We start from the raw sequence: 72089 nt of genomic DNA on the forward strand, positions 1-72089 counted from the left end.
GCAACATCAAGCAGCACAAGGATGACTTCACAAACTGTGATGTGTACTTTTTAACAACCCTACAAGGACTATTAACTGGTCATTATGTAACTTGAGAACAACAAACAGATAAAATCAGATATGTGAAGATAAAGTTTGTACTATATTAGGGGCAAATCACTGGTGTGATATGCTGTATCTCACAATCAAAAGTTTTTGTTCTTACAGGGCCGTAACTAGGGTTCGAATTCAGGGGAGGCAGGGGTTAGGGGGCCGCCAATGGGGCCCCCAAGAGAGAGGAGTTGGGGGGCGCAGCCCCCCTCCGATTTTTTTCTCTCTCAGTCAATGGCTAAAAATGACCCGTTTTCGTTCAATTTATTTACTTAAAGAAACATCAGTATAACTTGAACCTGGAAGCAATTTTTATGCAAAAACAAGCTGAGATTGCTATTCGGGGTGAGCCAAGGCTCCGTCTTGAAGGCTGTACTTTGACCTATAATTATTAACATCAAATACATTGAGACTGCGGATTTTTTCTTAATAAAATCAGTGGCTGAATATGACCCTTACTTAAAGTAACATCAGAATTGTTGGATCCTGGAAGCAATTTTAATGCAAACAATTATTATCTGTATTTAAAGATATTTTTGTTAAAAATCAAACTGGTAAGTTAAAAAAACTTAAAAAGCAAGATCATAGAATGCAAGATATTTTTTTTTATTGAGAACCTTGAATTTCAATATTGTTGAATGCTGAATGTAACTATAACCACTACAACGAATGGGAGTGTTTAAGGCTACTAAGGCATTGACCATAATGTTCTCATACGATCGGAAGACGTTAAAAAAAATGATATAGCAGCTGATTTAGCCGGTAACGAATTTCCGATATCATAAAAGAAAAGATTCACAAAACAAAGGGAACTTCCTCTGCTTAATTGAGCCCTAAATAAATGTGAACAGTTAAGTTTTATTCAAATTTGTTTGAAGCAAAGTTTCATATGTGTTCTACGTATATATTTGGTGTAGAAAATTCAGGAGAGGCAGTTGCCTCCCCTGCCTCATAGGTAGTAACGGCCCTGTCTTCATATGTTATAACTGTTAACTATCTCAATAAAAGAAATACAATCAGACACACACATATATATATATATATATATATATATAACAAGTCAGAAAGGGTACAATAACATCACCATTAAATAACTATAAAATGAACAAATATTAGATATATAACAAATATAATGGACCGGTAAGGGCATTTTTGATTTTTTTTTGTTTGAGGACTGCCCTCCATGCAGTTATAACATCTAAACTGTCACAACCTTTGGAAATTTAGATTTGTGCCAGTTCACTTCGAAAATGACTATTTTTATTTGGCATATCTTTGTAATCTTTGCGCCGTGTTTGGAAATTTTAAAATTGTACCAGTGTCTGTGGTGTCTGCTCAAATTGTATAAATTTCAAGATGTTGATAGTCTCTCAGTTTGAATATATTGACATAATTCATTTGACATAGTGCTATTATTGAAGAAGGATATCTGTTATCCGAAATATCTAATATTTTTATCATTTTATAGTTATTTAATGGTGATGTTGTACCCTTTCTGACTTGTTATATATTATATTTTGTAGTGTACAGAATCATATTACATGATCCATCGCCCTGTAAGATTAATCGTTGACTATTTATTCAGTCATTTTATATATATATTTCTTTTATTGAGATAGTTAACAGTTATAACATATGAAGAGTCTAAATTGAAAACTACGTTCAAACCTATGATTCTGTTGGATAAAAACCGCAATTTTTATACGTGTGCATGTAAAACAAATTTCGTTGTAGATTTATATACAACTCGTCTCAACATCATATTATATATATATATATATATATATATATATATGTTATATATACTGCAGATTGATTGATAACTAAATGCCCAATCTGTAATGTAGAAAATAAAATAGCATTTCACTGAAGAAGATAACACAAAGAATATTCAGCAAGTTTTATTTAAAACATATATAAGCAAAAACATTTAGAAAACAAAATTTTAATAATACTAGCTATAAAAATTACAATATTAACAGACTTAAAAATTTCTATGGTTATCGAAGCAAATATAACAAAAAAATAATTCTTTGACAGGCAAGTCTAAGGTCTAAATGAAACAAGAAACCAGTTCTGACTGTCCCTGCTTCAAACAACAATAAAATGAAGTATTAACAAGAAACCAGTTCTGACTGCCCCTGCTTCAAACAACAATTACATGAAGGACTAACAACAAGAAACCAGTTCTGACTGCCCCTGCTTCAAACAACAATTACATGAAGGACCCAGTTCTGACTGTCCCTGCTTTAAATAACAATTACATGAAGGACTAACAACAAGAAACCAGTTCTGACTGTCCCTGCTTCAAACAAGAACTACATGAAGGACTAACAACAAGAAACCAGTTCTGACTGTCCCTGCTTCAAACAACAATTACATAAAGTACTAACAACATCTATGTTCAGGTAACACCATACAATAAAATATTTTACTGGAGTTATTACTTATTAGTGATTAAACACCTATAACAGCCTTGTTTGCTGCTAAATAGTATGTGCAATAAAATAAAGTTGACAAATACTTATTGCTTCATTTACATAATCACGAGTGCTCAATGGAATCTGCATGGTTAGATATTACAATATAAATGTTTTCACAATACAATTGTAAACTACGTTTTAGATATACTAATATACATCAGTCATTTTCATCGGATATAAATATTTGTTAATGGAAAATTTCAAGTATTTAATCCTACGAATGTTATGACCTGTACTTTTCCCATTGAACAGGTAGTATCCAGTTTACTCTGTAATGATTTAATTCTTATTGAATGGTCGACTGAACCTTTGGATCAGTCAACATTCTATTTTATTTAACTGTGATTGTTATGTTTCTGTTTCTTTGTTACTATTTAGTTCGATTAAAATGATATATTTATACTTTCTAGCAGTTATCTATCAGATTTTGAATCACTTGATTTTGACTTATCAGGTTTAAAAATACATCCTACAAACAGAAATTTTATCTCAACTTATTGGAATTTTAGGAAACACTTGAGTTTGACACAACAAGGTTCCACTGTATATGTTTTACGGGTAGACATTTGAAGAGTTAGAAAAATATTCCACAATTAATGAAAATAAAGGAGAGGGCATGACCCCTAGAAAAAATCTATGGCGTATTATAAAGCTATTGTCATGACAATTCAGAATATATACGGTTAAGTGTAAGAGATATGAACAGTTTTCAAGATGTTAAAATAAATGATATGCAGGGGCAGCACATGTCCCACATGAACAAAACCTGTGCTAGAAGTCTTATCAATGCAATTAAAACTATATATGGTTAACAGGAGGCAATCTGAACCGTTTTCTTATGATATTTAAGGATTTAACTAGAGGCAGATTTAGAGGGTTTTTCAGGGACCCTGACACCCCTTTTGAAGGAAAAAATTGGTTGATTATATAGATAATCACTGAAGCATAACTGAAGCAGGCCCCTCTTAGGCAGTCAGTGCCCCCCCCTTATAATTTTTTTTTTTAGATCCGTCACTGTTAAGTATGTATGATTTATCATATCATTTCTGTTCAGTTAAGCTTTAAGAAAGCCCAATATCAGACAAGAAATTCTTTGATATTTAAAAAAAATTGAAATGTTTATCAATGGTTTATATCATGGTCAGTTCAACATATAGGTGGACTAAACCATGCATAATTCATAATTCCTTATTTGTTTAAAATTATGGATTGTCGATGAAATCTTAAATCTCAAGTTATAATTTAGAATGTGTCACTATTAGGTGTTAGTATCTTATTAGTATTACTTATATAATACAGACAAATAAACAGTAACATGTTCTAAATTAAAGCTTGAGATTTAAAATTTCATTGACAATCCCATAAGTCGGTTACTGATTTTGAAATTCAGCTAATTGTTAAAAGATTAAAGCATGTATAAAAATAAAACATTTGTTTGATTGTAGGTTAAAAAACAGTACAAATTAACATGTCAAATAATCTCGCTTGACTGGTTCTTTAAATACACTTTTCAGAACTTTCCTTTGTCCTAAATATTGACATTAAATAATAAAAGCTAATACAAGGGGACAAAAGAACAAATTCATTATTATAAAAACATTTTAACTTGCTTCATTTTCATTCTTATAGAAAAAAACACTTTTATTTATGTTTAGTGTCCAGTACATGTCCATAAACTAGTTCAAAGATAGAAATACTGGACCATATATTGATTACTTTATTATATAAAATTTGATATTTGTTTAGTCTATGTATCCATATGAACATTTAAAACACTAGCAGTATATAAATAATTGAATTTATAAATAAGAATTTATTCATAAAGGAAGAGAAATAATAAATACAATTACACCTCCTGGAGTTATAAAAACCCAACTACTTATATCATGACTTACAACATATTCTCAAGTGCGTACTACAAACATGAATTAGTTTAAAATTTGTTTTGATAATCAGTTGTAAAAATAATCCCTGAGTTATTTTAAATATTTAAAAAAAACTTATTTAAGCACAAATATTCAACCTCGATTCTATATACATGCCAATAGCTGTAGCTTTTATTAAAATTGTTTGGCTGTAGTCTTAAAAAAAACATATTTTATTAGTCCAAAGGGAGGTCATTAGATCAAGAGTTTGTCAAAAGAATAAAATTGTGTAAACTCTTCATCAAATATTGGCTGAGTATGAAAAGGATGGTTGTCTAACTCTGATGACTAAATCAGTTAACCAACCCTTAACTACACATTAATATTGAATATTATGAAGTTACCTAAATATTATCAGCAATAGAAATAAACAAATAGTTTGCCTGTTTCATTCCTTTATTCTATCTATAGAAATGTGAAATTTTTGTTTTGTCATTGGCATCATTGCTGTGCATGTTATATTGAAACTATAAACTCTTTTATAATTGGATGTTATTTTCTAACTTTATACACCAACAGCGATTTCTGGTCAGCTTTAAATTCAAACTGAATAATAGTTTTCTAAAGGAAAAGTTTATTGAAGACAATGACAAGCATAAAATGTAAGGTGCATAAAAATGAATCTTACTTTGCATTTCACATTAAAAAACTAAAATACCTGCAATTTTTTTTTATCCTTCATTAAAAACCATTCAATCATAAGTAAGCTGACTCAATAAATCAACAACAATATAAGATAGGAGTTATTTGATAAGCACAACCATACATTGGTAAATAACATAGAAAATATGATCACAACCATACTCAGTAAAGCTACAATAAAAAAAATCTTAAAATACAATAAACACTCAATGACCAACAATTTCCTTGATGTCCAGTGGCAAATATTTCACACATATTAAGATCAATCTTCCAATAGATGAATAATTGTTCACTGTTTCCTGGCAGCTGTTTCTTCTTCTCAAATGAGAATAAGGTTTAGGAATATTACTAAATCAAAAACACAAAACCTTCAAATATGTTAGACATATATGTTCTCAGTACATATAAAGGGAAAAAATACCATAAAATTTAATATATATATATATATATATACATTCTATATCACAACCAAATACTGTAAAAGCTAGTTCTCACAACCGTTCAAAAGGCTACTGCTTTATACTGGAATGTTTAAAAAAATCTTACACATTCAAAATAAAAAAAAGATGTGTTATGATTGCCAATGAGACAACTCTCCAAAAGAGACCAAACGACACCAAAATTATCATATATATGTCACTGTAAGACCTTCAACAATGAGTAAAGCCACCACATAGTCATTAATGCAAAATAAACTTAGCAGTAAGACAGTTGGATATTTAATTATCAACTGTGATTGGTTCTTTTCCAAGGGGTATAAGGCCTAATGGTAAAAGTAACCATTTTACAAATCATATGGACTGTTATCTCAATATTTTAAGTACATTTTCAACACAGAAAGTGTGCATGCACCATAAAACTATTTTGGTGAAATAAATATAAATTCCAATGAACTGTGTGGGAAGATCTGAAGATCTCTGCTGATTCAATGTTTTAAATGTTGTCTATTCATGTTTTACATTATGTAATATATGTTGTTTAGTCTATGCTTTGCAATAAAGATTCATTCATTCAATGTTTTAAATGTTATAAATAATACAAAACTGGTCTCCTGTGGAGGTGTCTAGTAGGTTTTATTTTTAACATTTTATGTTGTGTAATTGTGATCAATTAATAAAGAAAACTTAAGTGCAACATGGGTAAGTAACTGATGTTTGTTATAAAACTGTCATACATCACTAGATTTAGCACACTTTTTAATTTTTGTTAACAACTCATATGAGTCTGGAACCCATATTGAAGTTGTATAGACTTACATAATGTTTAGATCTACATAAACCACTTAAAAACCAAAGTTCTATTGAACTTACTGACATACCATGTAGAACAAGTGAAACTGCGAGCTACTGCTCACTGATGATACCCCCGCCGCAAGTGGATAATATTAATAGTGTAAAAATATGCAAGTGTTCGGTAAACAGGAAGTTGTCGAGTGATGAATCTGAAAACGCATCACACGGTATAGCTGACTTATAAAAATCCTGAAACCAAATTTCAGAAATCCTTGTATTGTAGTTCCTGAGAAAAATGTGACGAAAATTTTTAACTTGGTTATCATGTGTAAAATCATACAAGTGTTCGGTAAACAGGAAGTAGTCGAGTGATGAATCTGAAAACGCATCACACGGTATAGCTGACTTATATAAATCCTGAAACCTAATTTCAGAAATCCTTGTATTGTAGTTCCTGAGAAAAATGTGACGAAAATTTTCAACTTGGCTATCATGTGTAAAATCATACAAGTGTTCGGTAAACAGGAAGTTGTCGAGTGATGAATCTTAAAACGCATCACACGGTATAGCTGACTAATATAAATCCTGAAACCAAATTTCAGAAATCCTTGTATTGTAGTTCCTGAGAAAAATGTGACGAAAATTTTCAACTTGGCTATCATGTGTAAAATCAGACAAGTGTTCGGTAAACAGGAAGTTGTCAAGTGATGAATCTGAAAACGCATCACACGGTGTGGCTGACATATATAAATGTTGATACCAAATTACAGAAAGGGTGGATGTGTAGTTCCTGAGAAAAATGTGACGAAAGTTTCATGGGACGGACTGACTGACTGACGGACGGACTGACCGACGGACTGACGGACGGACTGACGGACGGACGGACGGACGGACTGATGGACGGACGGACGGACGGACGGACTGACAGACAGAGGTAAAACAGTATACCCCCCCTTTTTTAAAGCGGGGGTATAATTACAGCAGAGATCCAGTATGTATCAGTAAATACCTAACTGTTACTTAAGGGACTAAAGGGTTCTAAAAGATTGGAGTATTAAACTAAGCAAATGTACTTGCAAGTTTTTTTATACTGTAAAAGTTCTCACAACCATAGAAAGGCAAGCAGTATTATACTGGAATGTAGAAACACTTTTTTTATACTTTAAATACTGTGTACTTAAAGAGAGTGCTAGCTGGTACATTTATATTTTTAGTGACTTAAAATTTTGCATGGGCTGGTGAATGTAAAAAAAGTAATAACAAGTTATTACAATGTGCATGTCCTTGAAGGTAACCTTGTATGTTGATTTTGTCATTAAATGCACTAATAAATTTGAGATAATCTATAGACACATTGAAAGCCAAGTTTTACAGATGAAGAAATCCAATTGTTTACAGTTTTACTTATGGATAGTTGCATATATTGAATTAACTACATTCACATTAAACTTGTACCGGTATATGACATTTAATAATGAGGTAACACTTGTAAATCATGTTTCCTTATTATGCACTACATATATGTTAAAAAAGACTTGTGTCTTCTGCAGGTTTGACCATAATGCAACACTGTACTTCTTTTTAATGAGGTACCCTACAAGATGGTTGGAAACAGTATCCTAAAATTAGTTCTTACAAACACTAGTCAGTCTCTTCCTTAAAGGTATATGACTGACCATTCATTCTATAAATATGCGCACGGTCAATGCTTTTACAACCCTATGAAGTTACAAAAAGAAGCATTCAATACTTATAAATACATTTTTTAGCTAGGATCATGAAAACACGATTTTTATCAAGTTTTTATTTAATTTACCTGTGCACTTTATTGTGGGACCTCGTGTCATCATGAATGATATTTTTATTGTGTAATGAAGTAGATTAAGGAATAACACGAGATTGCAGTGTAGCAAATCAAATAACATATTATAATGAAACATTCATCTAATGTTATTATGAACACATATAAAACAGTCTGACCTATATCAATGGTTATTCTGAAATAATTAACTCGGAGATTTAAAATAAGTGGTCAATAACAACATGTAAGTCCAACCTCTGGCAACTTTTTTGCAGATAGACAAAATATTTATTAAAAACATAACATATGGACATTTCAAATAAGATGTCGATCTCAAGGGTTACAACTTTTATCAAACATATGTTTTAAGCTCCTACTATGTACTTAGGAAGCATACAAAGCCATTCGTTTTTAGAGTTTGATTAGAGGGGACAATACCCAGCATATCTCAAATATTAAAAATATATTTACCCTCATTATGTTTATGCATAGTTTGATTTAACCTTTAAAGCTTAAAAATTTCAAGTAATATAAATATATAAAAATTCTACTATAAATTACTCTGCCCTATTGCACCAAAACTGTATCCTTAACCCAGTATAAAAAAAGATATTATTATATTTGAATGAACAATGCTAAGTCTAATTAAAACAGGTTCTATTTTCTATAGATTTTTTTTACATCTGATCCAGGTTAAAATATAGGTCATCTAGGTCAACATATGGGTCACAAATATATATTTGAGACACTCCATTGTCACAATAATTTATCTGTCATTCAATTTATTAAGAAAGTTTACAAGAAAGAAGTGACAAAATAGTTTTCCATGAAATTTACGATTTTTCAATTCACAGTATTCAATTAAATGTACAGATCTGCAATTTTCTAATTAACCTACATTTTAACCTGTCATAGATAATTACTATAATACAGCAGAATTTATATTCATACAAAGAACTTAAATGTTATTATGACTAGGTATCAGGCAATGCATATATAATGATTTCAATGTTCAAATGGAACTCTGCAGACACAGTCAATTAAAATTATTCTATTCTTTAGAATATCTCTCCCAAATATTCCCCAATTATAGCGACTGACAAGAATTAACATTTCTACCACTTTCTGCATGGTCTACAAGGTTAAACAGATAGTCCTCTGCTAACATCAAATCTTTTATACAACCATGAAAACCCGACGTGAACTTATTCAAGGAATTCTGGGACACCTCAGGCATTCCACCTGCAAACAAAAAATTGTCGTCATTGTTATATCTTATGTCATTGTAGAGGAATAATGGAGTTTAAACAAGAAAACTTCTGAATAGATTGTGTGAATGATAGGTCACAATTAAAGGACCTCATTAGAGAATTTCTGAATAGATTGTGTTGGAGTTAGTTCACCATTAAAGGACTTACTGGTAAAACTTTATATGTATCTGAATGACCCTGACATGTTCAAGGACGGATGCTGTTGTGCGGTGGTCTATGACAATGTATATAGGTCCAAACACTTGAGTTTGTATGATATAAATCTTTTATTTTATTCATTATCACACTACTACACATGACATTCCTGAACCAAACATCTGATTGTAAAATGATCATATAACTAGCTAGGAAACTTTAAAATGAGAGTTTTCTCCCTTTATAAACTTGCCTATATAGAGCCTTTGGTTGGTGTTTATGATTGTATAATAACCTAGGAAATGAGAGTTTTCTCCCTTTATAAACTTACCAATATATAGCCTTTGGTTGGTGTTCAAGATTGTATAATAACCTAGGAAATGAGAGTTGTCTACCTTTATAAACTTACCAATATATAGCCTTTGGTTGGTGTTTATGATTGTATAATAACCTAGGAAATGAGAGTTTTCTCCCTTTATAAACTTACCTATATATAGCCTTTGGTTGGTGTTTAAGATTGTATATCTACCAGGGGAGCTAACCTCTACAACATGAGAATTGTCTACCATTATAAACTTACCTATAAATAGCCTTTGGTTGGTATTTAAGATTGCATAATTATCTAGGAAATGAGAGTTGTCTGCCTTTATAAACTTACCTATAAATAGCCCTTGGTTGGTGTTTAAGATTGTATAATTATCTAGGAAATGAGAGTTGTCTGCCTTTATAAACTTACCTATATATAGCCTTTGGTTGTTGTTTAAGATTGTATAACTACCAGGGGAGCTAACCTCTACAACCTGAGAATTGTCTACCATCATAAACTTACCTATATATAGCCTTTGGTTGGTGTTTAAGATTGTATAACTACCAGGGGAGCTAACCTCTACAACCTGAGAATTGTCTACCATTATAAACTTACCTATATATAGCCTTTGGTTGGTGTTTAAGATTGTATAATTATCTAGGAAATGAGAGTTGTCTACCATTATAAACTTACCTATAAATAGCCTTTGGTTGGTGTTTAAGATTGTATATCTACCAGGGGAGCTACCCTCTACAACCTGAGAATTGTCTACCATAATAAAACTGTCTGTTTTATCTCTACAATATAAAATACACAGATAAATACTACATAGATACAAGAAGATGTGGTATGAGAGCCAAAGAGACAACTCTCCATCCAAATCACAATTGGTAAAAGTAAACCATTATAGGTCAAAGACTCAAAGAACAGTCTTCAACACGGAGCCTTGGCTCACACCGAACAGCATGCTATATAGGGCCCAAAAAATAATTAATGTAAAACCACTTATGAACCACATCAACAATGACAACTACTAAACATGAGATTCGTGACTTAGGACAGTTGTAAACAAATGCAGAGGGTTTAAAAGTTTTAAAAGGTATACATGTATTGTTGTTTGCATAGAAATTCAACATTCAATATTCTGTTTGGGAATAAATAATAACTGATTCATTTGTACTGTGTTTAGACCATAATTGTTGTCTTTTGTTTCTTAAGAGCTTTTACAGATTATATATCAACCAGATGCTCCGCAGGGCGTAGCTTTATACGACCGCAGAGGTTGAACCCTGAACGGTTGGGGCAAGTATGGACACAACATTCAAGCTGGATTCAGCTCTAAATTTGGATTGTGATTAAATAGTTGACACAGCATAGGTTTCTGACACAGAATGAATGTGTTCTAATGAACTTAAAGTTTTTGTTTTCTCTTAGAGCAATTCACTATGCTGTTGAATATTAATCCTCTCAAAAAAATGTTTGAAGAAATTTTCTTTTTTATTTATGAAATTTCAAATGAGAAAAATTGAACCCAATTTTTTTAATCACATCCTCCTTTCCCTTATTCCAAAACTAATCTCAATTAAAATTTCTAATGGAGTTTGCAACAATAACTACTCATTTAAATACATCATAAAATATTAAGATGTAAAAAAACTGCTTGTTATCACTGAATGGTAAAGATTATTTTAATTTATCAGTTGGTAGTAAAAAGTGAATATACATTGTATATTGTATATAACAAAGATTTAAGTTGATTCTGGACAAAGAAAGATAACTCCAATTAAAAAAAAATCTTGCTATTGCACAATATTTTGCAATTAGATATTTCTTGCTTACTATTCTGGACAAAGAAAGATAAATCTAATTAAAAAAAAATTTGCTATTTAACAATATTGTGCAATTAGATATTTCTTGCCATTGCGCAATACTGTGCAATTGAAAAGACTTGCTATTGCACAATACTTATATAATAATTTTAGATCCTGATTTGGACCAACTTGAAAACTGGGCCCATAATAAAAAATCTAAGTACATTTTTGGATTCAGCATATCAAAGAACCCCAAGATTTCAATTTTTGTTAAAATCAGACTAAGTTTAATTTTACACCCTTTGGACTTTAGTGTAGACCAATTTGAAAACAGGACCAAAAATGAAGAATCTACATACACAGTTAGATTTGGTATATCAAAGAACCCAATTTATTCAATTTTTGATGAAATCAAACAAAGTTTAATTTTGGACCCCGATTTGGACCAACTTGAAAACTGGGCCAATAATCAAGAATCTAAGTACATTTTTAGATTCAGCATATCAAAGAACCTAACTGATTCATTTTTTGTCAAAATCAAACTAATTTTAATTTTGGACCCTTTGGACCTTAATGTAGACCAATTTGAAAACGGGACCAAAAGTTAAGAATCTACATACACAGTCATGACAGTTAGATTCGGCATATCAAAGAACCCCAATTATTCAATTTTGATGAAATCAAACAAAGTTTAATTTTGGACCCTTTGGGCCCCTTATTATGTTGGGACCAAAACTCCCAAAATCAATACCAACCTTCCTTTTATGGTCATAAACCTTGTGTTTAAATTTCATAGATTTCTATTTACTTATACTAACGTTATGGTGCGAAAACCAAGAAAAATGCTTATTTGGGTCCCTTTTTGGCCCCTAATTCCTAAACTGTTGGGACCTAAACTCCCAAAATCAATACCAACCTTCCTTTTGTAGTCATTAACATTGTGTTTATATTTCATTGATTTCTATTTACTTAAACTAAAGTTATTGTGCGAAAACCAAGAATAATGCTTATTTGGGCCCTTTTTTGGCCCCTAATTCCTAAACTGTTGAAACCAAAACTCCCAAAATCAATCCCAACCGTTCTTTTGTGGTCATAAACCTTGTGTCAAAATTTCATAGATTTCTATTAACTTAAACTAAAGTTATAGTGTGAAAACCAAGAAAATGCTTATTTGGGCCCTTTTTGGCCCCTAATTCCTAAAATGTTGGGACCAAAACTCCCAAAATCAATACCAACCTTCCTTTTGTGGTCATAAACCTTGTGTTAAAATTTCATAGATTTCCATTCACTTTTACTAAAGTTAGAGTGCGAAAACTAAAAGTATTCGGACGACGACGACGACGACGACGATGACGACGCCAACGTGATAGCAATATACGACGAAAAATTTTTCAAATTTTGCGGTCGTATAAAAATCAACATTTTTGTTAATAAAAGGACACTTTTAGGTCCTATAAAAATAAAAAATATGATGTATGAATGCCACAAGAGAGCAAATGACACAGAAATTAACAATCAAAGTCACTGTACAGCCCTCAACAATGATTAAAACCCATACTTGCCTGCTTAATTGAATCTACTTGAATCTTTAGACTTAGAGATCAAAGTCTTTATACAAGTATGAATTAGTTTAAGGAAGGATTGAACCCAACAAATATGTTTAACCACTCTGCCTTTTATATGTGCTTGTCAAGATAAGAGCCTGTAATACAGTGGTTTTCTTTGTTTGCTATCTACCATATTTGTTTTCAGCAGAAAGCAGACTGTTTTTAATTTTGAATTGTTTTACATTTTGTCCAGCTTAAGCATTTTATAGCTTACTATGTGGTATTGGTCTGTTGTTAAGTGTAAATTGACCATTCATTCAGTTTCTGGTGGAAAATTGTCTGATTGGCAATCATACCAAATCTCCTTATTTTCATATAATAGAATTTTAACATCCTCAGTGATTAGTATACATAAGTTTAAGTTGGACATATACAACAAATTCAACAATACAATTATACATTCTGCAACTGCAATCAGAGGCAAAACCATCTTCGCTAGCCAAGGGTTATGATCCACTCCCGCTCTCTCCACCCTTGGCGGATTAAGCCAACATTTGTGATTACAATGTTGCACCATCTATTGGAAGATTAAAGTCACGCCCATTCCGAATACATTATTCTTGACCAATGGTAGCACTTTAACTATTCAAAAACACGGTAGAGTCTAGATTCTACACACTTGGTAAAGCCGGAAACGAAAATATACATCAACATTCATGCATTTGTGCAAGACATATACAAAAAAACTTCTATTAGTCAATTAAAATTATTAAAATTTTCACTGAATATGGTCCTATGTTTAGAGATGTAAAGACTTGTTGCACAATAAACATGTGGCAATTGTTTACAAACACTTTCTACATTTACACGTGATCATGTTATAAGCGATTTTTAATTGGATGCAGCGAGTTTTCGACTGCAACCAATAAAAATCTGTACCTTGTGTCTCCGAAATTTTAACTCAATCCGCCAAGGGTGGACAGAGTGGGAGTGGATCGTAACCCTTGGCTAGCGAAGATGAGGCAAATCAACTAGAGGCTCTAAAGAGCCTGTGTCGCTCACCTTGGTCTATGTGAATATTAAACAATGGACACAGATGGATTCATGACAAAATTGTGTTTTGGTGATGGTGATGTGTTTGTAGATCTTACTTTACTAAACATTCTTGCTGCTTACAATTATCTCTATCTATAACAGTACTTTCTGTGGAAAATGTTATTGAAAATCTTCAAATTTTAAGAAAATTGTTAAAAATTGACTATGAAGGGCAATAACTCCTTAGGGGGTCAATTGACTATTTTGGTCATACTGACTTATTTTTAGTTCCTACTTTGCTGTACATTATTGCTGTTTACAGTTTATCTCTATCTATAATAATATTCAAGATAATAACAAAAAAACAGCAAAATTTCCTCAAAATTACCAATTCAGGGGCAGCAACCTAACAACCGATTATCCGATTCATCTGAAAATTCCAGGGCAGATAGATCGTGACCTGATCAACAATTTTACTTCCTGTCAGATTTGCTCTTTATGCTTTGGTTTTTGAGTTATAAGCCAAAAACTGCATTTTACCCCCATGTTCTATTTTTAGCCGTGGCGGCCATCTTGGTTTGTTGGCTGAGTTACCGGACACATTTTTTAACTAGATACCCCAATGATGATTATGGCTAAGTTTGGTTAAATTTGGCCCAGTAGTTTCAGAGGAGAAGATTTTTCTAAAAGATTTTTAAGATTTACGAAAAATGGTTAAAAATTGACTATAAAGGGCAATAACTCCTAAAGTGGTCAACTGACCATTTTGGTCATGTTGACTTATTTGTAGATCTTACTTTGCTGAACATTATTGCTGTTTACAGTTTATCTCTATCTGTAATAATATTCAAGATAATAACCAAAAACAGCAAAATTTCCTTAAAATTACCATTTCAGGGGCAGCAACCCAACAACGGAATGTCCGATTCATCTGAAAATTTCAGGGCAGATAGATCTTGACTTAATAAACAATTTTAACCCCATGTCAGATTTGCTCTAAATGCTTAGGTTTCAGAGTTATAAGCCAAAAACTGCATTTGACCCCTATGTTCTATTTTTAGCCATAGTGGCCATCTTGGTTGGTTGGCCGGGTAACCGAACACATTTTTTAAACTAGATACCCAAATGATGATTGTGACCAAGTTTGGTTAAATTTGGCCCAGTAGTTTCAGAGGAGAAGATTTTTGTAAAAGTTAACGACGACGGACGATGCTGGACGACGCCGGACGCCAAGTGATGAGAAAAGCTCACTTGGCCCTTCGGGCCAGGTGAGCTAAAAAAGAAGTAGAATTTGTCAATCTTTGAAAGTGTAAAAAAAATACTGATTCCTACATCATCAATTGCCTTTGACATCTAACCCCTCCTAGTCCTAGTGTCTAATGTGCAATTTTTTAATGCGGTACACTAAAATTCAAATTTTAATCAGGTAGAAAAATTTTCATTTAATCAATTCAGGATACAAAAGGACATTTAATCAGAGATTTGTTTCTTGGAAAGATAGACCTCTTGTTAATCACACTTCAACAATCTGCACTTGTAGTTATATCCTGTTTATAAACATATATATCATTTAAGATACAGCTAGTTCCTGATTTCAGTGTTTTACGATATGAAGAATTTAATTTTAAAAATTTACAACAGAACATCCCTTTATTTTTTCAAGTATACAAATTTTGCTTATCATAATACATGTACTTGTTCATGTTCTACATTTGTCCAGATACTAAGACAGACTTTGTTACAGTTCTTTTAAAAATATGTTACACATCATATGTATCCATGTCATTAAATAAATCTTAATTAATATTAAAGAACCTAAGTGAGCGCACTCACATACCCCACATTGTCATTGGAGAAATAAAATAAGAGTAAGAAAAAAAAAATTGAATCATAATTTCCTGTCAATATGCACATCTACATAGTATGTACTTATTATCTACACAGTTTCATGAAATTCTGTTGTGTGGTTTGACGGTTTGATGGACAAGGGTAACAGGTAATGCCCCTATGCTGCAGAAGAGGCACAAACATGTCTATGTGTAACTGTTATTTTTATGGTATAAATTCTGTTATTTTGGTAAAGATCAGCAGAGTGGATGGAACCAAACCTAAACTCTATCTGTGACTCATCATACTAAAATTCTGCACAAAATGTGAAAGGATTTAGAAAAAAGTCTGTGTGATTGTTCATTGCGGAATGATGGACAAGGGTAAAACTATTATAGGCCAGTTCCAGGATATGGTTTCAGACAAATCTGCCATGTGACTTCTATCAACACATGACAAAAATGTATGCATAGAAATTACCAACACATGTTGAGCAAACAGGTGAAAAGGTTTTATTTTGTACTACACAAAATATTTGGGAAGTTAAAATCTAAAAGGATGATCATCCTCCCTCAGTCATACAGCAATCACGATTGTGTACTTACGGAACATTAATTAGTTCTATACTACCCTACAGAATGATAATTATAAAAGTGGTGGAAACTTTTAATAGAGCAGGGATACAGGCGCGCCTTCAATCTGGTAAATGACGTCATAAACGTGTGGGAAATTGACGCTCTTTTCCGGTGAAAGACATGATTCCAGAAATGACCTATTAGGATGGCCTTTTGGATTTCAAAATTGCTCAAAATTTATGTCACTTAAATGAAAACATTTCTTTATTTATATTCAAGTTATTGAGATGGGCAATGGAGTTAAAGCAAATGTTACCTTTTCCACCTGCCATCAAATGAATTATTTCCCGATCTTTTCTTTTTAGAACACTGAATACTAATTGCACATTTTATACAGACATAGCACTTGCAGTTGGAATCTTTGGATTCATTGACCTTTTTTGTACTTTGAGTGAATACTGATATCACCAAAAAATTAAATGTCATTCAATACTGAAAATGTGACCTATTTGTCTGTTTATTTGAATAAAACTTAATCTTCTTAATTTAATACTCAAAACTTTTATTTTTTTCACTTTATAAATTTAATCACTTCATCTCTTTTCAGTCAACCAAAATTATAATAAAAGTTTTACATATTTTTTAAATAACAAACGTGTCTCATTGCTTTACTTGAATATCTGACATCTATAAATATATAGCTGCACTTATTTTTTTTCAGGGTCACAAACTAAATTAAACTACAATGTATTTTTAAATACTATCCAAGATTTTCTGTGTCCTTGACCAACTAATCTATATTTTAAAAAATTGAACATTGACAAGATGCACAAGGGAAGACAACTAAAACAATTTAAAACTAGAGGCTCTAAAGAGCCTGTGTCACTCACCTTGAGCTATGTGAATATTAAACAAAGGACACATGACAAAATTGTGTTTTGGTGATGGTGATGTGTTTGTAGATCTTACTTTACTAAACATTCTTGCTGCTTACAATTATCTCTAACTATGAACTTGGACCAGTAGTTTCAGTGAAAAATGTTAGTGAAAATTTACAAATTTTATGAAAATTGTTAAAAATTGACTATAAAGGGCAATAACTCCTTAGGGGGTCAATTGACCATTTTGATAATTTTGACTTATTTTTAGGTCTTACTTTTCTGTACATTATTGCTGTTTACAGTTTATCTCTAACTATAATAATATTTAAAATAATAAAAAAAAAACCGGCAAAATTTCCTTAAAATTACAAATTCAGGGGCAGCAACCTAACCGGTTATCCGATTCATCTGAAAATTCTAGGGCAGACAGATCTTCACCTGATGAACAATTTCACCTCCTGTCAAATTTGCTCTAAATGCTTTGTTTTTTGAGTTATAAGCCAAAAACTGCATATTACCCCTATGTTCTATTTTTAGCCATGGTGGCAATCTTGGTTGGTTTGCCGAGCCACTGGACACATTTCTTAAACTAGATACCCCAATGTTGATTGTGACCTAGTTTGGTTTAATTTGGCCCTGTAGTTTCAGAGAAGAAGATTTTTCTAAAAGATTACTAAGATTTATGAAAAATGGTTAAAAATTGACTATAAAGGGCAATAACTCCTAAAGGGGTCAACTGCCCGTTTTGGTCATCTTGACTTATTTGTTAATCTTACTTTGCTGAACATTTCTGCTGTGTACAGTTTATCTCTATCTATAATAATATTCAAGATAATAACCAAAAACAGCAAAATTTCCTTAAAATTACAAATTCAGGGGCAGCAACCAAACAATGGTGTGTCCGATTCATCTGAAAATTTCAGGGCAGATAGATCTTGACCTGATTAACAATTTTACCCCATCAGATTTGCTCTAAATGCTATGGTTTTTGAGTTATAAACCAAAAAATGCATTTTTTCCTTTTAGCCATTGCAGCCATCTTGGCTGGTTGGCCGGATCACCGGACACATTTTTTAAACTAAATACCCCAATGATGATTGTGGCCAAGTTTGGTTAAATTTGGCCCAGTAGTTTCAGAGGAAAAGATTTTTGTAAAATTTAAAGACGACGGACGACGGAGGCCAAGTGATGAGAAAAGCTCAGGATCAGGTGAGCTAAAAATGACAGTAATGATAACAATTTAACCAGGTTACATGAGTGCAACTATTTGCAACTAAAAAAAATTAGAAAGCAAATCCTGATACTCAGTGTCATATAAAAACTAATAAAGTATATGGTAATGCAGCAAATATTTAACTACAAATCAGTTAAAAATATGTTTTGTTTTCTTCTCTTTTTGGCAAACACATTTTTTTTAATGATAAATACAATCAAAATGTATGTTATCTGCACTTTGTTAAATATGAATTTATATATTTTAGATATCAATTTCAACTTTAAGGAATTTTAATCTTTATAGGTGGCTTTATCTTCATGGGAAAGGCTTTTTTTAATGATAAACACAATCAAAATGTTTATTATCTGCAGGCTGCACTTTGTTAAATATGAATTTATATATTTTAGATATCAATTTCAACTTTAAGGAATTTTAATCTTTATAGGTGGCTTTATCTCCATGGGAAAGGCATTTTTTAATAATAAATACAATCAAAATGCATATTATCTGCACTTTGTTAAATATGAATTTATATATTTTAGATATCAATTTCAACTTTAAGGAATTTTAATCTTTATAGGAAAGGCATTTTAAGAAATTTATCACAGCCTTAAACTGAATTATTCTAAAGGTACTGGAACCCCCTACAGCCCCTAATGCTGGAATAGATTATTTATGCCCACATTTAGTAAAGGCAGGACAAAAATGTTCATCATTTATGCCTTCGACTGTTGTCTGCTCTATGGTCGGGTTGTTGTCGCTTTGACACATTCCCCATTTCCATTCTCAATTTTATACATTAATTTTAAAAACAAGTTGGCTCCACTCACCTTTGAACTCTTACATCATGCCATTTCCCATCAAATAAATTAGTGGAATTATATGTAATTTTGACTTCACCACCTCCAAGATTGTATCGTAATATTAAAGCACCATTAGTAAATCCTAAAGCAAAAAAGTCACTAGATGAAGTCAATGGATAATGTTTTCCACTCCAAAATAGCAGCCCATCTTTAGTTTCAGGTTTTATTTTCATCTGTACATCAATTTTATTTCCATTTACCCTGATTAAAAGAATAAATGACATGATAAAATTTATATATTAACATGAAGATCTTCAGTCTGTTTCCCAGGATAAAAAACAGTGTTTCAGCTAGGATTTCAAAAGAGCAGGGTGCCAATCCCAAAACAGGGAATTTAACTTGTGATATGATAATATGAAAAGGGCATGTTTTAATAAAGATATTTATCAAACATTGTGTTTATTCCTTGAAATCACTGGTTATACAAGAACAACATCATTAGCCCATATAGAACTTTATCTTTTTACTTTTTAGGCTGAAAAACTTGTCAAGCAGCTTGTCACACTAGTTTTTAGATCATTGCTTGACACAGTTAAGCTTTATATGCAGCATGTTTTGAAAGGTGTCCTGTTTCATTCTGTTTCTATGGTCTGACACACTTTACCAGTTTCACTTTTCTACCTCTGCTGTCATGGATGTGCTTAATGGCAAAACAGCCACAAAACAGCTTTGTTCAATAAATGCACAATGTTAGGATATAGCAACAGTGAAAATTTGTATTAAAGAAAAAGAATACAGAAATAGATGACTACTAACACTGCTACTAAGACCCTCTTTAACTTTTCCCATAACTCAAAATACCTAAACATATATATTCTTAAGCAAGAAGTATGTAGACATATTTTAGAATATGTTAAGTGGGTTTCTCGATGCTAGGAAAAAAATCAGATTGAGTTATCTTTCTTTATTTTCAGGTGTGCTCCTTCTTTGGAGGATTATAAACATTACATAGAAGATGTAAATATGATCAACAATATGGCTGCCGATTTTGTTATTTTCTATATCAAAAATGAGGGCACTGAGTCAATGACAAATATGTCTGAATTTGCTATTTATTTCACAGATTTATGGTTTTCAACATTCTGTCATTACGTTATCTCCATGAAACTACGGTAAACAACGCAAATTGTGCCCAAGTTGTTGTATTCACATTTCCTCAAATATAATTGCCGACAATTTCCAATCATTAACATATAACAGATTTTCAACATCTCTTAATCCCTAATCATTTCTCAGATGAATATTCTGAGAAATTTAAAGACAAAAACCTCATGATATATATATGTATTCATAAACTAGAGGCTCTAAAGAGCCTGTGTCGCTCACCTTGGTTTATGTGAATATTAAACAAAGGATGCAGATGGATTCATGACAAAATTGTGTTTTGGTGATGATGATGTGTTTGTACATCTTACTTTACTAAACAGTCTTGCTGCTTACAATTATCTCTACCTATAATGAATTTGGCCCAGTAGTTTCAGTGGAAAATGTTAATAAAAATTTACAAATTTTATGAAAATTGTTAAAAATTGACTATAAAGGACAATTACTCCTTAGTAGTCAATTAACCATTTCGGTCATGTTGACTTATTTGTAAATTTTACTTTGCTGAACATTATTGCTGTTTACAGTTTATCTCTATCTATAATAATATTCAAAATAATAACCAAAAACAGCAAAATTTCCTTAAAATTACCGATTCAGGGGCAGCAACCCAACAACAGGTTGTCCGATTCATCTGAAAATTTCAGGACAGATAGATCTTGACCTGATAAACAATTATACCCCTGTCAAATTTGCTCTAAATGCTTTGGTTTTTGGGTTATAAGCCAAAAACTGCATTTTACCCCTATGTTCTTTTTTTAGCCATAGCGGCCATCTTGGTTTGATGGCCAGGTCATTGGACACATTTTTTAAACTAGATACCCCAAAGATGATTGTGGCCAAGTTTGGATTAATTTGGCCCAGTAGTTTCAGAGGAGAAGATTTTTTTTAAAAGATAAGTAAGATTTAAGAAAAATGGTTAACCAGGTGCTCCACAGTGCAGAGCTTTATACGACCGCAGAGGTCGAACCCTGAACAGTTGGGGCAAGTATGGACAAAACATTCAAGCGTGATACAGCTCTGAATTTGGATTGTGATCAAATTTTTGACATTATATGGGTTTTTTACACAAAACAAATGTCAAGATTTTACAAATCAATTAAAGATTTCTTCTTCAAACTTATTTTAATCCAAAATTAAATAGTTGACACAGCATAGGTTTCTGACACAGAACGAATGTGGTCTAATGAACTTAAAATTATTTTTATTGCCTTAGAGCAATTCACTATGCTGTTGAATATTAATCCTCTCAAAAAAATGTTTGAAGAAATTTTCTTTTTATTTATGAAATCTGAAATGAGAAAAATTTACCCCCCCCCCATTTTTTTTTTCACACCCCCCTTTCCCTTTTTCCAAAACTGATATCAATTCAAATTTCTAATGGAGTTTGCAACAATAACTACTCTTAAATACATCATAAAATATTAAAATGTAAAATAAAGTGCTTGTTATCACTGAATGATAAAGATTGGTTGGTAGTAAAAGTGAATATACATTGTATATTGTATAAAACAATGATTTAAGTTGATTCAACTACTATTCTGAACAAAGAAAGATAACTCCAATTGAAAATGTCTTGATATTGCACAATATTGTGCAATTAGATATTTCTTGCTATTGCGCAATACTGTGCAATTGAAAATATTTGCTATTGCACAATACTGTGCAATTGAAGATATCTTGCTATTGTGCAATACTGTGCAATTGAAAATTTCTTGCTATTGCACAATACTGTGCAATTGAAGATTTCTTGCTATTGCTGAATACTGTGCAATTGAAAATTTCTTGCTATTGCACAATACTTAAAATAATAATTTTGGATCCTGATTTGAACCAACTTGAAAACTGGGTCCATAATCAAAAATCTAAGTACATGTTTAGATTCAACATATCAAAAAAGCCCAAGAATTCATTTTTTTGTTAAAATCAAACTTAGTTTAATTTTGGACCCTTTCGACTTTAATGTAGACCAATTTGAAAACAGGACCAAAAATTAAGAATCTACATACACAGTTAGATTTGGCATATCAAAGAACCCCAATTATTCAATTTTTGATGAAATCAAACAAAGTTTAATTTTGGACCCCGATTTGGACCAACTTGAAAACTGGACCAATAATCAAAAATCTAAGTACATTTTTATATTCAGCATATCAAAGAACCCCAAGGATTCAATTTTTGTTAAAATCAAACTAAGTTTAATTTTGGACCCTTTGGACCTTAATGTAGACCAATTTGACAACGGGACCAAAACTTAAGAATCTATAAACACAGGTAGATTCAGATATAAAAGAACCCCAATTATTCAATTTTTGATGAAATCAAACAAAGTTCAATTTTGGACCCTTTGGGCCCCTTATTCCTAAACTGTTGGGACCAAAACTCCCAAAATCAAACCCAACCTTCCTTTTATGGTCATAAACCTTGTGTTTAAATTTCAGATTTCTATTTACTTATACTAAAGTAATTGTATAATATTACTAACCTTCCAATAATATCCTTTTCTGAATACTTGAGGTAACTATGTCCTTTAAAATGTGCAGCATCTATTTTCTCTTCTATAACTAAAATTCAAAATCATGAAAAAATTATAGCCTTTCCATATTCTGATGGATTATACTACAGTATATCATTCCACACAAACATTTCAAATCAATTCAATGCAAGACATCCTCATGCTTTAACATTATCATAACCAGAGCAAGTCATGGTGCTATCTGAACATACTACAGCATCATTGAAATCTGTGTAATGATATCCCAGGATACAGAAAAAGAGATAAATATACTAGTGTTATTAACTGGCTGTTTCTGTATTGTTATAGATTCAAGGTTAGCTGTATTGTCTCGATTCATCTTATCTAGCAAATAAAAAGTAGCTGGGAGAAATAAATCAGACGGTTTATCTATTTTTACTCTTAAATCGTCTCCGTTGTGATGATTGATAAATGGAAATAAATTTATGATAATAATCAAAGTCATACACGAACATAATTACTAACTTTTTTTTTTAAGATATGAAGTTAAAAGTGTGATGCAAATGTCTTTCATGCATAAAAATACATCCAGAGTTAAGAAAGCTTAGATGTAAGAAAATTTAAACCAGAGGTGAACATCCCTTACTAAGCCATTGGCCAAATTGGCTTTTTTTGTATTGGCCCTGTCCAAAAAGCAATATTTACTCTTGATTTATATCAACAGGGCAATGTCATCAGTATTGCATATGCTGATTTATCAGTATATGTTTTTCTTACTATGCTTACAATGTGTGCCATGATACCTCAGAGGGCAATAACAAATATATCTGTCTTTACTTACTATCCTCGCAATCTGAGCCATGATATCCCAGAGGGCAATAACAATTATATTCTCCTTTATCAGGTTGACATTCGCCAGCATTTAAACATGGCTGATCTACACAAGGATGGTCACAGTTGTCAATGTTTATACCCTCTCTTGCGTCAGACACTACCTCTAATGGACGACCATTAATTATCATCTACAAATATAAATATTACATTTTGAATTAATGTTTATACTTCTCTTATCCCAAATTGTATCGGAGGATGTGGGCCATTAATTATAACTTGAAATTATATATATGCAACACTTCCAAACGTGTCCTATTCCCCCAAACGTGTCCGTTCTCCCCAAACATGTCCATTATATTAAATATTCCCTAAATGTGTCCAATTTCATGATCCCCAAACGTGTCTGCTATTTGTTATTTGCCAAAACGTGTCCATTATTACACGCCAAAACCCTCAAGTATTTTAGCGATAATACATGCATGGCCATCCAAAAACAATAATGTTAACAGCAATTTTATGATAGGAGACTCAGTTGAGGAAGTGGTCATTTGAAGTTTGTTCAATGCCAGTTGTGAATGATTAGCATAAGAAAAATATTGCAAACTTAATTTGTAAAATATGAATTGACTTTTGACTGAAATCGATTATTGTCCAGTTGCAAGTATTTCATTCACATTTAAAGCAAACATACATATAATTCTTGTACTGTCGAATTAATTGTTTACTATGTAAATTATTTTGTACTAATCTCCATTGATGCCTTTTATATTGATCCAAATATTGCATGTCTTTTTTCACCAGAATTGACTTGCCATCTTTTTTAAAACAGTTCTGATATTTTAAAAGCTCTTAGAATCATAAACTGGTTATTAGTTTTTTTTAAGTAAATTTCAGGTTTCGGACATCACTAAAGACACAAGAACAAGAGACATAACGTCTAGTGCCAAATATGTCATGCATTATTTGAACGATATCATGTTAGCAATAAATGTATATGTAATTTCAAGGCCTTTTATAGCTGACTATGCGTATGGCCTATACTAGAAGCTGTTTATTTGTGTGTCATTTGGTCTCTTTTGGAGAGTTGTCTCATTGGCAATCATACCAAATCTTCTTTTTTATATCGTAGATAGGTTCTTTTATCATACTGGGAATTTAGGATTTAGGAATAATAATTCCAGTAAAAGATAAAAATATGGACACATTTGGGGGATTGGACACATTTGGGTGCCTATAAAAATAACAGGCTTTGGCGCTGTTTTACAGCTAGACATGTTTTGCAGTTCAGTGATGTCGATAGGGACCCGTTTGAGGGAATCAAACACGTTTGGGGAGGGGGGGAGGGGAGGACACCTTTCTGAGTGTTACATATATAAAGAGGGTTGACCAATACAAATTTGGTGACAGCCTTTCCTTTCAAAGGTTGAATCATTTTATCATTAACAATCATTTGAAACAAATAAATGGGAAATGTGTTTCATGGGACACATTGATTTTGATTTTTTGTGTTTTAACACCACTTTTAAGCACTGCATTTAGGCTTTTTCCTGGCAGTCAGTTTTTATTGGTTGAGAAGCCGGAGTGCCCAGAGAAAACCACCGACCCTAGATAAGAAAACTGACAATCGTAGTCAATTAAGATTAGAGTCGAGTGCACCTGCAAGAGGGGGGTTCAAACTCACCTCATTGTTGACTGGCTAGTGATTACAGTAGTAACTACTTAGACCACTCAGCCACCAAGGCCCCTCATGGGACACAGATGATGCCCCCACTTGCATATAACGTTATAAACGGGCATAACTCAAGAACTGTAAAAGTGGTGCTTCCCAAATTTATACTTGATTTGAGTTTTAATATTGAGGCAAACTAAAATAAAAGAACAGAAACGAAAAATTCAGCAATTTGCCATTTGTAAGGGGCATAACTCTAATACCTTTTGTATACAGCCAGTGTATGATGAAGTCAGATAGGCTAGTTTAGATATTACCTTTTGTATACAGCCAGTGTATGATGATGTCAGATTGGCTAGTCTAGATATTACCTTTTGTATACAGCCAGTGTATGATGACGTCAGATTGGCTAGTTTAGATATTACCTTTTGTATACAGCCAGTGTATGATGAAGTCAGATTGGCTAGTTTAGATATTACCTTTTGTATACAGCCAGTGTATGATGACGTCAGATTGGCTAGTTTAGATATTACCTTTTGTATACAGCCAGTGTATGATGAAGTCAGATTGGCTAGTTTAGATATCTGATCAAAGTTTTCATGTCCACCAATGTAGAGATCCTGTAACAATGTCAGTTGTGTGAAGCCACCTTCAGCATTCCCCTCTACTCTCAGTTGGTTGTCTATCTCCATTATACCTTGTAATCCTGTTCTGGTAACTTTAACATGGTGCCACTCATTTAATGTAACGTGCTGAATACTCCTGAATAATCATAAACAAGGATTTTTTTAAATAAGTTGTATATAAAATGAATAGCAGTCTTTATATTATATTTCAGTTATTTGGAAGTGGATTTTTAAGAGAGAAAATATTCATACAAAATGTGACAATCTCTCTTTCATGAGGAATTTGAATTAAAAAAAAAAGAAACTTAAAGTAGTAACACTTAGATTTAGTTTTTTTCTAATGTCACGTTTAAAACCAACAAAATTTTCTTCACTTGAGTAAACATTTATTGTCAAGTCAATGTCATTTGAGCATTTTTAAACCATATAAAATATAAGTTTATTAAAAAAAAATTTTGTATGCATGTACTTTTAAACTACAGGCTCTGTGTCGCTCACCTTGGTCTATGTGCATATCATAAACACAGGGCACAGATGGAGGATTCATGACAAAATTGTGTTTTGGTGATGGTGATGTGTTTGTAGATCTTACTTTACTGAACATTCTTGCTTCTTACAATTATCTCAATTTATAATGAACTTGGCCCATTAGTTACAGAGAGAATATTTTGTTAAAATTTACAAAAATTATTAAAAATTGACTTTAAGGGCAATATCTCCTTAAGGGGTAAACTGACCTTTTTGGTCATGTTGACTTATTTGTGGATCTTACTTTGCTGAACATTATTGCTGTTACTAGTTTATCTCTATCTATAATAAAATTCAAGATAATAACCAAGATCATGACCAAAAAAGCAAAATTTCCTTAAAAATTTCCAATTAAGGGGCAGCAACCCAACAACCAGTTGTTGGATTCATCTGAAAATTTCAGAGCAAATAGATCTTGACTTGCAAAACAATTTAACCCAATGTTTAAATTGCTTTGGTTTCAGAGTTATAAGCCAAAAACTGCATTTTACCCCTATGTTATATTTTTAGCCATGGTGGCCATCTTGATTGGTTGGCAGCTGGGTCACCGCACACATTTTTTAAACTAGATACCTCAATGATGATTATGGCCAAGTATGGTTAAATTTGGCCCAGTAGTTTTAGAGGAGAAGATTTTTGTAAAAGATTAGAAAAAATTACGAAAAAGCATAATTTCCTTAAAATTGCCAATTCAGGGGCAGCAACCCAACAACTGGTTGTTCGATTTGTCTGAAAATTTCAGGGCAGATAGATCTTTACCTGATTAACAATTTTACACCATGTCAGATTTGCTCTAAATGCTTTAGTTTCAGAGTTATAAGCCAAAATCTACATTTTACCCCTATGTTCTATTTTTAGCCATGGCGGCTATCTTGGTTTGTTTGGCCAGATCACGCCACACATTTTTTAAACTAGATACCCCAATGATGATTGTGGCCAAGTTTGGTTTAATTTGGCCCATTAGTTTCAGAGGAGAAGATTTTTGTAAAAGCTAACGACGACGGACGACAACAATGACGACAGATGACGCCAGACGCAAAGTGATGAGAAAATCTCACTTGGCCCTTCGGTCCACGTGAGCTAATAAAACTCAAAATAATAAAAACAGCAAAATTTCCTTAAAATTACCAATTCAGGGGCAGCAACCCAACAATGGGCTGTCCCATTCATCTGAAAATTTCAGGGCAGATAGATCTTTACCTGATTAACAATTTTCCCCATGTCAGATTTGCTCTAAATGCTTTAGTTTCAGAGTTATAAGCCAAAATCTACATTTTACCCCTATGTTCTATTTTTAGCCATGGCGGCCATCTTGATTGGCTGGCCGGGTCACCGGACAATTTTTTTGAACTAGATACCCCAATGAACATTCTGGCCAAGATTGGTTAAATTTGGCCCAGTAGTTTCAGAGAAGAAGATTTTTGTAAAAGTTAACAACAACGATGGACGGACACCAAGCTAAAAAGGAAACCCCATGTTAATTGTAAAAGGAAATCTAAAAGAACATAAGCAGCAGTTAAGAAAGAAACTAGATGTCTCACTCGTAAGATTGCCTAGCTATCCCCCTTTTCAAATTCCTAGATCCATATCTTACAACTTTGACACCCCATTATCTTTTTTCAAAAAAAGCATTCAATTCTTCAATACAAATTCAGAGTGGTTTTACTAAAAATACTCCCTTTTTTACCTTAGTACTCCTGGCCCAGTACCCAGATCAAATTTGAATTCTAGATGTCCTTCCCTCATGGCTAAGGAAATAAAGTCTCCCTTTCTGTCATTAGTGTAGCCATTATACAATATCAGCCCCTCCCAACTGATTGGTTTGAACACCATCTCAATCTCAGTGAAGGATAAAGAAGATCTTTCTAGACCTGGGTGTCTAACAAAAGAATGGCCACCAAAATATGGAACGTGTATCTCAATTCCTACAAAACAAACACTATTAAATTCTGTCAAACATGCAACCAACAAAACAGCCTGTTTTAAAAAGATTAGTGTAGCCAAATATATGATGATGCATTTAAAACTTACTCTTTATTTAAAAAAAAAAATTGGCAAGAATTCTGAATTTATATTTTAAAAGCAACATTACAGGCTTTTAAAATATTAAGCATACATTCTTTAAAATGAACTTTAAAAATTTAACTCCATGTTTAATACAATGCAAAATTCAAAACTACTCAATTATATGATTAATCAATCAATCATTTTACTTGTAACATTACGACAAGACTTTCCTCCTAATGTGGCACATCAGTAGTTATTTTATATTATTTGCATATTATTTCTGTTGGTATGATTACTCACTTTGTTGACACAGCTCTCCTGTCCAACCCAAGAGACATAAACATACATGCTTATCTGCTGAGGTAGCTGTACATAAACCACCATTCTGACAAGTAACTCCTAAACATTCCTCTGAACTGCATTCACCTGGATATACAAAATTAGTTTAAAGAAAAATCATTCTTAAAGTCTATTTTGTAAACCAAAATGTATCTTACATTCAAATTAAAAAAAAATGCTGACATTAAATCTGTATGCCAAATAACAATGGACTTTGAATTATCACAACCTACATTCAAAGTGGCAATAGTCTAACGGGTATTTGCCAATTCCCATAATTGACCCTGTATTTATAAATCCCATTTTTAGTTGTCTCCCTTATTACCTTAGCTGTATTTGGCAAAACTTTAAGGAATTTTGGTCCTCAATGCTCTACAACTTCGTACTTTATTTGGCCTTTTCAACTTTTTTGGATTCGAGCGTCACTGATGAGTCTTTTGAAGACGCAACACTCGTCTGGCTTATATACAAATTTTAGTCCTGGTATCTATGATGAGTTTATTTATAAGGGACATATTATTTTATTGACAATGGAGAACTAGCAGAAATAGCAAATTTTCCTGAGCTAATGTAAGTACCTTTAATTTTTATGCCCCACCTACGATAGTAGAGGGGCATTATGTTTTCTGGTCTGTGGGTCGGTTCGTTCGTTCCAATCAACTTGAAACTTAGTACACATGTTCCCTATGATATGATCTTTCTAATTTTTAATGCCAAAATAGAGTTTTAACCCCAATTTCACAGTTCACTGAACATAGAAAATGACAGTGCAAATTTCAGGTTAAAGTTTTTGGTCAAGGTAGTTTTTGATGAAGTTGAAGTCCAATCAACTTGAAACTTAGTATACACTAGAACACACCCGTTATATCATGGGTCTGTGACTGTGAATTAAAGTATATAACTATGCGTAAGCCTTATTTTAGTATTGGTATTGTCATTTGATAAAGTCATGCCGATTATAAGATACACAGTTTTCTCTGCTTTCAAACTCTTTCTGTGTGAACCTGTCGACCTGGAACTTATCAATTATTGGTAAAATTAATTATTTGGAAAACAAAAGGTCCCAGAATGGAGTATTTTTTTAATCAACAGCATTGTCCTGAATTAGTTATAAATAAAGTTGAATTCTTTGATTCCCTGTTTTACTGATTAAATTACTACAATAGGGAAATTGACAATTATTGAATTTAGTGCTGTCAAGCCTGTGATTATGACCTGTGTATATAGCAAAATCCTAATTACACCGTTAAACTTTGTTGGTGCGCCTGTCAGATGCGGGATGTACAGATAAGATAATAGATAACAGGTGAATTTAGTATTACTATTAATATCGGTATCAGATTCGACCCGGAACTTGTTAATTATTGGCCATATTAATTATGTGGAAAACAAAAGGGTCTGGAGTGGTGTCATTTTTAATCTACCCCATTGTCCTATATTAGCTATATATAAAGTTGAATTCTTTGATTTGTCGTTTTTACCCGATGACAGCTGACAAATTGGACCTCGTTATTTTAGTTTTATAGATGTTCCCTATGATATGATCTTTCTGATTTAAATGCCAAATTAGAGTTTTTACCCAAATTTCACGGCCCATTATTATCAAATCTTTTGAAAACATTAATTTGTTGTTAACTAAAAACCTTTGACACAAGAAGTTATTTTTTACGAAAAATTATTTAAACCGATGATACATACTTTCAATCTATCATGCTTTGCATTGGCAAAAGCCAATTTTGTCCAGTATAGAACCAGTCTACGATTGACAAAGGGAAGTAATTTGTTTAAAAAGTGTATAATAACAGAATCAAATCGGTAATTGGCAAATGGACTTTAATAAAGCAACATGCAATGCAAAATTAAAGAAATTAATAGGTCCAAACTGATTTGATCAGGTTGTGAGTAGGCAAACATGTGTTAATTTAAAGGGCATTAAATAACATTCTGGCCTAGATCTGCTTTCCTACAACACACTTTTTTTTATTACAAATTGGGTATAGTTCTGCCAGCCAAAAATAGTCCATTCCTGATCAATTGCCAATATGTAGCTTATAAAGTTGTTTTTCACACTTACCAACATTCAGACCTAATTCTGCTTGACCAAAGAAGTCCACTTGTCTCATGTCATACTGCTCATCGTTAATATTCATACTTTGTATACATCCAACAAAAGACTGTGTTACACCAACTCTCTCAGCAATAGAATGCATATCAATATATCCACCAAGATACAACTTCAATCTTAGAGTCAGTCTAGAGTAAGCTCCCTTTAAAAACAAATTTATATTAATTACAAATGAATGATGTCAATTCAATATATATATTGTTAAGTATATTTTTTAGGTGGAATAAAAAAAATCAATTAAAATAATCCAATTTTTTTCAGTTCTATATTTATTGTCGACCAATTGAAAGCATAATCAAATTAAATTTAGATAATATTCTATATATAAAAAAGAAGATGTGGTATTATTGCCAATGAGACAACTATCCACAAAAGACCAAAATGACACAGACATTAACAACTATAGGTCACCTTACAGCCTTCAACAATGAGCAAAACCCATACCGCATAGTCAGCTATATATAGTTTGATATTTATATTATATGTGTACGAACTATGTATGTACTATTTTCTGGTATGCTCTGGTAGACCTGGCATGAGTTTATGGTGGTTAATGTTACATTGTCACCCCAAATTATTTGCCTTATACAAACTTTATTTCCTGCTAAGTTATCTAACATCTATCTTCTGTGTCCTGTGGTTGTCTTAATGGTTGTATTGTTTTTTACATCTTCAGTTTGATTGTTGGGCTAAATTTGACAGTACATGTTTAATTTCTTTGCCACATTTATTCTATTGATATTATTCAATGGTTTTGTCTTTCAATTCACAGTTGTGACGTGATCATAAGTTTGCAAATAATTCTGTTCGAAATGGTGCTAGGGGCCGTATTAAATTTGCAGTGAAGTTCAAGTTTTATTGCTCCATGTTGAAGGTTTGACATTAAGATGAAGAACAGCTTTAAGGCACTGTTTCTTTGCTTTTTGTTTTATGTGTGCATACTGATATTGTATCATGGATGGATACCCCTTACTCTTACTCTTTAATAATCATAACATGAATAAATTTCCATGGGTTTTAAGGTTTCATACAGTTCATTATGAATGATTCCAATAAAGAATGCAGTTACTGGAAGGATGTATGTCATTGTTGGTCTGCCTTATTCTTTTACCACACTCAAGTTTGTCTTATAAAATTCAAACATATACCTTTGATAGACCTTGTATGATATCATGATCATTCAGCTTCAGGGAGCCTTCATTGCCAACCCTTTTTACTGTGACCATATTCCAATCTCCTATGTGAACTCGGTCTTTACTTTTTATAACAGCCATACCTGTACCACAATCATACCTGAAAAATAGTTTCTTATGTTATATAGGTAACTATAAACATTAATTGTCCAATTTTTGGTTATATTTACCCTTCAATATTCACATAAGTAGGCTGAGTTTCAGATCCAACAGTGCTATGGTAAGGTTGTCAAACCTCTAATCTAGTCCTGTATCCTAAAAAACACTTTTGTTATTGTCATATAATACAATAAACACTAATACTTGTTGATTTTATTCCAGGTAGAATATTAATTGAGATCGCAAGTTGGTAAAAAACAATGTATTTATATATGTCAGTTTTAGCAGAACTTGTCTGTAATAAAAGACCATATCTTTGACTTCACATCTCAATACCTGTATTATTTAATTATTTTTATTGCTATTTTGAGCATTTTTCCTTTGATATTTTTTTTTGTGATAATTTTTCATATCATGCTACTCGCTTGAGATGAAAATTATCGCTAGAAACTAAGCAGTCATGTGGTGTTGCTAAGGAAATTGACATAAAAGATCATGAAATTGACAACTTTGTCATAGGTAAAATAGCGATAAATAGATTATCATTGGTCATCTCAACTTGATTGACTTTCTTGCTTTCGCCATCCCGGCTCAAGTGAGAAAATCAATCTCGTTGAGATGATCAACGATAATCTATAAATATATGCACTCTATATTAATTATCAATGACTACCTGAATTCTACAAAACCATCCACCAGGGATATGGAAAAGAAGTCTGATTCTGCATTTTTCTTTTCCCCGCTAAACAAAATCAAACCATTTGATCTGTCAGGTCTAATATTTAACTTAACTTCAAACTGTTTGTAGCTGTCTGTTAAAACAGGGAATGCCATGTAACCATCTCCAGAAAACTTGGGATATTTTACAGGAACATCTGTAATAAAGGAAAATATCACATCATATAATATCCATATATTCACAAATACTACTAACGAAATAATAGAATACAACGTTTCAAAATGCAATGACCCTAGTACAGAATTTGGTGATGTTGATATTCAGGTATGATCACAAATGGTATGGTTAGGGAATTTAGTTATTTTAAATATCAGACATGCTCACATATCAATTCATTCAGAAATTGTCTAGCAGCATATAGACTCATGGCAATTAAGAGCCTCTCATCTGACATAGTGAAGGTGACCTATACAGTATTACTATTAGATGTCTATTTCTTAAAAAATGTGTTTCAAGAATAGAAATATGATTCTTGCTTAAGTACTGGCAGTTTTGCTTATCTGTTCTTTTTGGAAATTCACTATACATAATAGTATGTGGGTTTATCATATTTTTACACAACTTAAATTAAAAGATGTGAACTCAATCTTGTATGTAATGCGGTGACTGAATATATAAATCAAGGATGGTATATTGTTATGTTAAATAAGTTTAATTTAGTGACCATTATCGTGAAAATACTTTATACTTTTCTCCTAATTTGTGTCACACGACTAAAAAACATGAAAATTACTAACATGACATTTGCAATTCTCTCTGGATTTATTTCATCTGTTCAAGTAACAAAGAATTTTTTTTATCTATATTACAAATGAGTCACAAATTGAGGAAGTCTGCCAATTTTAAAACCATCTTTGTAAAAACAGTTATTAATTCAATGTCAATTTTGATATAATTTTTTTTTTTTTTTACATTAAATAAGTTTAATCATTACTCAACAATATACCATCACTTTTTATTGTAAAAAAAGATCTCTTGAAATCATAGTATTATTACAAATGAAATGTCAATTCTTGGTATAACTAACTAGAGGCTCTCAAGAGCCTGTGTCGCTCACCTGTTAATGTGTTTACTGATGTCGGCCATCTTCGTTGGTAGGCGGGGTCATTAGACACTTTTTTTTAAAATAGATACCCTAGTATTATGATTGTGGCCAAGTTTGGTTAAATTTGGCCAAGTCGTTTTAGAAAAGATTTTTATACAAGTTACAAAAATGACGAAAAGTTGTTCAATATTGACTATAAAGGGCAATAACTCCTTAAGGGGTCCTCTAACAATTTTGATCATGCTGACTTATTTGTAGATCTTACTTTGCTGAACATTATTGCTGTTTACAGTTTATCTCTATCTATAATAGTATTCAAGATAATAACCAAAAACTGCAAAATTTCCTTAAAATCACCAATTTTAGGGCAGCAACCCAACAACAGGTTGTCCGTTTCAACTCAAAATTTGTGAGGGGATATATCTTATTCTGATGGACATTTAAATCTTGAAAGATTTGCCCTAAATGTCTTAGTTTCAAAGATATAAAGCAAAAACTGCATTTTACCACTATGTTCTAATTTTAGCCATGTCGGCCATTTTGTTTGGCAGGCTGGGTCATCGGACACATTTTTTAAACTTTAAACCACAATGATAATTGTGGCCAAGTTTGGTTAAATTTGGCAAAGTAGTTTTGGAGAAGAAGATTTTTAGAAAAGTTACAAAAAATGACGAAAAGTTGTTAAAAATTGACTATAAAGGGCAATAACTCCTTAAGGGGTCAACTGACAATTTTGGTCATGTTGACTTATTTGTAGGTCTTACTTTGCTGAACATTATTGCTGTTTACAGTTTATCTCTATCTATAATAGTATTCAAGATAATAACCAAAAACTGCAAAATTTCCTTAAAATAACCATTTCACAGGCAGCAACCCAACAACAGGTTGTCCTATTCGTCTGAAAATTTCAAGGCAGATAGATCTTGACCTGATCAACCATTTTACCCATGTCAGATTTGCTCTAAATGCTTTGGTTTTTGAGTTATTAGCCAAAAACTGCATTTTACCCCTATGTTCTATTTTTAGCCATGGCGGCCATCTTGGTTGGTTTGACGGGTCACGCCACACATTTTTTAAACTAGATACCCCAAGGATGATTGTGGCCAAGTTTGGTAGAATTTGGCCCAGTAGTTTCAGAGGAGAAGATTTTTGTAAAAGTTTACGGACGACGGACGACGGACGACAGACGACGGACGCAGGACGACAGACGACGGACGCCAAGTGATGAGAAAAGCTCACTTGACCTTTCAGGTCAGGTGAGCTAATAATAATAATAAATTCAAAGAGGGTTTAAAGAGGTCACTGAATGTTAAGCAACCAACAATCACCAATCAACAAAGCTAAAACTGGACAATTTTAACGAAGCAGATTTTTTAACCTTCCAAGAATTAAGTTTACTTACTTTTGTCACAATATCTGCCACCAAAACCAAGTGAACAATCACATTTAGCTGCAGGACCTCGGGCCACACAATGGCCACCATTTTGACATATTATCTCATCACAGGTTGGAGGTCGCATTATGGCCAAAGGAGCCAGATGACCAGTTGCCCCCAACACAACATGGTCTTGTACTGGCGAAAATGTATCAACTTTATTGCCTAATATCACATTATGATTTTCATTTTTTAACTTCAATTTGTTATAACTAATTTGATTATTTGCTTCTGAATGTACCAAGTTATGTTGTTGAGATGATGGAATGCTTTGTACAGATGACAGATGATGGGTATCTACACTGATACCATTAGATCCAATGAACTGGTAACCAGAAATTCCTAAAAACAGATCAAGAAAACCATGTCTTACAACATCCATTGACACTATTTCATTGTACTTTCAAAGGTATTTGTAATCAGAAATTCATGTCAAGACATTAACAAAGTAAATAGTAACAATGTCAACTGAGACCATTGCATTGTACAATGTATTCCTAATTTTTATACTAAGTCTTGTAACCTAAAATTCCTGTAAAGAAATTTACAAAGTACTGTAAATTCAGAAATTATTGCAATGTTTTCATTATTGCGAAAAATTGTGACAGGGTAATAATCGTAATAATTAAAAGTAAACTCACATTTTTGATTTTTTTTATATAAATATCACAGGATTTTTTCTGAATATAGCAAAAATTAAAATCGCATTTTAGTCTTCAATGACACAACAGGGAATTTCTAGTATATAAAGTTCCTGGACTAAATCGCAATAATAAATATAGGCAACAATTTCTGAATTTACAGTAATGAGTTACAATGTCACAGAGACCAATACATTGTGGTGCTACTAATGTAAATATGACATGCACATTGATGAGGGTGGTAATGGGGGTACCTTCATGAGGAATAATGGTAAAAATTCTTGACAAATGACTTTAACAGTATTTTTGGTGTATGACAATACAATATGAACTTTCTATTAGACGATCCAAAAATCCAATGATTTTGACTAATCAAATTAATTTTTTTCCAAAATAACGGTAACAATAATTATTTGAGACCTCTGACAAATCATGATAAGGATATTTTGATGAATCACGGTAAAATTTTAATCAATTTGACGCTAACGGTAGCCAGAAATGGCCGTTTGACGCCTGACGGTAAAGGGCATTACTACCCTCATTGATCTCATTGGCCTAATTTGGGCTCAAATAATTTCTTACTTAGAGATAAGCAAAGTCATGAGTTTATAAATAAAAGACATTGACAAAAAAGCAAAAGTAAATGATTATGGTCTCAACATTGCAATGTCTCTTATTTGGGGTCTGAAAAGAAGTGCTGCAGTAAATGCATCTTGTTATCATGTTTTAAATCTGATGCATTTAGATCCAATCATTTTGGTATCAGGTTTTTTTTGTCAAGAGATCAATGCACAAAATCAATACATAAATATTTGAAGACAAATAATATTTATCAGAAGAGCAATGCATTTTTTTGATATTTGACAACATATAGGTTTTTACTTCTGGTATATTTCTAATTTTCGTATCATAATGAGAGATCTAGCAATCAAATTTGGTTTTACTATTCAAACTCAACATGGTATATGATTTTATTTTCTCTTCTTCTTCAAATGGCCTAGGCCTTCTTAAATTCAATTAATACCATAATGAAAATCAATACTTTGACATTTTCAAATTGTGAAGATTTTCATACAGTAATTTTCAATCTTAGCATAGTAACAAACTTCTTTATGTAAACGGTATTATTTAGAATGTAAAATGTATTCCCTATGTTCAACAAAAAAAAAGTAATTTAAATTTCATTGGCTTATCTTATCCAGCATTAAAATCAATCTACAGGTGATAAATTGTTGGTGATACACAAGATTTTTCTGAAAATAACCAAGAAAAAATTTTTATTTTGCATCAACTCATCACTTTCATAAATGTTTCCATGTCTCAGAACCCTAAAATACACAGAATAGTTTAATTGATTCCATAGAACTAGTAAACAAGACAATACCCCCCTCCTCACTTCAAAAAAAAATCTTCTATTTTAATTGATATAATTATTGAACCTTTTTAGACTACCAATTAAGCTCAATTTACATATTTATTCAATGAAGGTGGAAAATTGATAAAAATGTCCTTCTAATTATAAAATAAATATTGATAAAATTATTGCCTGTTGACTTTTTTTATCATTACACCAGCAAAGGAATCCCTAGGCTATAAAAACTATTACTCTGACCATCTGTCATGGAATTACCAACTATTTGTCTAAAATTAATAGAAAAATCTTTTTCTACTGATTCTTAAGATAGTATTGATTTCTTGGTTAGTGTTCGTTTCAAACGAGCATGTTTGGTTTCTTACAATACATCATATCTTGGTATGCAATTGATTAAAACACGAGGTTCATCCTGCAATTATTGTATTATCATAAACATCACAAATTACCCATAATTCTGTAAATGTCAAGCCACTGTTTCAAACAAATTTTACCTTTTATCGAAATTTTAGAAGAGTCGAGTTGGAATGCTATGCATAATTTTATATGTTAAAGGGTAGGAATGTATCCATGGATGATCCTTTCAATGATAGCCTCATTTAATTGCCAATTTAGTTTCCTTTGCTGGAAAAGTAAAGCTTAATGGAAGTTTCAGTCAGAGAGAAAATCCTTTAATTTCTCTAGTATGAGAGCAAATGTATATTTACTCTCAGAAATCATTCCTTCATTTATATACTTCATGGACAATTTGTTAATTTGTATCTATCATTATAGATGCTTATTTAATCAGAAAGCTCTGATGATGTATTCTTTAGAATCTGCTAGATTGGCTGATTTCTTCAGGTATTCTTCCATCCAGTCAGTAATTTTACATTACATAACAGTTCTTAAGAATATAAGGTAACTAATGACAATTTGCATCTCTTTTCTTTATCATATCAGTTCAAATAACATTGGACTATGTGATATGTATGCACATATTAGTAAGCCATCTTATGACTTATGTTTTCGTAAATTTCCTGCCTAGTCTGTGGATGGATTTCAATAAAACATTCATAAAGTGTGTACTACATAGTGCCATTGTATATAAATTATAGTTTTAATTAGAAAGGTCTTTTAAGTTAAAAAAAAGTTAATAAAATGTAAAAAATTGTCTTTATAGTAATCAATTTTCAAATTCTTGAATTTATACTTATTCTCAGTTTATGAAGCAAGAAATACTAACTTTGGCTTTGTCTTAAAAAAGAAATATCCCTCTTATGTTTCAAGGTTTAAGTAAGTGATGACTTTGATATGTAGAAAGTGTTCTTATGGAAAAAAGAGGTTAGCCATTCAAAAGTTTGACAAAACATTTTGTCTAGAGTTCTACATGATAGATTGTTAGATGCTTAATGTCCAGTGGCAAATATTTTATACAAGTACATGTTCAGAACGATTAGAGCTCTACATGTCAACTAATCAGACTATTTACCACAAAAACAATATTGAAGTGATTACTTCTGAATTTGGTGAACACATGTTTCATTCTTAATTTAAAAGTCTTCAGTTCAAAATTTTAAACTTTTGATATAGCATTTGTAGAATTTCAGAAAGATGTTTTTATCTAAATCAGCCAATTTTTTGCTACCAATTTCGCCATTAAACAATTTTTGCAAAAAGAACACATCATTCCATTCCAAAAGTATGGCTGACTTGGTCATATTTCAATCTAAGATAAATACATTTCCAATAATCAAGAATTTATTGATGAGATAACTCAAACTTCATTAATTATTTACCTCAATATGTCTGGAGTAATTAAATAATGAGTCTGAAAGGTCATAATTTGCAAACAGAGTTTCTACTGAATGCTGGGCAATAATCTAATTTACAAGTATAAGGCCACAACAATTTAATTTGCTGCTTCTCAGACGCTCATCATTAATTCATTGGTTTCTGATTTTAAGAGAACTGTAAAAAGAATGGAACAGGTAATAGTTTTAGAAAATATGTCAATTTTGTAAGTGAAATGTGAAATCTGTGCAAATCCCACAAATGTGAGTCACATATAACACTACAAATCTGAATTCTTCAGAAAGTTGTTTCTAGCATAACAACAATCAACTTTTCTGTAAAAAAAAACAGTTGCCTAAATACTGTGATTTAAGGTAGCACAATACAAAGATTTTTCATCCCCAACCAGACATCTTTAAACTGATGTAATTCCACTCATCTTTCTTTAAATTTTATAAATGAGGTACCAAAAGAAAGAAGAAGAATTAATCTTCCAAATTGTGATAATTTCATTTACATTATGACATAATTATTACATAATTAATTGTTATGTAATTAGTTGCCATATTGTGATGTCCATACTTGAATGAATTTAGCTTCTTTGTTATTCATAGCATCCCAAAATATTTTATAGATTCTTGCACAACACAGTTTGACCTCCAAAACTGTGTCTCAGATTTTTCCTATTGTATTTCATTCTCTCATAAATCTACAAGGAAATTTGCAACAATAATTCATAAGAGACCACTAAATTCAATTGGGTATATAATTTGCACTATTGGTGTTTTTGGAAATCTGAGACACAGTTTTGGAGGTCAAGCTGTGTTGTACAAGAATCTATTAAATATTTTAGGATGATATGAAGAACAAAGATGCTAAATTCATTCAAGTGTGGACATCACAATAAAGCAACTTATTACATAATAATTAATTATGTAATAATTATGTCATAATGAAGTTATCACAATTTGAAAGATGAATCTTTCTTCTTTCTTTTGGTACCTCATTTATAATATATAACGAAGCATTAAATGAATTACATCAGTTTAAAGTTGTCTGATTGGGAGTGAACAAATCTTTGTATTGTGCTACCTTAACACAGGAAACTCTACACTAAAATGTGTGACAAAAGGGAGGATTTTTCATTCCCAATTGTTTATATTCCTTTTTCAGGTGGTGATGTTCCTTTGGCACCATCTTAAAGTATTTATGTATCACACAGTTTGTGCCAAACAGTTTTAGGGTTTGCCTGAGCAAAAAAGAAATTTGAGATTTTTCTTCTATATCTTCAACCAAAAAATCAGAAAATTTCTGTCTGACCGAATGATTTGTTGTCTGTCATTTCGTCGGTCAGACAGAGTATCGGATACACTGATGACAACTCATTCGTGTCTATTCATAAGTTTGAGATTTTAATAAATGTATACCAGTACATGAAACTGGTAAATTTTTCAGTTAGGGATATCATTACCAAAAATATCTGAATTTGGCTCCACACCAAATGGCTCAATTTTTTCACCGACTCGTCCTACTCTTGCTTCCCAACTAACCATATATGTACTTATGAAAAGGGTAAACTCCTGTTGTATATAGGTTGGGAATTGACAGACCTATTTTCAGCAGGATTTTTAACCCTTTTCATAAGTGGGGCAAGATTTCAGACCTATATTCAATGGGATTTTAACTTTTTTCATAAGTGGGCTGCATTGGACTTGGTAAATAAGAGTAGGCGAGTTGGTGAAATAGTGGGCGATTTGGTGTGGGGCGTTTTGCCAGTGGAACATTTTGCCAGTGGGGTGAGTTGTCTTGCTTCCATTACAACATACCACACTGAAAACTTACTTTGACAAGACTGGCCATCCTTTTGCAGTTGATAACCTGAATGACATTTACAGATGAATCCTTTGTCTATGTCAATGCACTCATGTTTACAGAATGTTGTTGCTTTTTTACAATCTCCTGTTAATATAAAAGTTAAAGATCATCTTTTAACATCAAATCAAAGGTTTATTCTTTATACATGTATCTGTGATATATTTATTAATATATAAATTTAAATGTGACTGTTTTTTTCACAGTCATACTGATTGCTTCAATCAGTTCTTTCTGTTATGGTTTATACAATAAAAAAGTGTATATACATGTATGCAAATAAACATATCTAATATTTAATAAAATTATCTTAATCCTAAAATTCTTTGATTGGAATATTTCAAAAGTTTAATAATACTGCCATACTTTCAGGGACATCACTCACATGGTAGTCCAGATTATTATAACCTCTAGAAAAGCTACTTTATTCTATTTTACTGAGCAGTAAGGCATCAAAGCAAAAAAATAAAATGGCCTTTCAAGACGTCATAGTTATTTCTTATTTAATAATAATAATAATAATAATAATATTTTATTCAATAAAATATCAAGCATACTTATGTAGCAGAACAATTCTGCTGAAGATTTGGGGATGGGGACCACAGCTTGATCTTGTTTGTGAACTGAATTGTACGGAAACGACGGATGCCAAATGTGATGCGCTTAAATATATCTAAGTAAATGAAAACCAAAAACAGTGAAAACAATATAATGCACTAACCTAAATGATGGTTGGAAAGCTTGGCTTTCCTTGGTTGGACTGAAAGTCAGTCCTCTGAAGATTCAACTAAATAATCTAAAACCAATTATATAAAATATATAGGTCTTCCAAAGAAGGTAATCAAAGGTTTTGCAATGATGCAAATATTCAACTTTACAATATGAATGAATATCTTTAACCAATGAATTCAAATACCAAAAGCTATGCAACTTAACAAATACAATGAAATATGTACTGAATAAGCTTCATGTAAATCCTCAAATAAATAAATATGAAATTTATAGTTTTAAACAAGGGAAATAATAATGACATAATAATCCTAACTGCTACACTTATAATTACAATACACAATATATACGATACATTAAGACAAAACTAACACATATGATATAATATATTGGCATTTTTATGAGTGCAGTATCCTTTAGTGAATGAAAAATATTTGCTGATATTTTATCAGGGATAACCCATGAAAGCTCTAAAGCTTGTTTCCAATGTAAACGGCTTAAACAAATTAATTTTAAAACATAAAAATTCATATAAAATAATTTATATAAAAATATGATTAATAATATAAAAAGGAGTCTGATGAAGCCGCATTATAACTTTTGGCCAAGTGCTCTTTGACACTAATTTTTAATTCCTTTATTTTCTTTATTTTTTTAATATTAATTGGCAACATATTCCAATCTGTGTTGTAAATGTATGCAATTAAAATAAAATGTGTCTTATTTGGACATAACTCAAAATCGGGAATTAAAAATATAATAGAAAATGAAAATTACAAACATCACATAGAAGATATTCAACATTTGTTAGGGTCTTTATTAAAAATACTGGAAGGTTCACAAAATAGATAGTTAAGATTTTATAAGGGTCAATTATTTATTAATTTATTTTTTTATTTATTTATTTTCTCTGCAGTGCCACATGATAAATACAACGTACCAATGAGTTTTATACAATGGCGATATAAAATTACCAAAGTGATCAAAAGTACAGAGAGATTAAAGTGTCAAGTTGACACTTACTAAAGACTATTCTCTGGAAATCCAAATAAAATGGTAAAGATAGACAGCAACTGTAAAATTTCAGGAATAGTTTCCCTTGTTAGATGTTTTCATGATTTAAGGGCCAAATAGACAATGGGTCTAGAGTCTTAAATGAACATCTATTTACCTGAAATGTTTGCCACTGAACATTGAAATGTTTAAGCAACTGTGGTAAAGCAGAGGAATTTTGTATTATTTGGAGTATATACATTATCTCTAAATATGACGAACTAACTTATTTATGTTCGAGCACAAATAATTTAATCAGCTACATCAATTTTTAAAAGTTCTTACCTGAGAAAAAAGCCTCGTGAATTTCACACTCAAGAAATGTAAACAAGGTAATAAAACACACAAATATCAATGTTCCTTCAAAAATTTTAGCCATAATTTTTCCCTGTATAATTTCTCTACTTCATTATGATGACTTGAATTTCATATAACCATCAAAATATAATTAAGTCGGACATTCTGACAGTATGAGACATCACAACATTCTTGTCAACTTGTACTTTAGCCGGAAATTGTTATTGTTAGCTCAGTCCATTATTACAGTAGGGGTTAACTGTTTAGAAAAATGAGAATTGGATAGTATTCTATTTCAATCTTTTAATAATAAAAATTAAGGTTTACAAAAATATTTTTACAATCAAATTTGTAGCTGTGCAATTTGATTTTTTTTATAGCGCAAAGTTAATGATGTATTGATTTCATCATCTATATCCCTCTGTATAGAATAACCCATAGTACAAGGGAAATAACTTTTTCCCTCCAAAATTAAATTCATAAGTATTTAAACAAAATAAAAATTAAACAAGATAAAAAGATAAGAGCAAAGAAAACCAAAATAAAAACACCAATTCACAAGAATTATAAAATGAAATAAACCCAGAAGAAATTTACCAAACACGTCTTTACACTAAATCTATTGGATGTTGTATGTGCACTGATTGATAAAAAATAAAATCACAAAAATACTGAACTCTGAGGAAAATTCAAGACGGAAAGTCTCTAATCAAATGGCAAAATTATAATAAAACGCATCAAATGAATGGACAACAACTGTCATATTCCTGACTTGGTTACTGGTATTTTCAAATGTAGAAAATGGTGGATTGAATCTGGTTTTACTGCGCTAAACCTCTCAGTTGTATAACAGTCGCATCAAATTCCAAACAATTTAGTCTTACATGCATGATTTATCTATTAGTTGTAAGTGGCTTTGAACTAGCTGTCAGTAACTGCAAGTACTCTCAGATCTGTACTTAGTGACTTTTAGTTGTCGGTATATACAAGTACCCTGCCATGTCCATCTGATGAGTTAAGCCTTTTTCAACTGATTTCTATTGTTCCTTCTTTTGTTGTACTGTAACACCACTGTCCCAGGTTAGGGGAGGGTATGATCCTGCTAACATGTTTAACCATGCCACATTTTGTATGTATGTGCCTGTCCCAAAATCAGGAGCATGTAATTCAGTGGTTGTAGTTTGTTTATGTGTTACATATATTTGTTTTTCATTCATTTTATGTACATAAATTAGGCCATTAGTTTGCTTGTTTGAATTATTTTACATTATTGTTTTTATAGCTGACTATGAAGTATTGGCTTTACCCATTGTTGAGGCTGTACAGTGACCTATATTGTTAATTTTTTGTGTCATTTGGTCTCTTGTGGAGAGTTGTCTCATTTGCAATCATACTCTTTTTTATTTTAACTCCTGTAAGTTTTTGTATAAAAGGTAAGGGTTTAGATCTGTATACATGTATAACGTTTTCACTGATTGAACTGAAGCTCCATGTAATGGAAGTCCGATTTAACTCTGATTATCTTAACAAATTTTTTTAATAATTAAAAACCAATTGTTCAGAGAACAATTGAAGGTCTTTCCACCAGTTAATATCTATTTTGATATTAAAATATAAATAAAAATCAGTCTAAAATGTCAGTTCATATGGCTTTATGATGTATAGATATGAATTTAAAGCAAAGGTCAAAATCTAGAATGTCAAATTAACCTATGACCTTGACCTCAATTTCAAGGTCACAAACTGAGGATTTCAAATCAAAAGACCCTAGTCTCTAATATGTATGGTTAATAAGTTATATCACTTTAAACATAATTTAAGATATGATAGGGGCTAAAACTCCCATTCATTGTTTACGCACCCTTTCAACTAAAATTATTTAGTTACAACATGTCGCAACTAACAATTTATACAAAATAATTTGTCGATATCTTATAAGGTTAATGAAAATGAGTGAAAATAAGACAAATTCAAAAATTAGAATATGACTTTGACCTTTGACCTTGACCTAATTTTCATTTTTTTGCACCAAGGACCTCAAATCAAAAGATCCTAGGTCTCTATCACTTATGGTGTTCCAGTTTAAAATACATTTTAAAATTTCAAATACAAAAAGGGAAATAACTCTCATATGGAGCGTTCATATTGCTTCGGTCGAAATTGAACAAATCATGCGAAGGATATAAAGAGCAATTTTATAAAATAAATTTGTCGTAATCTTTTACGATTGCGAAGGAGTTGTGGACACAAGGAAAACAGTGTTTGGGGAGATAACTCCTACAAAGAAAAGTATTCGGCTACGCAGGGTAAATTTCAAAAGTGCATAAACTGTTCGATATCATATACCAAATATCTAAGCGACATATTGCGAAACAAATGTTTATCGCAAGAACAAAATTTGGGGGAAGAAAAAAAAAAAAAAAATAATCAGAAGAAAAACAATAGGTCTTTCCAAAGAAAAGTGGAAAGACCTAATTATTAACATAAAAAATTCAAAACACAATAGTGCCTTTAAAAGAAACCCAAATAATCATGATACTAATCATATCACTAAAATATGTCCAGAAAGTCGGTCTTATTTTAAATAAATGAGTACTTGGATGTACACTGCATTCATTGGGACTTACTCTGATATTGGCCAATGGATTTTCAACTCTCTAAACAAGTCTGATATTAGCCAATGGATTATCAGATTATCATCTCTCTAAAAAATGAAAGTAAGAAAATAACATGAACATATATTGATATAGAAAATGACAAAAGTATAAATAGATAACTTCATTTTTCCCTTTGCATTATTGTAAATACAAATGTATGTTTACCTTATTGTGTATTTATTCAAAATATTATATCTGGTTTCTTTCTGATACTTTCTCTGATTGAATTTCCAACCCTTTCAAAGTTAGGTCTAATGGATTTTAAACATTGCTATATTTTTGGGCTTTGAATTATCTCTCAGTAACTGCAAGGACTCCAGGATCCTGAGTCTTTTCATGTTGTAAACTGTATTTGTGCTAAGTACTACCAATATGGTGAGTCAAACCTTATTCCAGTCATATCACAATATAAGAAAATTATCCAAAATATAAGCTTAAAACAGGCAATGAGTAACCAATATCAAAATACTGCTGCAATTATTCTTCTATCAGCTGGAAATCCACAAAAATTGTTTATAATAAAAGTTCTGTTACAAAGTTTGTAAATTCCTTGGACGTTTTACAAAGTTATACATGCCTAAAAAACAATCATTCAGTACATCAAATGTAGTTTACTACATGTGAAGAGGATCTAAGCATGAAAATTTAATATCACTGATGAATGAAGTGAGGTCAAGCTAAGCCCACCCTGTCCTTATAATTATATTTTTATTTAACTATTTATAATCTACATTGGTCAAATGCCAAACAGTAATCTTTGAAGGTCCTGTTGATGGTTTATGAGATGGCAACCAGTCCAAAAATGTTGATGCACTTTTATGATTTAATGCTTTGTTTAAAGTGTCCTTTTGTAATTCTAGTATACCACTTACATTAACTATGCTGTAAATAAAATCTAAAAGTTTAAAGTCAATTTGATGGAAATGAATTGGCAGCTATTGCGCCTCTATAAAGTTTTCTGGTAGTTTCTGTCATATTGGCATTTTTGTACTAATTATCATTCAGCTTTGATATTATGTCATCAGAAATCGTTACATGTTTTAAATAAAATATGTAAACAGGAGACCAATTGGCATAACCATTGTTAATGAACAATCAATTCTTGCTTTGACGTAATAACATAAGCATTGTGACAAATGAAATTTCCAGGAAAGTGCATGAATTCAAAGGTCATCTATATCTGAGTTGTCCTTTCTTATTTGATATCACTTTTTCTATAACTGTACTTGACAACATACATATATAATACGTGTTTCAAAAACGTTGACAGCATATAAAAGTGTAGTTTTTGTACTTTTCATGGATTGTTCATATCTTCTTTTGATGAGAAGAAATTCTACATTTAAGAATTGAATGCTTCTTTTTATAAATTTATTGGGGTGTAAAAGCGTTGAACGAAGTACATTTTGTATGAAGCGCGGAAGCGCTTCATTCTAAAAATGTGCGCACGGTCAATGCTTTTACAACCCTATAAAGTTACAAAAAGAAGCATTCAATACTTATAATTACATTTTTTAGCTATGATCATGAAAACACATGTTTTTATATACCTTTTTATTTAATTCGCCTGTGCACTTTATTGTTGGACCACGTGTTATCATGAATGAAAAGTTGTATTGAGCAATGCAACTGCTTACGGAATAACACGTGATGTGCAGTTAGCCAATCAGAATAAAGTATTATAATGAAACATACATCTAATGTAATTATTCTATTGTATACCTTTAAATAAACATAGTTGTCTCATTAACTGCTGTTAAGAGTTATTTTAATAAAAACACAATGCAATGTTGATAAAACATATTTATTTATTACAAATATAAAGCATATGAAAATGATCAATACAACCGTAAATAAAGGGCAGATAACTCATAAAATGGAAGCAGTGTTTTTTTTTTTAGGAAGATCAAATTATCAAAATAATAATATGTAAATTTTTTATGAAATGGAGAGCTATAAAATTCTTTAAAAGACAAAAAAAAAAAAAATCCAGAGTAAAATACTTTATTAGATCTCTTTAAATATTACAAAAAGTATCAGATCTTTAAACATTTTACAAAAATAGTATCAGTTCTATTTTAATATTTCATATAAGGTTCTAGTGTCAAATTTTGTGTTTCATTAAAATTTAGTAAAAACTGTTATTGTCATTTTGAAATGTGAAATACATATTAATATGATGAGAGGATACAATGAAAGATAATATAAAATGTAACTTTGTTAAAAGGCAAGTTGGACATACTTATTATGAGATTCTGCAGAAGCATGACTAGAACATTTATTACACTGGCTACTAAAAAACTCTCTAAAGCTGCATGATTTAACAAATTTTTAAATTGAAATAATTGAAAAAAATATTTAAAATTCTTTTATCCAACTTGAAATCAGCTTTAAAATCCCTTATGCTTAATGTTTAACAATACAACAACCTCTCAATAAAGATAAATATTAAGTATAAAAATGAAGCTAACTCAAATATCACATTCCTGTGGCATGCTATATACAATAGTAAACCTTCCAAAGCACAAGTATTCCTACATCAAAATGACAATGAAACTTACACCTCACAACATACATATGTAATATAAGCAAATGTTGTAAAACATATTAGACTTTTAATATTATACCACTGTATTGAGTAATCATTTAAAATACTTATTATAACATATCATGCATAAAGATGATTTACTCCTGCCAACTTTTCAAAATTTCAATGGGGAATTTCAAACAAGTCTCAGGCAGAATCTAATTGCAAATGCTTTTAAAACAAATTTATGAAATTCAAAAACTATGAAATTTTAGGATTTTCAAGACCATGCTTTTAATCAATATAAATATTTAAACACAAAAACTAATGTCATAACATAGAAAAACATATATGTAAAATCTAAATAAGACACCCTTTTTATTCAATTATCATCACCGATGCATCTGTAAACATAGAATACATTTATACTTTTCTAGACAAAATATACATCTGTGACCCAGTAACCGAGCTTAGATAAAGAAATATTCAAAAACAAAACAGTGGAACTTCTAAAAAGTTTCAAAACAATTCATCATAACTTATGATATAACACTTTAAAATATTCGCATACTTAAATTAAAAATATGTATCATAAAGTAGCAACAGTTGTTATAGTATAATAAAGATGTCAAATAAATGTTTGGCTATATTTAGCCTATTTCAGTTTACTTTAATTTTGATAACTAAATCTTCCCAATTACAGGGAGTAGTCAGAACAATTCAGTCCATACATTGTCATACAACATTACACAACATACACACTTTCACACATGTATATTAACACAATCCATATCTGTCTGAATTAAGCAGGTAATCAAAAGTCTTTTAAAGTTTTTTTTTACTGTACTGTGTAATTTGTCACAAATTCTTCATACAATTTCAATGCTTACTTTAGTGAAATATTACATGTAAAACACCTAATTTGTATGATAGTACTGCTGTTTGTAAATACTATGACAAGAAAATAAACTGCAAGTGAGACTGAGAATTATATTAACCAACGAGGTGCAAAAGTCGAATAGTGTCTTTAGAGACTTTTTCAGAATTTTTCTGCCTGACAATAAATTTAGCTCAGATTGTCATGTTTTTAAAAATTCTACAAGGTCAAATTTGAGAAGTGAGCATTAAATTACATTTCACTCTCTGTATTAGACCTGATTTATTCAGTAAAGAAAATAACAGGTTGCCATTACAATTAGATATTGGATTCTGTTAATATAGAAAATCTTAACACAAAATTGCACATAATGATATATATATCTTAATATCTATAAATAAAGCTGTGAAGAATACATACAACATTCAGTGTGTTTATATAAACAAGTTTGGTAAAATGTTAACAATAAAATCACAATATTTTACTAAATAATTTGTGTAAAACCTACATAAATCAAAATATTTCTTGTGGAGAACAATGATCTTTTTTTATTTATAGACAATTGAAATAATATGAAATTAGAAAATATATTTTCAATTCTATACTATGAACAAAAAAATGTTTGAATAATTTTTTCAGGAAAAAACTGAAGTGATTATACTTGTGTATAATACACATACTAAACTTGTGATGGAATTATGATAAAACTGGCAATTTTTAAAGTGCTCCTTACAAAATCTGCTGTGCTTATTAATGCCAATATTTAATTGAACAACCCAGTTCTGAATTTAAGTTTGTATATTTCACAAGTATGCTATAAAGAAGACTATCATAAGCTATTATCAATGAATTTAAAGTTAAACAATTTACCAGCATGTTATATATTATTTTCGTTGAACACACTCATTTTTTACCATACGTTGTATCAATTCTACTCATAAACAAAGTGTATGTGTAATAACATTATAAATGAAATCAAAGGGTTAATTGCGTAACAGTACAAAATAACGAACATTTCAATGTTTCCACTATCTTTTAAGATATAAAATCATATTAAAATGTCAATTAGTCATAAATATCAGGAATTTCTGATATAATTTACATACAATTGAACAACCTCTATGGACAAGTATTAATTCTGAAAGTTTAATTTTCAAAACAAAGTGCAAATTTATCAAATGGCAATATTATAAGTATCATATTAATTTTCATGTTTTTTCTATAGTTTTTTTTATACATTCAACTAATCTTACAATAAACAAAAGCTAATGTATACAATATATTGCATAAGATATGAAACAGCTGACCTAAGAAACAGCAACACATTTAATTACAATTGTTTATTTTTGTAAACACAACTACTGAAAGTAATAAATTTTATAATTTTTTGAATAATTTAAAAAAAAATCAATCTGAAAGTTCCATGGACCAGTTCAATCATGACCTGAGTTTTTCCATGGAATGTTTTACATTTAGAGACAAAATGTCTTTTGGCAGAAAAAACAACTTGAGTCATTTTACTATATCATTATTATCTATTTATCCTAATTAGTAATTCTTAAAATTCATTTAACAAAACCTATTTTTCAATGCAAATATTGCTTGAAAACTTCCATTGACGAAACATAAATTTGATTTACAATATGAGTATTTTTTGCTCATCATGTTCAATTTCTTATAGATTTGTTGAACCTTATCTTCTAATGCATAAAAAGCTAATTGTACAAGATATTTATATCTATTTTTACAATAGAAGAATCACAGTAGCTTATAATAACATAAAATTGCATTACAAATCATTTTACAGATCAAAAGTATATGTTCTTTTCAAATTTCATTCTCTTTCTTTTTGTCTAGTGACCTGTCCTTGGTTATCTCCCCTTCTTCATCAATCTCTTGATTTAAGATGCAGCAATGGCGATCAGCATTATCAGGTTCACTATACATGTTATTATAAAATGGACAAATAACATGTTTCTCTTGAATACTCGACCCTGGAATTAAAATTAAAACAAATAAAGTATCAGACTATCATGCATTCTATTTTGGTTTTCTAGTTTGACTTATTGATTGATTCTTGATGTATAATGTCTCGTAGGAATAGATACCATAGCTGTATTTGGCGAAACTTTTAGGAATTTTTGGTCCTCAGTGCTCTTTATCTTTGTACTTAATTTGGCCTGTTTAACTTTTTTTTATTCAAGCTTCACTGATTAGTCTTTTGTAGACCAAATGCACGTCTGGCGCAAATTCAAAATTTTAATACTGGTCTCTTTGATGAGTTTATTTTCAGTACTATTGGCTATATTGTAACAGCCAGTTTTTATTATATAGATGGCGGATTGACCAGAGAGAACCACAACCTTCGACAGGAAAACCATGTCCTGCTCACATTATCACATTTCTAGTTTTAGTAAACTGAAAATCTGGATTAAAAACTTATTTGGCATATATTTAAAAAAAATCATATCATAAAGAACATGTGTACTAAGTTTCAAGTTATAGTGATTAAACAACAATGTAAGCTTATCTAAACCAAACTTTAACTTGACACTTGGTGGGATGATGAGCAAACAGACGAGAAATGCAGAGGAAAAATTATATTCCCTTCTATAAAAGAGGGGGAAGAGGAAATGTTTTGAGATAACTTACAGCAGGTTCTGGTTCTGGAATTCTCACTTTAGGATTATCACGTTTCTGGAATTCATACTTCTTCCTTCTCTCTATAAAACACACATCATATTCATTAATTTAACATAATCTAATCGGAAAAGAACATTTAACTTGAAATAACTAAAGATGAGTAAATAAATAAAGTTTTCCTTATCTCATTTTATCATACTTAATGTACCTGGTATGGTCATGTCCCAAGTCTGTGTTACATATTTTTTGTTTTCATTCATTTTTTTGTACACTAATTAGGCCATTAGTTTTCTTATTTGAGTTGTAATACATTTGTCTGAGCCTTTTATAGCTAACAATGCAGTATGGGCTTTGCTCATTGTTGAAGGCTTTATGGTGACCTATAGTTGTTAGTTTCTGTGTTATTTGGTCTCTTGTGAAGAGTTGTCTTATTGGCAATCATACCAAATCTTCTTTTTTATATTTTTAAAACTTATTACAATTTTTTTATAATTCACCCTAGATATATGAGCCTACCTTTATTTTTCTTGTGTGTGCAGCATTGATGGACCTCTAAAGTTATCTCTACAATGATGTGGTACAGAATGTAGATACACAGAATCCATGTGGCCCACCATGGCACCATAGCCTTGCCGAAATCCATGCCAATGAACATGTTAGGAACTAAAATAGAAGAAAGATACAAATAAACATGTGACTCTTTGTTTTGTACATTTCCTGGAAAAAAACACATTTTAAAACTTTTTGAAAGTGAAATACAACTAATTTATTAACTCTCTGACAAAGTTGAGTGACATGAGAAAAAAGTTTGATTATAAGACGGTACAATCTTAGAATATAAATCCCTTTTTGTGTATTATAACAACCTATAGTTGAAGCATAATTGTGGACATTTCCCTTTTATTCTATAAAATAACAACTTTAACCCCCAAAAATTACTTACTTGCAAGACACCAGCCAACTGTACCAAAGAACCAATGGATCCAGTTGACTACAGGTCTACACTTGTGATCTTCTGCTGGTCTAAGTAAGGCAATGATTGGCTGAAAGGGAAAAAAATAGTCTAGATTTTATTTCTTCCCTCAACTATTACATCTTAAAATAAATGGTGAATGTGTCCATGGGACACAGATGATACCGCCACCATTACCCCTCCTTGCATATCATATAATGTTATAAAGGGACATAACTGTAAAAGTGACCCTACCCAAATTTGTACTTGATCTAAGTATTGTGTATAAGTTTCATAAAATTTGGTTTATTCAATTTTTTCAATTGTAAAGGGGCATAACTCTAAAACTAATAAAATACTGAAATTAGAGAATGGAAACCAACTTTGAGAAGTACGTACAGAAGGACAAGGGTAAAACTTAATGCCCTCTCAGCTAGGTAGGAGCATAAAAACAAAGTTAAAAGAATAATTATAAGTAACGAGTTTTTAAATATGTAACTAGTAAGACAAAATCTCAAATATAATCTGAAGTAACCTTTCATACATCCTTTAATTCATATCTTTCATCTTGCACGAGTTGTGTTAAATTTGATCAGAAATGCAAGGAATAACATAAGGTGGTATCAAACATTTTGCAAGTACTAACTTCATAATTTCTTGAATTCATTGAGCATAACATATGAACTTCAACCAGCAATACAGATTCTGTAATTAAAATACTTACATTTAGAAGTATACAACAGAAGATAATGATTCCTAGAATAGGATGTGCTTCATAGGGGAGATAATCTGCCTGTAATAGAAAGTGCATGTCAATTTAATATTTTAGTACATGAATTGTCAGTTATTCATAATGTATCCTTATAAAACATGAAAATGCACATCATTTTGAGTTATCAGTTAAGTTCATCTTTCAAAAAAATCATAGTTTTATTTGATAAATTTTGTATGGATAGCATGAGTTCAGTGTTTTCTGTTAAATTAGAAAAGTTAATAATGTTTTAACTAATGTGACTTTCATTGACTCTTTTCTAAGACTGAAAAATAAAGGTCAACATCTAGAAATCTAATTGTTTTTTTTTTTGTTGTTGGGTCGTTATCACATTGTCATTAACTAAACCCTTTCTATGAGGTAAATTTAAGTTTACAATCTATTGGTAACTAGTTAAAATATATTTACAAGAAACTATTTTAAAAATGCTCTACTATACGATAAGAAAGAAATTACATAGAACTTTTCTCTTTGTACATGTTTCAAGTAAAATAATATTTTTTCAATACTTCAGAAATTCAAATTATATCTTTAAACCCAGTTGTCATGCACCTCAACTTGATTTATCAGTTAAGTTAATCTTTGCAAAAAAAATCCTAGTTTTATTTGATAAATCTTATCTGGATAATCACAATATGTAATCTTTCCTTAACTCCAATACCGTTACCATAATACGTTTTCCAGTTATTCATCAGTTTAGATAAATACATTGTGCAATTGTGAATGTATTTATTATGTTGTGTGAGTGAGTTAAATATATCATATACGTGCACATTGTGTAACCTTAACATAAAATTCCCTTTTGAACACACAGTTTTAATTTTATTATACTGATAACCTTGAAACATTTTTATTTCCAGTATTGAAAGAATTACACAATTACCTTTGGTAAACTCTGTTAATATGAAAAAAATCATCAATTAATGTTTTTTGGCAAATATCTGTCAACAATTTTTCAATGAATAAGGAATAATGACAGATCTATTTCAGCTTCCAAACTGAAAATTCTCTGAATACCATTCAGAGAAAAAAAAATTAAATTATATGGACTGAGTTTGACTTCTTCTACATATTTCAAATAAATGTTAATTGTCATTAGATTATAAATTCTGTCACCAAACATCATCCCTAACCTTTTAACTTCTTTCAAAAATAACCATAATATTTCCTAAGCCTTGTCAGTGAAAAGAAAAACTAAAGTACCCTTCTTTTGTTCCCAACCAAAGTCAATGAAATGATAAACTAAGGTAACCTTCTTCGATCCCTAACAAAAGTTAATGAATAGAAAAACTAAGTAATGTTTAATTGTCCCTAACTAAAGTCAATGAAAGGACAAAAAAAGTACCATTCTCTAAGTCTCCAACCAAAGTCAATAAAGAGAACAACCAAATTAACTTTCATTTGTCCCTAACCATAGTAAATGAATAGAAAAACTAAAATAACTGTCTTTTTCTGGATACTGACATACCTTATATGATGATGATGCAAACTTGCACTACTTTACATTATTCTCTTAAAATAGTCACTGAAATATTAACTTTGATATCAAACTTCAGCTGTATTTTTAAAGCTTATATCAATAGGTTAAATAATTTAACAATGGTTGAAATATGAATTCACAAAAACTATTCTTAGAACAGTTTAAATGAAATAATTGGGCTGTGAGAAATGAAAATACAGGTAACTTCATTATAGACTGTTATCAAATGTAAAGTGACATTAGGACTATGACATATTATCGAAAGAGTATAATTTATTCATGAATATATTTTGCTTACCCTACTATATCCACCAACTTCTACAAATATGATTATGAATGCTATCACAACCAGTAGCACCAACATAACCATACAGTTAAAATGGGCCTGCAAAAAATTAGGAAGTCATAAACACAAAATATATCTGTTACTTAAAAACCACAATAATATCAACTACAATTTATAAGAAGCAATGATTTCTCTTGAAAAAATTGCCTGTTGACACAGACATATGGTAAAAATACATGTTGTATCAACCATTTGAAAAACGCTTCATTTTAAGGTATGTTTATACGCTCCCGTCCTAAGTCAGGAGCAGTCAGTGGTTGTGGTTTGTTGGTGTGGTTTTTAGGTGTTTCATGTTTTTTTTTATATAGATAATACTGTTGGTTTTCCTTTTTGAATAGTTATACATTAGTCATTTTGGGGCCCATTATAACTTGCTGTTTGAAATGAGCAAAGGTTTTGGGTTGAAGGCTGTACTTTGACCTATAATTGTTTATTTTTTATACATTATGACATGGATGGAGAATTGTCTCATTGGCACTCACATTCATATCACATCTTCTTTTTTTTTATGCTAATTGAATGATTGATTTCTATTAGAAATGTAACTGTAAATATGTCTAAATGTAATTAAGTTACTTACAACAAACCAGTATCTTTCTCCATAAAATCTCTTATTAGGCCACATTGTTTTGTAGTACTTGGTCCAAAGAAGTCCAGTTGTTCCAAAGAAAGCCCAGGCCAAAATCATCAAAATACCTGACAAAATATTTGAATATAACATAACAAAAAAAAGTTAGGGAGGAAATAATAATTCATGGCAATAAACAACAGCCAATACAAAATTTATCCAAAGAAAAAAGAAAAATAATGGTAACGTAATAGTATGCAAGTAGTAAATATTGAGCCACATGACCCACGAGGGGCAAACATTGGGGTGGTGTTTAAGAAATATGAGTATTTCCTGCCATTGTAGTGTAGATCATTGATATGTTAATATCCACTGTTTTCAGTGACAAGTGATGTATGAGGAATTTAATGGAAGGACAGTCATTGTTTCTTTTCACATTTCTTAAGGAGGCTCAAGGGTATAAAAATTTCAGAAAAAAATTAAACATTTGTTTTTCATTACAATTTTTATTTGTTACCTTTTGTAGTTGTAACTTTATCATATGGTAAAAAAATCATTCAAAACAATCAATTGGTGTTGGCCCCAGATGAGTTTTAAAATGTATACATCTTTGAAAAAGTTCCAAATTATCTCCCTTTGGTGGAAAAATGTCATTTTTTGGCTTTAAAATTGAAATGTCTTTTTTAACTCATCGGTGACCTATATTTTTTAATATAATTTCCATATAAGCTGTACTTAAACTAAATTATTGTAAAATTTGAGCGATTTCTGTAATAAATTTCTTTTTTATTTCAATATTACCTTTATTTTTCCTATTACTTCAACAGAAAAAACCCACCTTTACAAAAATGTATGTTTCTTTCGAAGGCAGATTGTGAGCGCAAATGAACGGTGACCCCACTTTTTTATTTTATTTTTCTATTAACTGTAAGATAAAGTTCATTTATAGAAAAATATAGAGAAATCCTATATAAATGATTTAGACCCGCGAACCCCCTTAATGAGACTCTTTTAAAGTCTGACTCATATCAATAGAAAGAGCAAGATAGAGAAAAAACAAACACAGTTAGTTATGTGCAATAAACAACAGACTAACCATGGGCTTTGACAAGTGAAAACCTGGCAAAGTCTCCAACATTATGATTCTCTTGTAAACTGACTTGGTCTGGTGTTGCTACTGGAATCTCTCCAACCCCATGTCCATGCCTCTGTGAGACACCTACAATAATAATACAACATTTCATTCAAATTCTGTATAAAAGCTATGAAAATACTAGTATAGAAAGTAAACTAATTCACAATAACATATCTTCGTACTGGAGGAGAGACACAAATATATGCAGCATAAACATAAACATTTCTAAGGTATAGTGTTGCTGACCTACATCAGTGCTACCTAATTATACATACCATTAGATGCTCCACCTCTTGACATTAGGATGTGTTTGTCACCCTCTGGGAAGCCAGGAATGGCTCCTGTAGACACAATAAATCTACATCTTAACCTTTTCCCCCATATCTGACCTAATGGACCTTCTGTAGGACCAATTATAGCATTATCTTGTACACGTTGCTGAAAAATAAGAGAAAACAATGAATCAGCAAGGAAAATTTTAAGTTCTTTAACTATCATTTACTATTAAATAGTTCATTGTGTACACCTTTTAGCAAAGTATTTCATATTTATGAATCATGCTATAGCCTGTTTGCCTATCAAAAACTCTCAAAATCAATAATACCCAAATCAATTAATTGAATATTGATTGTTCAATGGTGTATATTAAATATATCTTAAAGATGAGTACAAATAAAGTAATAATTCCAACAGCAAAGACAAAAGGGTTTGCAAGATTTAGCTTTCAAAAAGTCGCCTATTGATCCTCAAAGTGTTATTTTAGAAGTTTCTTCAAGCACTAAGCACACTTCTCCCTCTCCCCTAACTGGATGAAAATAACAGTATCATTGTAAAGAAAGCAATTCCAAAATGTGTGGCTCTGTATTGTCCTATAATACTTACTTCTTCCAGGACTGTACTGTGATCATCTACACTCCTGCCTACATTTACTTGTGTCTCCTTAGAAGTTCCATTGTGTACACATTGTAAAACTACATCATCTCCCTGGAAATATATCAAAGCTTTAATTCTAAATCCAGGATTCGCATAGGATTTTTTCAATAAAAAAAAATCATCAGGTTTAAAGTATTAAAATGCATTGTTAAAACGAATATTTCATCAATGAAATTCCAGTCAGATATTCTCATGAATAACCTGTTTATATTAGGTACAACTTTTATTAAGTCTGATTCTCATTTGTCTTAGGCAAGACATTTTAACTGAGGCACTACACAGGCGTCAAAAGGCGTCATTATGGAGTAAAGGGGGTGGCGTCAAAAAGCGTCATTATGGAGGAAAGGGTTAACCTCAATGTCAACCATGTCTAAAAATAGAATTGTCAGGGTGCACATACAGGATTGTTTTGTAAATTTTTATGATATTTTGTTCATATTTTTGCTGTTTTCAGGACTGTAAAATGGTTTATATCAAGTCCACATTATTCTTATAAAACAATTTAAAACAAATATTCTTTTTTTTTTCTATAACTTCTGAAAGACATATATTTACTGAAAATAAGTGTTCAAGTAAAACAAACCCATCTGATGTCATCAGATATTGCCATGGCAACATATCTATCAGTCACACCATCTGTCATTGCTCCAAGTTCTATTTCATAACTATTGCCAGCTGTTTTCCTCCAGGTGGCAATATAATCACAGTATGGTTCCCAGCAGCCTTCTGGTACCCTGTAACATCCCTTGACTCTTCCACATTCCTCTGTGTTTATCACTGGTATCAGTGGTTGTTTCTGAAAAATAAAAAAAACATAAATAAAACTGATATATGAGACTAAGTTTCAACAAACAGACTTAGCTAAGAAATGACTGTAATATCTTTTCTGTCTGAAAAAATAATATAAAAAATGTGGTGCATACTGAATAACCTGCGTAGTGGGTTATTTTAAAGTGTGCACTACATTTTTAATGTTATTTCGAATAGACAGATAAAATACTACAGTCATTTCTTATAATTTAATTCTAACTTCCATTTTAAACCATAGTAAACCATGAAAAAAACGTTGATGATGTCACAGTCACATGACAAAATTATGTCTATGAGCTGATAAACATAACAACTTCAGCCAATCAGAAGATGTGTGACATCCAAAATTAAATTATTAATAGATATTAACTTAGAAACCTCTTTCTTAATAGCATTTACAGAAAATATTTATTTTTTGGGTTATCTTATTTCACAAACTAATTTAAAAGTTTATATCTTGGTCCACTTACATTTGGTCTCATATCAAGGGGAGGTAAGTTAACATCTTCCACTGGATGTGACAATTCTCTGACCCAGTAATTAGTTCCTCCATCTTCTACTATGGTTGCTCTATAATAAAATCACACAATAATTTTTCAAATACAAAACAAAAATTTGAATCAGCAATCAGAACACTAATAACAAAAAAGTTACTCTTTATCGATACAATTAAAAAACAAAATTTGAAACATCCAACAGGGAAAAGTCCCAAAACCTTCACATCTGTCAGTATAAAATAAACCCTTAAAGAAACTTGATTATTTGCCATGTCAGTCATGAAAATGTATACAGGAATGAGATCTGTATTGAAAACTTATCAAAATGTGTCATCCTTCTTTGGCCATTAAGGGGGCTCCTGGGTATAAATCATTTTTTTTTTCTAATATAGGATTTCGCTATATTTTTTTATAAATGAACTTTATCATATACTTAAAAGAAAAATGAAATAAAAAAATGGGGTCACCGTTCATTTAAGCTCACAATCTGCCTCTGGAAGAAGCATACATTTTTGTAAACGTCCTTTTTTTCTGTTAGGAGAAATAGAGGTAATATCGAAATAAAAAAATAACCTAATTACAGAAATCTCTTAAATTTTACAATTATTTAATTTATGTTCATCTTATTTGATAACAATAATAAAAAATATAGGTCACCGATGAGTTAAAAAAGATGTTTCAAATTTAATGCCAAAAAATGGCATTTTTGCACCAAAGGGAGATAATTTGGAGAATAACCGAATAAATTTTTTGGGTTGATTTTTTTACCATATCATAAATAAAATTTGTAATAAAAAAATAAAGATTTAATTTTTTGCTGAAATTTTTATACCCACGAGCCACATTAAAAATATGATCCTCATTAAAGCACTTTGTAATGAGAATTGGGAAAAGTTATGCAAAATAAAATTTAGCTGTTTCATTTCATTTTTTCTATGTGTGATTTGGGTTTTTCCACTCAATTTTTTTTATAAAAACATATTTTAGTCATACTCCAATTTATATATAAAATCAGTGTTCATTCAGTTTCAGAGAATTAAAAGTTTCAACAACTAGACAAAATTTCCCACACATCCATAAAATAGAATTTTCATCTAATTCAGAAGTTATTGCTCAACAAAATCAAAACTGTAATAGTAGAAGAAACTGCCTATACCTGTTGTTCAGTGGTTGTCATTTGTTGGTGTGGTTGTAAGTGTTTCTTGTTTTTGTCTTTTTAGACCTTTGGTTTTCCTGTTTTAATAGTTTTACACTAGTCATTTATAAGGCCCTTTATAGCTTGCTGTTCAGTGTGAGTCAAGGCTACATGTTGAAAGCCGTACTTTGACTAATAATTTTTTACTTTTTATGCATTATGTTGGAGGGAAAGTTGTCTCATTGGCACTATACCACATTTTTATAAATACATTTCTTTAATAAGATTACCAGTATATCATGAACCAAGTAGAGTTTTTGTTTACATCTGAATCTATGTGTATTAATTTTAAGTACCTGAACTTTATATGTCCTTTATTTTTCACATCCCCGTTTTTCCATGAAAACCTTATCAATGATTTCTTCAGTCTGTCCACACTCTTTACAGCTGACTAGAAAAGTAAATATTAAATTACAACTATTTCTTTTAAAACATGTCAATTATCTTTGTATCCTCTGTCTATTACTTTAGGCTATGTATTCTACAAGAATGGAACGATATAAATAAACAAGGTTTCAGCTAAGAAAGCATAATGCTCTGCTCTCCTCAGGTTGCAGACTGATATAGCTAGTTATTTGTATTATCTAAGAAAACATAATGCTCTGCTCTCCTCAGGTTGCAGACTGATATAGCTAGTTATTTGTATTATCTTATTTTGTTCTGAAAAAACTTATTGCCTGATTTTTAAATTTCTTTTTTATATAATTTGCTAGATATCTAGATACCTGGATCTGTGTGATGATCCCATAAGTCAAGAATTATTTTGTCATCTCACGTTATTTACTCATTATTTACTCATTATCTTTTCATTATTTACCCCTATACTTTACTTTGCCAGTGCACAAACAGAGTATGACTATATTTTAAACAATATTGTAAAAGTAAATACATGTACATGTGAAGCATTTCAATATTCTTTACAAGCTGAGCTAAAAGTTATTCTTAAGTGCAATAATATACAATTATGGACCATTGAAAAGGTGAATATCCAAAGTTGTCAACACGAGAAGGTTATTTTACTGTTGTTTTGTAATACTTAATTATGTTAAATAAAAAACATCTCTTTGTTCAAATTTTGCAAAATCTTCAATTTCATACAAGTGATAATATCTATAAATACAAAACCTTACCGTTCCACAATCTTTTACAGTAGTGTATTTATCCTCATCTAAATTAATAAACTCTCCAACTGAATCATCACTGCTTATAGAGCCATCTTGTTTTATAAATACAGCTTGTAGCATAAAGTGGACAAATGTTCTGGTGTTATCTAAAGATGTGATGTTTACTGTAAACAGAAAATGACATTACATTTAAACAGAAAGTATAACTATATTGGTCTTAATACAAAGTCTGTGTATTCATTCAAGAGTTTTGTATTGTTACTAAAATAAACAAAGAATGTGTCAATGGGACACAGATTCTAAAAAAGTTCATAAATATACAACAAACTCTATATAATTTGCAAAGGGACATATCTCAAAAAAGGCAAAAGTGACACCACCCTACTTCGTACTTGATTTTGTTTGATGGTAATAAGCTTGTGTGAAAGTTTCATTACATTTGACTGAGGTAAATAAAATCAGTGTGCATAATCTGCAAATTTACCAACAAGGTGAAAGTGAGCCCACTCAAATTCAAACTTGGATCTTTTTTCGGTCTTAATAAGCATTGTGTTTAAGTTTCATAACATTTAGTTGAGGCAAACTCAAATTAGAGAATGGAAACCAATTTCTGGATGTACGACATCAGACGTAGTCAGACAAGGGTAAAAACTTAATGCCCCTTCTGCTACGTCATAAAAACAGTTGAGATTCAAAAGCAATAAGGATTATTTGGGTAATACAATCACACAAATTACACATATTATTTGTTTTGGCCTCATACTATCCATATGTTCTTTCTATTTCTCTAACAATACAAGCAAGAAATACTCCTACTACTGGAATTGAGGTATGATTTGATAACATCAATCAACAGGTAAAAAATGTAAGATAATACCAAAGGGGTAAAGGTTAATGAAAGCATCATCTCAATAATTGGCTAGGAGCTAAGGAGATAATATCAACAACAGCATATTTATAAAGATGACTACACTGACAAACTTATCATTTTTCATAAGCCATTTACCATTTTTGATGTGTATGGGAAGCTGAGCCCCTGTTTAGAGAGGGCATAAGGAAACTGTTTTTAAGTAAATAAGGCCATTGTGCATGAGGAAATTGTTTTTTTTTCTCTGTTTTTTTATTCTGCATTTAAAATAAAGATTTTCTAAAGATTTACACAATTAAACCAGTTCTAGCTTACAAGAAATTGGTATGTAAAAGATAAAATAGTATTTATAAATATTTCTGTGAACACAAACTGCATGATATTGAAGTAGTTTTATGTGTGAAACAGGTGTGTAAATGATTTATCACTACACACGCCCAGACAACATGGATTATCATTTCAACAGATCTTTATTCTGAAATTTATTTTTTCTAAAATTTGACACCCAGTATCCAATTTACAAAACATATGCAGAGAATTACCACTAATCAATAATCTTTAAAACACCAGAATGTCACTGGAAAAGACCAACATAAAATTCTAAACAATTATCCCTTTCAGAAGGGATATCCTTATAAACCTGCAGTAACCATTCAATCCATACCACATCTTCCTATATCTATTCAAGGAATCTGTATCAGTCATAGCTGAAGAAAGTGTCAGCCATGTTATACATTTATTGATATGAAGCATTCTTTATAGTTACTTTTGAAATAGTGTAAACTATTGAAATATATCCCAGAATTGTTTATATTCTTCTTACCATTTATAGAAAGTCCTCCCGGTGCATATTGTTTTTCTTTGACTAAAACTTGGAATGGTGATGGATAAATATTTGGTTGTAATCCTTTGGGACTTCTAAGTTCTAGTGATCCACATACACAACAATCTATTTGCTCTGGAGCACTGTATACTGGGTTCCATAGTAATATTAATACCAGAGGAAACAAGTGATGGTGTACCATCTTAACAGTTCTACAAAATAGTAAGGTACCGATTAGCATTAAACAAGTGATTGTGTAGCATCTTAACTACAAAAGTCCTACAAAATAGAAAAGTAAACATTGTGTATCATCTAAACTAGTCCTACAAAATAGAAAAGTAAACATTGTGTATCATCTAAACTAGTCCTACAAAATAGAAAAGTAAACATTGTGTATCATCTAAACTAGTCCTACAAAATAGAAAAGTAAACATTGACTCATGGTACAATTGTGTAGCAGATTCCCCTTAAAAATAATCAAACTCTGTATTAACATTTATAAGACAGAAACAACTGACAGAGAAATGAAACACAATACATCCATGTGTATACATAATAAATACAATTAGAAATTTGATGGTAGAACTGTCACTAGATCACAGCTATCCATAAATCTTTACTCAAGCAGTAGAAAAGTCCCAAAAGTTAGGCAATAAATAGAATTCAGTCTGATTGCTTGATGTAGCAATCCTGACCAAAAAAATAAGGACACAAATCGGTTCTATTTTTTTTTTAAAAGATTTTTTCTTGCTTTCACATCACTTTTTTGTTGAAATAAATGGGGAATGTGTCCATTGAACAGATGATGCCCACGCTTGCATATAAGTTATAACGTTATAATGGGACATAACTCAAGAACTGTCAAAATGAAACTACTTAAATTTGTACTTGATCTGAGTTTTGTGGTAACAATCCTTGTGTATATGTTTCATGAGGCAAACTAAAGTCAGAGAACAGAAACTATTTCAGCAATTTTTTAATTTGTAAAGGGGCATAACTCTAGAATGGTAAAAGTGACACCACCAAAAAAAATGTAACATTGTTGTTGCCCCCCCCCCCCCCCCCCCAAAAAAAAATAAATAAATCCCTACCAATACTACAAGGCATGGGTGGGCAACATGAAACACAGAATTGTTTAAGGGTGGAACCAGTTAGAGAAATTTTATTGTACAGTTCAGCCTCAGACATAAGATTGATCTCTATTTTTCTGACACTTTTACTACTATTTAGTGCTGCACAGATGAGAAGAAATAAAACCAAATGCTTTAAAAAGAAATTATTACTTAGAATCCAATACTTTCAGTGTTTTATTATTTTATTGTCTATCAATTAAAACCTTAAATTTACACTAATTGTTTTGTTCATTAGTCATTAAATTGAATGTAATCTGGCAATGGAAAAGAGGAAAATCTTAATTTACTGTTCATATTAATGAAGAAAAACAATAATAAAGAATTATAGTGTTATACAATTAGAAAACAATGTATCTTGTGTTTGTCTGAGAAATTTCCTGTAGAAGGGAAGTTATAAATAGCTGATAATGAATACTCATTAAATAGTTATGTAGCAGCAGGAAGCATGAACACTTTACTGTACAAAGTGGCCTTTAAGTACTCACTTAACATCATCAAATACACCATTCATTATGTAATGGGATTTTCACTATGTAGAAAGTACATAAACTAATTATATAAAAAAATAAATAAACTAATTATACTAAAACTTTAATTTGAAGCAATTTATCTTCCTTTGCTGGGTCCTGCTTTGAAATAAAACAATAAAGAGTCATGGATTAGTACTATCAAATATATATACCAGGCTTATATCAGATATTGACATACCATATGGAGGTTAGGTATGATTGCCAATGAGACAACAATCCACCAAAGCCCCAAAAAACAAATATGACAGATACCAACCAACAACAACCACTCAATTACAGGCTCCTGACTAGGAAAAGCATGTGTAGAATGAGGAGGAGTTAAACAAGTGTGTGATCGCTCAACACCCTCACCCCCAATATTGTGGTCTGTCTTGTCTGAATTGCAGTAATAAATGCACGAAAACAACTCTGAACTTACTGTATAAACATATTGTACAAATCAGTCGGAAAAAACTTGACTCATCCAATTGTGAGAAGCACATATATGTATACAACATAAGGACAGAAGACGCAAAGAACTAATCTTAGAGTACTCAGAAACGGAAAGCTAGTTCAAAGCTTTGTACATCTGACGGTTCATTTTACTTCTAACATACTCATTACAAAGCATAATTATAAAGATAGAAGTCAATGTAAGTTAACAAAAATGTGTCCATAGTACACCGATGCCCCACAATGGTTTAATTGCCACTTTTAAGCACCACTTTTGGGCTATTTCGTGGCGGCCAGTTTTTATTCGTGGAGGAAGCCTGAGTGCCTAGAGAAAACTATCAACCTTGGATAGGAAAACTGACAATCCTAGTCAATTAAGATTGGGGTGGAGTGCACCTGCACAAGTGGGGTTCAAACTTACAACCTTAGTGTTAACTGGCTAGTGATTACAGAAGTTACAACTTAGACCACTTGGCCACCCTCTACATTAAAAAGTAAATTACTGACTTCAAATAATTTCTAGGATTAATAATTTTTGCAGATTAATTAATCAAGAAATTAGTTTTGGAAAGGACTTTACCATCCAATGGTTAGATGCAAGCATACATGCCATTAGTTCAGTGATATGCTACATCCAAATCACATATTTGCAACAGACTATAATATTAAACCGTATGATACATTATACTGTTGGTGAATTCAAAGTGAAAAGAAATCATGTAAATAATAAATCAACTCTCATAAAACATCTTCTTAGGTACACACAACTGAATCTATAGATAAATAACTACAGGAGGAATGTAGCTTATGAACAACATACATAAATTTATTTATATATATCTATCTTAAATGTATATCTTAATTATGTAACTTGCTGATACATTTGTAGTAGTTTATACACACTATTGCACACATTGTTATAAGTAACTCTCAAGGAGAAATCAAAATATGTAGGTATAAACTGAAAGTGTAAAGACAATAGATTTAGTCAGTATACTTTGTAAGAATGCCAGACTATTAACTATTGTCTATCACCAACAAATCTCTTCTAAGGATTGATTTTGTATGATTGCTTAACTATCAAAACAAATATGTCTGTCTTTACCGGTTCTTTAAGAACTGGTATTCTGCCAAAGGTGCATAATGCATTGTGCTTTCGAACAGGATACCATACTTTGAATACTCATCTACCATAACATTCACATTTTAATAACAAAGGACTATCGAGCTTTAAAAACAAAAAAATAAATGTACTTGTAATTGTGAAATGTATGAAATTCTTATTCTGTATCATGCAAATTTACTTTCAAATGTCATACAAGTTTAAATACTTTTGTCAAAACAGAATTCATTATTTAACTTTAATTTACTTATGTCATTCAGCATTGATACAATGTAAATCAATTACTTTTCCAACACTTCTTTACATTATTCAAATGTAAACTTTAATTTGATTTGATGTAATACAAGAAAGACTAACATAACAAAATTGTGGTCAATAAGAAAAAGAAAGTGTTTGTTTTTAGATAACATTACATATGATAAAAGACTTCTTTTTTCATTTCTGATAATTTTCTGTTTAGTTTTTAAACCAATACTATTTGTAATAAGAAATAAGTTATCATCCTTTCACTTAAAAAGATTTTGTATGATATACCTTACAAATATTCTCTTTTCCTCACACCCATGGTCTAGTTTATACAGTTATCTGCCCTTGGGCAAGACAATGAAAAATGATAAAATGACAAAAGTTCAAAGGATCATGCTTCATCCCTGAACAAGTAAGAGATCTGTTTACCCTGCAGCTGAGACACACCCTTACCATTGTAAAAAAAATTACTTGTTTTACATGGATTGCTTACAATATAATTATATCCTCACATTTTACATACAAATGTATTAAAATTCACCATTACTGTTTTAAAACTTTTGATAGAAATGTAAACCAAAAAAATAATTTTACAAGTAATATATGTATATTAAATATACCCAAAACATGAAGTAAATCTCTATTGCAATAAAAAGAGCAAGTCTTGTTCTATTTTGATATAAAATTACTTCATCTTTCAAATTCTTGGGATTTGTGATTTTACCAGTTAATTAAGATGCAGCTGATACCCTTATTATTAACAGCATGAGGTAATCACCATTTGCCTTCTTTTATAGTTGGCACCACATATTATAGGACATAATAAAATCATATTGTACCACAAATCACTATAAATTTTTCATCTGATTTTTATAATATAAATTGGTGAAATATGCTAATGAATGCTTTGATTTTTTTTATCCAACTCTGTGGTCATGCTTCATAACTATATTTTATATATTCAAACTAGATAGTCAAGAGTGGGTGTTATTTAAAATACATATTTAATACCATTTCTAATGATCTCTATCGAAGGTCTTTTAAAAATAACAAGGTGTGTTGAACATAATTCTTTATGTATTAAAGAATGCATTTAACATGTACATGTATTTTATAGATAATTGATCAATCCTTTCTCTGTGGAAAATTGTTTATTATGTGTCATATAGATAGAGGGTGTACATATGTGCTTATGTATAAGAATAAGAATAAGAATATGTATAGGTATATTTACATTGTAAGATGAAAGAAAGATACATGATCAATACAAAATATGCATGTTATGCATACAAAAATGTAATGATTATCCTTATCAGAAAGGAACCAAGTAATTTACTTAACCTACATTTATTTACTAGACATTTCAGTTATTAAAAGACATAACACTTTTATTGGAAATTTCAGCTAAAATGAAAATATATTTGCACATTGTTAAGCTTGCAAAATAAAATGGAACATTTTTCTAAATAAATGGGGAATGTGTCCGATGCCACACTTGCATATATACTTTATAAAGAGGCGAAAATGAACAACATTAAATTGACGATACCCAAATTTGTACTTGATCTGAGTATTGAATTTGTTGTAATAAGTATTGTGTATAAGTAAGTTTCATAACATTTGGTGGAGGCATACACAAATATTTTCTCATTAAAGCGACCTATATTTACTCTCAGTTTTCAATTGTTACTTATTTATAATGACTGATAGTTGTTAATACGCTGTACAAAAATCAGCTTATTCAATCTATTTCACTTTTAAATTGCTGGACAGACAACAAACATCACTTAAAATGAGATTAAACCAGAATTTTGCATTTTTTCATTGGAACTGACCATACTCTGTAAGTACCATAATTGTGACCTACTTTCACTGACCTGTATTCACACTCCCACCATCAGCATACTTAATACTTATTATATAAAAGAGAAATCGACAATGGACATATGTTTCTTACAGAGATGTTGCGCCACTGACTGACATGCAAACATCAGAGGAGTGACAGTTCATTGGCAAAAGCTACTTACTAATTAATGAAATCATTCAAGAGAATGAGTCAGCACTGCAATAATAAATCTCAAGTCAGGTGCATAATATCATGCATATTTTAAAGTTTTATCTCAGAATGGGAAGATTAAGTAACAATCTTGTAAGATGTGCCAAAATTATATCTTAAGAATTCTGAATTTCAGTCTTTTTCGCTCTTATTTCCTTAATGCTCACACTTAAAATATGAAAAGTAAAAGAAAAAAAAAACATTCCTACATGTTCTCATGATGATAAGGCATCTACATACAAATAAAAGCAAAATGTCCCGGATTGAAAAAAATTTAAATTTGAAAGGGTTCTGTGGAACCAAGTGTCTGGCCTACTTTTGATGTTAATCACAAGCTCAACAAAAATGAGGAAAAAAAATCAATAAAATATTTCTCTCAACCGTATCTTTTGATTGTAAAAATGCTTCTGCCCAAGTTTGGGAAAAATCCAGGATAGTTTATGAATCTAATAAATTGAGGGAAAAAATGGGAAGTCTTGCTCAGTCTAGCTTAATCTTTCATGGTACTTTTAACCTCGCTTTTAACAAGACACCATTCAAGCAAAGACCTGGCATTATTCCCTACCCCTATTACAATAGAAGTCCTTAATTATATTTAAAATGTAGCTGTACATCATACATTATTTCAGTGAAAACAGGTCAATCTTGACTGTACAATTAAATAAATTGACACAAATATTTAATAACTGGTTGTTAAACAATAAATTGTAACAAAAATTTCTTTTGCAAATTCAAGTTACTTTCTAAAATCTGCTCCTTTCTTATTCAAACTGACAACAAGAAATACTGAAGACAGTTCCTTATTAAAATACTAAATGTTTAAAGACTAATGTCCATTTAAACTTGTAAGCAAATTAACATAACATGATTTAAGAACCTGGTAAATATTTGTATATTATAAATATAATAAGCAAAACAACATTAGAACATACAAGTATGGTTTATACCAACAAAAAGACGATGGCTTTTCTTCTGGATAAAATTGAGAATGGAATGAAAGAGAAAACAACCCTACCAAAGGGCAGACAACAGCCGAAGGCCACAAATGACTCTTCAACCTTTATGTACTACAGTTTCTGAGTTCAAAACCACAAGATTATCAGATTATCATAATCAGGGAAACGTATAAGAATTCAGCATAATTCATTCTATGTATCATATGTTAATTACTTATTTTGCAATTAAAGGGTCTAATTGGAATCTGTGAAACTTCTATATAAAAATATCAGTTTTTTGTATTACTTATATCTTATTTAACTTTATTTGTATTTATACATATAGAACTTGTTATAAAGGTGACACTATGTTGTATTCATCCTTTGGGTCCTTGACTGGACATTCTATATTATATAATGTATGGCTTCAGGATGAAGACCGCACTTTGACTTGTAATGGTTTTTCTTTTACAAATTGTGACTTGGATGGACAGTTGTCTTATTGGCACTCATACCACATCTTCTTATATTTATGTATTGGAAAAAAAATTGTCTTATGTGTAAAATTGAAGCAAATGTACAAAATACAGTTAATGATTTATTACAATGACTTTAATTGTCTTACTTATTATACACTTGTATTATAAAACTTAACCAAAAATCTAACAACTGTTGAAAAATACAGCCTAACCTTAATCTACCATAAAACAATGACTTGAATTTTACATATGTCACCATCATCTCAGGACATAACCTTTGATTTGTTCTAATATCTGTAAACTAGTTACTTAAACATATTAATAGAGAATCTCCTCAACAATATAACTAAGTATTCTTTTCATAAATCCTTCGGCTGTTGTCTGCTCTATGGTCGGGTTGTTGTCTCTTATACACATTCCCCATTTCCATTCTCAATTTTATTTAAAATGGCAACACTGAAGCTTACTTTCTAAAGCATACATTGTTATGCGTTTACTTTTCTACATTGGCTAGAGGAATAGGGGGAGGGTTGAGATCTCATAAACATGTTTAACCCCGCCACAATTTTGCGCCTGTTCCAAGTCAGGATCCTCTGGCCTTTGTTCGTATTGTATGATTTTTAATTTTAGTTTCTTGTGTATAATTCGGAGTTTAGTATGAAGTCCATTATCACTGTACTAGTATACATATTTTTAGGGGCCAGCTGAAGGACACCTACGGGTGCGGGAATTCTCGCTACATTGAAGACCCATTGGTGGCCTTCGGCTGTTGTCTGCTCTATGGTCGGGTTGTTGTCGCTTTGACACATTCCCGATTTCCTTTCTCAATTTTATGTATAATTGAATAAAGACAAAAGACAAAAGTTTTCAAAAATAAATTTCATACTGCCATCTTTGTGAGTGTCTCCCCTCAGATGGTATTAGAATGAACATGAAATGACTAAAAGAAATACTTCCATGAAAATCACTCAGAATTATTAGTCAAATGTTTTATAGAGTAATTCAGAAACTATTAACTTGCAGCATTAGTTTGAAATAGATTAGTCATTGCTTGATCTGGGCACGACTTGAATTTTCTCTCAACCAAATCACTGTAGAGAATATTTAAAACAATATGAAAATATCTACATGTACTAAATTTTAAAATAAATAACAATTTTGAAAAAGAGTATTTTCTTTATTCTCTAACAAAGGCAGTATACATCAAAAATGTCTATAAAGTGCATTTTAGGTTGAACAGGGAAAGTTTTTCCTCTTTCAGTTTGATAAATTACCAGCCATATACCTTAAGTCTGTACCATGTTCATTTATAATGAGACACAACAAATCAAATTATCTGATTAACTTATAT

General features: G+C 31.0%; 2 protein-coding genes across 3 annotated transcripts; both read right to left on the reverse strand.

Annotated features, from left to right (window-relative positions):
- Positions 1-1976: 1976 nt before the first annotated feature.
- Positions 1977-43825, reverse strand: LOC143056677 (pikachurin-like). Of its 2 annotated transcripts, none has more exons than XM_076229839.1 (14): positions 43586-43825; positions 41489-41605; positions 35828-36202; positions 33315-33516; positions 32498-32642; positions 31299-31491; positions 29186-29311; positions 28566-28803; positions 26258-26486; positions 24063-24243; positions 23231-23309; positions 19609-19842; positions 10580-10683; positions 1977-5488 (listed from the first exon to the last, which is right to left on the reverse strand). In XM_076229839.1, the coding sequence occupies exons 1-14, from the start codon at positions 43677-43679 to the stop codon at positions 5460-5462; spliced, it is 2346 nt and encodes a 781-aa protein (XP_076085954.1). In that variant the 5' UTR covers positions 43680-43825; the 3' UTR covers positions 1977-5459. The 2 variants fall into 2 exon arrangements, with proteins under 2 accessions (XP_076085954.1, XP_076085949.1); XM_076229834.1 differs by lacking the exon at positions 1977-5488 and adding an exon at positions 7632-9415.
- Positions 43826-51500: 7675 nt separating this feature from the next.
- LOC143056697 (ferric-chelate reductase 1-like) lies at positions 51501-67574 on the reverse strand. Its single transcript, XM_076229847.1, has 16 exons — positions 67557-67574; positions 63805-64016; positions 62120-62277; positions 61286-61380; positions 59768-59867; positions 59071-59283; positions 58437-58538; positions 57830-57992; positions 57516-57638; positions 56432-56547; positions 55804-55890; positions 53978-54046; positions 53245-53344; positions 52818-52964; positions 52311-52381; positions 51501-51652 (listed from the first exon to the last, which is right to left on the reverse strand). Exons 2-16 carry the CDS (start codon positions 64004-64006, stop codon positions 51560-51562), a joined length of 1839 nt encoding a protein of 612 aa, XP_076085962.1. The 5' UTR covers positions 64007-64016; positions 67557-67574; the 3' UTR covers positions 51501-51559.
- Between the last annotated feature and the right edge of the window lie 4515 nt (positions 67575-72089).

Source organism: Mytilus galloprovincialis, chromosome 1, assembly GCF_965363235.1.
Source record: "Mytilus galloprovincialis chromosome 1, xbMytGall1.hap1.1, whole genome shotgun sequence".
Taxonomy (NCBI): Eukaryota; Metazoa; Mollusca; class Bivalvia; order Mytilida; family Mytilidae; genus Mytilus; species Mytilus galloprovincialis.

Coding starts and splice junctions, on each gene's coding strand:
- LOC143056677 (XM_076229834.1), bottom strand. CDS start 43,679: ATGGCTAAAATTTTTGAAGGAACATTGATATTTGTGTGTTTTATTACC. Junction 29,312..31,298: donor AGAATTAGGTCTGAATGTTG/GTAAGTGTGAAA, acceptor TTGTATATCCAG/GTGAATGCAGTTCAGAGGAA. Junction 10,684..19,608: donor CATGATGTAAGAGTTCAAAG/GTGAGTGGAGCC, acceptor TTTATATTGTAG/AGATAAAACAGACAGTTTTA.
- LOC143056697 (XM_076229847.1), bottom strand. CDS start 64,006: ATGGTACACCATCACTTGTTTCCTCTGGTATTAATATTACTATGGAAC. Junction 62,278..63,804: donor GGGAGGACTTTCTATAAATG/GTAAGAAGAATA, acceptor TTCTGTTTACAG/TAAACATCACATCTTTAGAT. Junction 53,345..53,977: donor TCTGTTGTATACTTCTAAAT/GTAAGTATTTTA, acceptor TTTCCCTTTCAG/CCAATCATTGCCTTACTTAG.